Genomic DNA, 72,089 nt, shown 5'->3' on the forward strand with positions numbered 1-72,089 from the left:
GAATAAGGAGAAGAATAAGTTATTCAATGGGCAACTATTACCGAGTTAGACAATAATGAGATCATGATGTCTAGATTATTTTGATATCCTACATATGCTATTGTTTGTAAGGTTAATACTATACTATGTTACCGAGCAAAGAACCTAGTTGGTAAACCCTAAGGTTATTGCTATCGGTTAATGAAGGCAGAATGCCTACCAAGTAAATTTTAGTATTTACCGAGTTGCAACCGAGTAATAACAGAATGCATTAAAGCATTATTTAATGAAGGAAGCTGATGAGCTGGAGTTGATTAAATGATTGATAAGCTGTGCATGAAGTTTGTTAAAGAATCTATGGCAATGGAAGATCGACAGGAAGATCTACAGCTCAGATTGAACCGCAATACCTTAGCACAAGTTCCAAGAAATTTATGCAAGTTCCAAGGCGAGGTAAAAAAATTTCAGATCAAAGGATACATTGAACCTAGTCGAGTTTGAAGATCTGATGGCTATGATTGATCATGGGAAATGTGATCAAGGAGATTAAGCAGTTAGAAAATTGTTTATAAATAAAGAACTGTTGATAAACAATGTATGTGGGCAAATGTAAGCACATGAATGCTACATAGATATTACCGAGCATAGAAGATTGAAGATCTGTTTTGATAACAGAGTATAAAGCCCAATAGAGGGACAAGATAAGTCCTATGATTATTGAGCAAATAAGAATCTGCCTTAGCATTCGTAGATGTGAAGTTGTAGATATATTTTATTACTGTTATTTTGTGATTTGACAGAAAATCTCTTAACCGAGTGGACTTAACAGTCTTTTTTGTAAAACCCTCTAGCAAGGTGACATTCAAATTGAGTGTTTGAAATCCTTTAACAAGGTCACCTCTAACAAGGTGAAGATCCTAACAGATTTGAGGGAATTCCCTTAACCGGGTCACATCTAGCAATGTGTTTGTAATCTTTAACAGGATTTGCTTTTAACCGAGCATACTCTAGAAGAGTATATTTCTTAGTGGGTCCGAAATCCCACAGTGGTTTTTCTCTATTTGGGTTTCCATGTTAAATCTGGTGTTATATGTTGTGTGATCTTATCTGTTTATGAGTTTGCATGCTTTACTATTTTTCTGATAAGTTTACCGAGGTTGAATCTGTTGTTATTGTGGAAGATTAAGTTTGTATGATTCACCCCCCCTCTCATTTTGCTAGCTTGGCATCTGTACTAAACATATTAGTATCAGAACTATCAATTGGTATCAGAGCTTGGACTCTAGGAGAAAAAGTTTAAAGGTACTTGAGGTAAAGATCCAAAGCTATATAAGAGGGATGCATCGAAGCTGAACAAGTCTACTTTCTCTACATGGCAGAAAAGGATGAAGCCGCACTTATCAGAAGTTGGAGAATATGCTGTATATTATCTGGAGAATGACTACACCTCACTGAGCACCTATCCATTGACAATGGAAGAGATAAAAGCAAAACAATAACATATCCAAGCAATGATTGAAATAACATTTGCATTGACCGACTCAAAGTTTAATGACCTAGAAGGTTGTAATGATGCAAAGGCAATGTGGGATAAGCTCATATCTGTGTATTGTGGAGATGAACATGTTGAAAGAGCAAAAGTGGATAGTCTAAGAGGACAAATTGAATCTATGAGGATGAATGAAGGTGAGAACATAACCCAGTATAGTACAAGACTAAAGGAGATTGTCAGTCAAATCAAAGGAGCAGGTGGAACTATTGAAGAAAAGGATATAACAAGTAAGTTGTTAAGAACCCTTCTACCAGCTTATGTAATCAAAGTCTCTCCAATCAATGAATTGAGGTTTGTAACCAATATGCCAGTCTCTTTAGATGCTACTATTGGTAAGCTACATGCATTTGAGTTAAGTAACTTTCATAACAGTGGGTCATTTGTTAATAAAGTTGAGTTTGCATTTAGTTCTTTCCATCTTGATGAATCTGATAATTACAATGATAGAAAGTATATGTATCCTGAAGGGAATCACAGTGGAGCAAGTGAATGATTTCACAAAAACATGGAGGAGGTACACAAACTATATGAGGAAATCAGAAAGCAAGAAGAGTTTGAAGCACTATTAGCCAGAAGGTTACCGAGAGGAAAAGGTAAATACAAAGGAAAGCTACCCTTGAAATGTTTTAACTATGATAGAATTGGACATATGGCTTCTAATTGTCCTAACAAAGAATCTAGTGAAAAGAGAGATTACCAAGATGGCAGACAGAAAGATAATCATTACAGAGGACACCGAGACTTCAGGAGAAAAGATAAAAGGATATGTCTAATAGCTGATGAGGAATCTAATGATGATAAATCAGATGAAACTAATACAGAGGAAGTTGTTTATGTGGCTATCAAAGATGGATCAGATGAAGAAAGGTATGAAGAAAAAGCTCTAATATCTCATGTAAATACTAATGATTCTTGGATCATAGATAGTGGATGGTCACATCACATGACAGGTGATCAACACAAGTTTGTTATATTAGAAGATTATTATGGAGGCTATGTGAGATTTGGTAATGATGCACCATGTCCAGTAAGAGGTAAAGGATCCATAACACTTCTTGACAATGCTAAATGTAATGATGTTTTTTGGGTTGAAGGTTTGAAATACAATTTGTTGAGTGTAGCACAGCTAAACAACACTGATTACCAAATATAGTTTCAAAAAGGAATTGTCAAAGTTCATGACAAGCATGGAAAGTTAGCTGCTACTGGGACACAAACAAAAGGTAACACATTTCACCTTGACTCAACTCGGAATAAGTATCTATATGCAAAGATAGATGATACATGGTTGTGGCACAAAAGGTTTTGTCATGTAAATTTTGATAATCTGATCAAAATAAGTAAGAAGCACCAAGTAAGAGGGCTACCGAGTCTTGAAAAACCTGAGAATGCTATGTGCCAAGGATGCCAGATGGAAAAAATGACAAGATCAAGCTTTACAAGTAAGTCCTACACTTCTAAGGGAATTTTAGATCTTGTGCATACTGATCTTTGTGGTCCTATGAAAGTTCAGAGTTACTATGGTGATAAATATTTCATATTATTTGTGGATGATTACTGAAGGATGATGTCAGTAATGTTTTTAAAAGAAAAATCAGAAGCTTTTCAAATGTTTAAATGGTACAAGGCAAGAGTTTAAAATGAGACAGGAAGACAACTAAAATGTCTTAGATCAGACAGAGGAGGAGAGTTCACATCTGATGAGTTCAACTTGTTCTTTAGTGATCATGGTATTAAAAGGTAAGTCTCTCCATCGAGAACCCCACAACAAAATGGAATAGCTGACAGGAGAAACAGATCTATTGTGGATTGTATTAGAACCCTAATGATTGAAAAGAAAGTATCACAAACATTTTGGAGAGAAGCAATAAGCACAACAGTTTACACCGTGAATCGAGTACAACTGAAGAAAGGAACTTTGAAGACACCTTATGAAAGTTGGTATGACAAGAAACCCAATGTAAGTTATTTTAAAATCTTTGGAAGTAAATGCTATGTACACAAAGATGATAGAAATGGTAAGTTTGATCAGAAAAGTGAGGAAGGAATATTTCTAGGTTACTCTTCTAGAAGCAATGCATATAAAAGTCTGATCAAATCATCTAAAAAAATAGTAGAAAGTGCAAATGTGAGAATTGATGACTTTGCAGATAGGAATGATGAAGGAAATTCCAAAGAACCAGAGGATTATGAAGAATTTGTCTATGTTCACCCGAGAAGTCCTATCGAGAAGATTGCTAAAGGTAATGAAGAGAATATCCAGTTACCGAGTGATGAAGAAGAACATACAGAGTCTACTGAGCCTATATTAGCCAATTAGGTCAGAAGGAATCATGCATCAAGTCAGATTATAGGAGATAAGGATGATTCAGTGATGACAAGGAACAAACTAAAACAAAACACATGTCTGATATCTGAATTTGAACCGAGGATAGTGAAAGAGGCATTTAACAATGAAGATTGGATAAATGTTATGACAGAAGAGATTGATCAAATCAAGAAGAATGACACATGGACACTGATCCCAAGATCGAAGGACAAAAATGTAATCGGTACAAAGTGGATTTTCAAAAACAAGCTAAATGAAAAGGGAGAGGTCATTCAAAATAAAGCAAGACTAGTTTGCAAAGGTTATGCTCAAGAAGAAGGAATTGATTATGGTGAAAATTTTGCACCTGTGGCAAGACTTGAAGGAGTAAGAACATTGTTGGCATATGTTGCATTCAAAAATTTCAAGGTATATCAAATGGATGTCAAATCTGCATTTCTGAATGGTATATTAGAAGAAGAAGTTTTCATTGAACAACCTGAAGGATTTGTTGAAGATAAGAATAAAGATCAGGGATGTAAATTGAACAAAGCTTTATATGGTTTGAAACAAGCACCTAGACCATGGTATGAGAGATTGCATTCATATTTGATCCAAATTGGTTTTATAAGAACAAGTGAAAACAATATGTACATGAAGAATGATGAGTATGGAATACTGATCTCAGCCATATTTGTTGATGATATTATCTTTTGTGGAAATGACTCTCTATGCAAAAACTTTGGAAATGAAATGAGCAAAGAATTTGAGATGTCATTAATTGGTGAGATAAAGTATTTTATAGGTTTACAGGTACTACAAATGAAAGATGAGATTTTCATTACCCAGTCCAAGTACATAAAGGAAATCTTGAAAAAAATTGGAATGGAGGATTCAAAACCAGTAAGCACTCCTATGGCTACCAACTATAAATATTCAAAGAATGATGAATCTGCATCTGTTGATGAGACACTTTACCGATCCATGATTGGAAAGTTGCAATATGTTGTTCATAGCAGGCCAGATATAACACATGCAGTAGGTATAGTTGCAAGATTCTCTGCAGATCCCAAGGAAACACACATGATAGCAATCAAGAGAATTTTTTAGATACTTAAAAGGCACTGAGGATTATGGCTTGGTATATTAGAAAAGAAATGATTTTGATTTAAAAGTTTATATTGATGCAGATTGGGCATGCAAAATTGATGACAGGAAAAGCACAAGTGCAGGAGCTTTCTTTTTAGGAGAAAGACTAGTGAGTTGGCTTAGCAAGAAACAAGGATGTTTTTCATAGTCAACAGCAGAACCTGAATATGTTGCTGCAGCATTGAATTGTACTAATATAGCATGGATCAAACAACTGTTGGAAGACATAAATGAGCAAGTTACTGAGCCAGTAACCATATTCTATGATAATACTAGTGCCATAAACATTTCGAAGATTCCTGTAATGCACTCTAAGACAAAGCACATCTCTATCAAATATCATTATCTTAGAGAAGAAGTCCAAGAGAAGAAAGTGGTGTTGGAGTATGTTAGCCCAAAGGAGCAAATAGAAGATATCTTCACCAAGCCACTGCCAAGGGACACTTTTAAATATCTCAGAAGCAAGTTAGGGGTCCTACCCCTATCTTCCATTCACTGACCAAGTTCAGTGAAAGCATCAATTCAATGACTCTACAGAATATCTTTTGGAGTTGATGCTAATTAACACACTTTAGGAAGTTTTCTGAAGGTGTGCAGTAAACAATAACCGGGAATAGAAATTGAAGACAAAATGCTCTGACTGAGACTAAGTAAATACATGATAGCAAGGAATCTACTTCTCAGCGACAGAAATTATGTTTAGTTCTTTTCATTTTTGGCATTGTTGTCAAAGGGGGAAAAGACTACTGAATGGGGGAGAAGTTTGAAGGAGAAGACTACATTTCAGAACCAGGGAGAAGACTAATGACAAGGGGAGAGCATTTTAGTATTTCAAAATTTTACAGCAATCCAAATCATTTAAGTCAAATCAATTGGTTTTGCCATCAATGCCAAAGGGGGAGATTGTTGGCATTCCAATTACAATAGGAAATTGTTGGCATTTCGATAAGAATATTGAGAAGGTTGTTAATGACTATGGATATAACTGATTAAGCATGTTCACTGTCTTAACATTATTATTTTGTCATTGATGTCAAGAAATTGATTTTTTGATTCAGTATGATGTTGCCATATCTTAAGGAATATGATTTGATGAGTATAAAGATGTCGGTAAATGACACAGAAAGAATGTAATGAATAAGGAGAAGAATAAGTTATTCAATGGGCAACTATTACCGAGTTAGACAATGATGAGATCATGATGTCTAGATTATTTTGATATCCTACATATGCTATTGTTTTTAAGTTAAATACTATACTATGTTATTGAGCAAAGAACCTAGTTGGTAAACCCTAAGGAACCTAGTCGGTAAACCCTAAGGTTATCGCTATCTGTTAATGAAGGAAAAATGCCTACCGAGTAAAGTTTAGTATTTACCGAGTTGCAACCGAGTAATAACATAATGCATTGAATGCATTAAAGCATTATTTAATGAAGGAAGCTGATGAGTTGGAGTTGATTAAATGATTGATAAGCTGTGTATGAAGTTTGTTAAAGAATCTATGGAAATGGAAGATCAGCAAGAAGATCTACAACTCGGATTGAACCACAATACCTTAGCAGAAGTTCCAAGAAATTTATGCAAGTTCCAAGGCGAGGTAAAACATTTTCAGATCAAAGGATACATTGAACCTAGTCGAGTTTGAAGATCTAATGCCTGTGATTGATCATGGGAAATGTGATCAAGGAGATTAAGTGGTTGGCAAATTGTTTATAAATAAAGAACTGTTGATAAACAATGTATGTGGGTAAATGTAAGCACAGGAATGGTACATAGTGATTACCGAGCACAAAAGATTGAAGATTTATTTTAATAACAGAGTATAAAGCCCAGCAGAGCGACAAGATAAGTCCTATGATTATTGAGCAAATAAGAATCTGCTTTAGCATTTGTAGATATATTTTATTACTGTTATTTTGTGATCTGATAGAAAATCTCTTAACCGAGTGAACTTAACAGTCTTATTTGTAAAACCCTCTAGCAAGGTGACATTCAGATTGAGTGTTTGAAATCCTTTAACAAGGTCACCTCTAACAAGGTGAAGATCCTAATAGATTTGAGGGAATTCCCTTAACTGGGTCACATCTAGCAATGTGTTTGTAATCTTTAACAGGATTTGCTTTTAACCGAGCATACTCTAGAAGAGTATATTTCTTAGTGGATTCAAAATCCCATAGTAGTTTTTCCCTATTTGGGTTTCCACATTAAATCTGGTTTTATATGTTCTGTGATCTTATCTGTTTATGAGTTTGGATGCTTTACTATTTTTCTGATAAGTTTACCAAGGTTGAATCTATTGTTATTGTGGAAGATTAAGTTTGTATGATTCAACCCCCCCTCTCATTCTACTAGCTTGGCATCTGTACTAAACATATTAGTATCAGAACTATTAATTGGTATCAGAGCTTGGACTCCAGGAGAAAAAGTTTAAAGGTACTTGAGGTAAAGATCCAAAGATGTATAAGAGGGATGCACCGAAGCTTAGCAAGTCTTGTTTCTCTACATGGCAGAAAAGGATGAAGCTGCACCTATCAGGAGTTGGAGAATATGTTGTATATTATCTAGAGAATAACTACACCTCACCAAGCACCTATCCATTAACAATGGAAGAGATAAAGCCAAAGCAAGAACATATCCAAGCAATGATTGAAATAACATCTGCATTGACCGACTCAGAGTTTAATGACCTAGAAGGCTGCAATGATGCAAAGGCAATGTGGGATAAGCTCATATCTGTGTATTGTGGAGATGAACATGTTGAAAGAGCAAAAGTGGATAGTCTAAGAGGACAACTTGAATCTATGAGGATGAATGAAGGTGAGAACATAACACAATATAGTACAAGACTAAAGGAGATTGTCAATCAAATCAAAGGAGTAGGTGGAACTATTGAAGAAAAAGATATAACAAGTAAGTTGTTAAGAACCCTTCTACCAACTTATGCAATCCGAGTCTTTGCAATCAATGAATTGAGGTTTGTAACCAATATGTCAGTCTCTTTAGATGCTATTATTGGTAAGCTACATGCATTTGAGTTAAGTAACTTTGATAACAGTGGGTCATCTGTTAATAAAGTTGAGTTTGCATTTAGTTCTTTCCATCTTGATGAATCTGATAATTACAATGATAGAAAGTATATGTATTCTGAAGGGAATCATAGTGGAGCAAGTGAAAGATTTCACAAAAACATGGAGGAGGTACACAAACTGTATGAGGAAATCAGAAAGAAAATAGAGTTTGAAGCGCTATTAGCCAGAAGGTTACCGAGAGGAAAAGGTAAATACAAAGGAAAGATACCCTTGAAATGTTTTAACTATGATAGAATTGGACATATGGCTTCTAACTATCCTAACAAAGAATCTAGTGAAAAGAGAGATTACCGAGATGACAGACAGTAAGATAATCATTACAGAGGACACCGAGACTTCAGGAGAAGAGATAAAAGGAAATGTCTAATAGCTGATGAGGAATCTAATGATGATAAATCAGTTGAAACTGATACAGAGGAAGTTGTTTATGTGGCTATCAAAGATGGATCAAATGAAGAAAGGTATGAAGAAAAATCTCTAATATCTCATGTAAATACTAATGATTCTTGGATCATAGATAGTGGATGCTCACATCACATGACAGGTGATAAACACAAGTTTGTTATATTAGAAGATTATGATGGAGGCTATGTGAGATTTGGTAATGATGCACCATGTCCGGTAAGAGGTAAAGGATCCATAACACTTCTTGACAATACTAAATGTAATGACGTGTATTGAAATGAAGGTTTGAAATACAATTTTTTGAGTGTAGCACAACTAAATAACACGGGTTACCGAATAGAGGTTCAAAAAGGAATTATCAAAGTTCATGACAAGCATGGAAAGTTAGCTGCTACCGAGACACAAACAAAAGGTAACACATTTCACCTTGACTCAACTCGGAATAAATGTCTATATGCAAAGATAGATGATACATGGTTGTGGCACAAAAGGTTTTGTCATGTAAATTTTGATAATCTGATCAAAATAAGTAAGAAGCACCGAGTAAGAGGGCTACAGAGTCTTGAAAAACCTGAGAATGCTATGTGCCAAGGATGCCAGATGGAAAAAATGACAAGATCAAGCTTTACAAGTAAGTCCTACACTTCTAAGGGAATTTTAGATCTTGTGCATACTGATCTTTGTGGTCCTATGAAAGTTCAGAGTTACTATGGTGATAAACATTTCATATTATTTGTGGATGATTACTCAAGCATGATGTCAGTAATGTTTTTAAAAGAAAAATCAAAAGCTTTTCAAATGTTTAAATGGTACAAGGCAAGAGTTTAAAATGAGACAGGAAGACAACTGAAATGTCTTAGATCAGATAGAGGAGGAGAGTTCACATCTGATGAGTTCAACTTGTTCTGCAATGATCATGGTATTAAAAGGCAAGTCTCTGCATCGAGAACCCCACAACAAAATGGAATAGCTGAGAGAAGAAACAGATCTATTGTGGATTGTGCCAGAACCCTGATGATTGAAAAGAAAGTATCACAAACATTTTGGAGAGAAGCAATAAGCACAGTAGTTTACACCCTAAACCGAGTACAACTGAAGAAAGGAACTTTGAAGACACCTTATGAAATTTGGTATGACAAGAAACCCAATGTAAGTTATTTTAAAATCTTTGGAAGTAGATGCTATGTACACAAAGATGATAGAAATGGTAAGTTTGATCAGAAAAGTGAAGAAGGAACATTTCTAGGTTACTCTTCTAGAAGCAAAGCATATAAATGTCTGATCAAATCATCTAAAAAAATAGTAGAAAGAGAAAATGTGAAAATTGATGAATTTACAGACATAAATGATGAAGGAAATTCAAAAGAACCAGAGGATTATGAAGAATTTGTCTCTGTTCAACCGAGAAGTCCTACCGAGAAGACTGTTGAAGGCGATGAAGAGAATATCCAGTTACCGAGTGATGAAGAAGAACATACAGAGTCTACCGAGCCTGTATTAGCCAAGTATGTCAGAAGGAATCATGCATCAAGTCAGATTATAGGAGATAAGGATGATTCAGTGATGACAAGGAACAAACTAAAACAAAACACATGTCTGATATTTGAATTTGAACCGAGGATAGTGAAAGAGGCATTTAATAGTGAAGATTGGATAAATGCTATGAGAGAAGAGATTGATCAAATCAAGAAGAATGACACATGGACACTGGCCCCAAGATCGAAGGACAAAAATGTAATCGGTACAAAGTGGATTTTCAGAAACAAGCTAAATGAAAAGGGAGAGGTCATTCGAAATAAAGCAAGACTAGTTTGCAAAGGTTATGCTCAAGAAGAAGGAATTGATTATGGTGAAACTTTTGTACCTATGGCAAGACTTGAAGGAGTAAGAACATTGTTGGCATATGCTGCATTCAAAAATTTCAAGGTATATCAAATGGATGTCAAATCTGCATTTCTGAATGGTATATTAGAAGAAGAAGTTTTCATTGAACAACCTGAAGGATTTGTTGAAGATAAGAATAAAGATCAGGTATGTAAATTGAACAAAGCTTTATATGGTTTGAAACAAGCACCTAGAGCATGGTATGAGAGATTGCATTCATATTTGATCCAAATTGGTTTTATAAGAACAAGTGAAAACAATAATATGTACATGAAGAATGGTGAGTATGGAATACTGATCTCAGCCATATTTGTTGATGATATTATTTTTTGTGGAAATGACTCTCTATGCAAAAAATTTGGAAATGAAATGAACAAAGAATTTGAGATGTCATTAATTGGTGAGATAAAGTATTTTATAGGTTTACAGATACTACAAATGAAAGATGAGATTTTCATTACCCAGTCCAATTACATAAAGGAAATCTTGAAGAAATTTGGAATGGAGGATTCAAAACCAGTAAGCACTCCTATGGCTACCAACTGTAAACTGTCAAAGAATGATGAATCTGCATCTATTGATGAGACACTTTACCGATCCGTGATTGGAAAGTTGCAATATGTTGTTCACAGCAGGCCAGATATAGCACATGCAGTAGGTATAGTTGCAAGATTCTCTGCAGATCCCAAGGAAACACACATGACAACAATCAAGAGAATTTTCAGATACTTAAAAGGCACTGAGGATTATGGCTTGGTATATCAGAAAAGAAATGATTTTGATTTAAAAGTTTATACTGATGCTGATTGGGCAGGCAACATTGATGATAGGAAAAGCACAAGTGGAGGAGCTTTCTTTTTTGGAGAAAGACTAGTGAGTTGGCTTAGCAAGAAACAAGGATGTGTTTCACAGTCAACAGCAGAACCTGAATACGTTGCTGCAACATTGAATTGTACTAATATAGCATGGATCAAACAACTGTTGGAAGGCATAAATGAGCAAGTTACCGAGCCAGTAACCATATTCTATGATAATACTAGTGCCATAAACATTTCGAAGAATCCTGTAATGCACTCTAAGACAAAGCACATCTCTATCAAATATCATTATCTTAGAGAAGAAGTCCAAGAGAAGAAAGTGGTGTTGGAGTATGTTAGCACAAAGGAGCAAATAGAAGATATCTTCACCAAGCCACTGCCAAGGGACACTTTTAAATATCTCAGAAGCAAGTTAGGGGTCCTACCCCTATCTTCCATTCACTAGCCGAGTTCGGTGAAAGCATCAATTCGATGACTCTATAGAATATCTTTTGGAGTTGATGCTGATTAACACACTTTAGGAAGTTTTCTAAAGGTGTGCAGGAAACAATAACCAGGAACATAAATTGAAGACAAAATGCTCTGACTGAGACTAAGTAAATACATGACAACAAGGAATCTACTTCTCAGTGATAGAAATTATGTTTTAGTTCTTTTCATTTTTGGCATTGTTGTCAAAGGGGGAGAAGACTACTAAATGGGGGAGAGCATTTCAGCATTTCAGCATTTCAAAATTTTACAGCAATCAGAATCATTTAAGTCAAATCAATTGGTTTTGCCATCAATGCCAAAGGGGGAGATCGTTGGCATTCCAATTACAATAGGAAATTGTTGGCATTTCAATAAGGATATTGAGAAGGTTGTTAATGACTATGGATATAACTGATTAAGGATGTTCATTGTCTTAACATTATTATTTTGTCATTGATGTCAAGAAATTGATTTTCTGATTCAGTATGATGTTGCCATATCTTAAGGAATATGATTTGATGAGTATAAAGATGTCGGTAAATGACACAGAAAGAATGTAATGAATAAGGAGAAGAATAAGTTATTCAATGGGCAACTATTACCGAGTTAGACAATGATGAGATCATGATGTCTAGATTATTTTGATATCCTACATATGCTATTGTTTGTAAGGTTAATACTATACTATGTTACCGAGCAAAGAACCTAGTCGGTAAACCCTAAGGATCCTAGTCGGTAAACCCTAAGGTTATCACTATCGGTTAATGAAGGCAGAATGCCTATCGAGTAAAGTTTAGTATTTTCCGAGTTGCAACCGAGTAATAATAGAATGCATTGAATGCATTAAAGCATTATTTAATGAAGGAAGTTGATGAGCTGGAGTTGATTAAATGATTGATAAGCCGTGCATGAAGTTTGTTAAGGAATCTATGGCAATGGAAGATCGGCAGGAAGATCTACAACTCAGATTGAACCGCAATACCTTAGCACAAGTTCCAAGAAATTTATGCAAGTTCCAAGGCGAGGTAAAACGTTTTCAGATCAAAGGATACATTGAACCTAGTCAAGTTTGAAGATCTGATGGCTATGATTGATCATGGGAAATGTGATCAAGGAGATTAAGTGGTTGGCAAATTGTTTATAAATAAAGAACTGTTGATAAACAATGTATGTGGGCAAATGTAAGCACAAGACTGCTACATAGTGATTACCGAGCACAGAAGATTGAAGATCTATTTTGATAACAGAGTATAAAGCCCAGTAGAGGGACAAGATAAGTCCTATGATTATTGAGAAAATAAAAATCTTCTTTAGCATTTGTAGATGTGAAGTTGTAGATATATTTTATTACTGTTATTTTGTGATCTGACAGAAAATCTCTTAACTGAGTGGACTTAACAGTCTTATTTGTAAAACCCTCTAGCAAGGTGACATTTAGATTGAGTGTTTGAAATCCTTTAACAAGGTCAGCTCTAACAAGGTGAAGATCCTAACAGATCTGAGGGAAATCCCTTAACCGGGTCACATCTAGCAATGTGTTTGTAATCTTTAATAGGATTTGCTTTTAACTGAGCATAGTCTAGAAGAGTATATTTCTTAGTGGGTCCAAAATCCCATAGTGATTTTTCCCTATTTGGGTTTCCACATTAAATTTGGTGTTATATGTTGTGTGATCTTATCTGTTTATGATTTTGCATGCTTTATTATTTTTCTGATAAGTTTACCGAGGTTGAATCTGTTGTTATTATGGAGGATTAAGTTTGTATGATTCACCCCCCCCTCTCATTTTGCTAGCTAGGCATCTGTATTAAACATATTAGTATCAGAACTATCAATATGGTGTCCCATGAACCCTTATTACCTCTTAGGACACTATATGACCCTTAATGACACCATATTGGGTCGCTTTGGGTCATATTGTGTCCTAAGGGGTCATATTGTGTCCTAAGGGGTCCTATGGTGTCCCAAGACACCATATGACCCCTACGGACACCATATGACCCCTAACGACACCATAGGACCCCTTAAGACACCAAATCATGTCGTTAGGGGTCATATTGTGTCCTAAGGGGTCATAGGCCACAATATGACCCCTTAGGACACAATATGATCCAAAGCGACCCAATATGGTGTCATTAGGGGTCATATGGTGTCCTAAGAGGTCATAAGGGTTCACGGGACACCATATGACCCCTAACGACACCATAGGACCCCTTAAGACACCAAATTGTGTCGTTAGGGGTCATATGGTCTCTCTCTCTCCTCCTCTCTCTCTCTCCCTTTCTCTCTCTCACCCTCCCTCTCCTCCTCCTCCTCTCTCTCTCTCTCTTTGTCCCTCTCTCCCTCTCCTCTCTCTCTCTCTCTCTCTCTCTCTCTCTCCCTCTCATTCTCTCTCCCTCTCTCTAAAATATAACTAATAAAATCTGATATCTGGTTTAATCAGATATCAGATTGCTGCCATGTGGCAGTTTACTAGATAAATGGGGGCAACGGGAAATTCTTTGGGGACCACAAATTTTTGTAATAAAATCGAATATCAGATTTTATTGGATCTCCGATTTTTGTAGTCAAATTTTCAAATTTCAAATTTCGGCTCAGGAATGCTTTGGTATTTGGCTTGGAAGTGACAAACCTGGAAAGTCAATTGAAAAAACGTGTTTTTCAGTATTCCTTGATTTTCCAGACTTTACACTGGTGGCTGACAACTTTTTTTGTAGCCAAAATTGATAAAACGAAAAAGGGTTTTTTAAGGACGTTCCCATCTTTCCAACAATATAAGGCTTGTCTTATTTTGACTTTAATAATTAATTATTATTTATTTTCTAATTAAATTCTGACAATTGTCCTGATTGACATACTGATTGAAAAACACTCATAACTTTCAAACGGTATAACATTTTTTGAAACCGAAAAATGCGTCACATCCTATGCTTTGTCTACTATAGGGAAAAATTTAAAAAAATTAAATTTCATAAGGTTTTGACCAAGTTAAGGTGGTCAGACGTAGGAGTTTCTGAATTTCTGAAAAGCTGTAGTAAAAAATTCATAAATAATTATTTAATTTATAAAAAATTAAAAAAAAAATATGTGTCACATCCGGACATGAGTCTAATACTTATGTTATAAATATTATAAAAAAATATTAAGATTTGATTGTGATTAGGGTGGTCAGACATACGTCTACTTCTTATTTTTTTCCTGAAATTTTAGTACCACTGCATTGAAATTTGAAATTTTCATCAAATAGCATTTTTTTTTTCCAAAAAACAACTAGTAGCTTAGAAACTACATTCAATTTTCTATATATTCTCTTCTTACATATTTTAAAAAAAAAGTTCACAACTTATTTAAATTTTCATGTCAAGTTGCATAACTCTGATTTTTTGAAATTTCATTGCCACTTAAGGGCCTGTTTTGGCACACCATGCTCCTGCACATACCCTCTTCTTTAGATAAGATGCCCTCATATTCCAATAGGAGCATCTTTTCTTGTTGGAAGGATTCCAGGTCCATACCTTCTAGGATGATCTTATCATTTAGAGACGCCATTCTTCCTTCTATCAAACTTTTTGTTGAGAAGATATTTCTGAAGTGTTGGGAGTTCCATTGAAGCAGTTTGTGTTTGACAATTTTCAACTTAGTAGTAAAGCAGAAGAGTTTTGATCCTTCCACCGATGCTTCCTACCACCAGTTTTCTATCAAAGTGAGAAATTTTTGGTCCTTCATCCACTTGTTCTCAAACCTAAATGGGGCTTTGCAATTTATCTTGTTGCCAAGGATGGAGAGCAATATGGGATAATGATCTGATCCTGAATAGGGAATAGCCGAGCATGAAGGGGAGAATGGAAAGCACCTCAAATCTCCTTGCCAAAAGAATCTATCTATTTTTTTCACAATATTGCTAAATCCTTTCCTTCTATTTGTCCAAGTGAACAAATCACCTGAGTCTATTTCCATCAGGCCATTCCTATCAATCCAATCGTTGAAGTCCTACTGAGTTCCAACCTAAGCAGATTAGTCCTCCCCTTTTATCAGAAGCTCTTCTGATAGCATTGAAGTCACCTCCTATAAAGAGTTGTTTCTTAGTTAAAGAAGATAGGACTACGTCTAAGGAAGACCATAAAAGACATTTTTTGAGGGGGGAGACTGGGCCATAAGTATTTATAACAAAGAAAGATGAATTGGACTGGAGATGAGAAACTTTTGCCAAGATCCAATTTCTATTTGAAGCAATGCCATCAACTTTAACTTGGGAAGGCTTCCAGATTATCATTAGGCCTCCTGAAGCCCCATCTGAGTCCACTATCACTTGTGAGGAAGTTAGAAAATGGGGGCTAATTCCACTCCCAAATGCAACTGCTTGCATATTATCCAACTTTGTTTCTTGTAAAAAAATGATTTCTGCACTGACCAAAAGAATCCTCCTTTTGATCACCCTTTATTTGTTAGGGGCATTGAGGCCCCTAACATTCCATGATAAGATTTTCATTGCTGTTCAAGAAGGGGATTACTAAAATATTATAAGGTTTCATTCCTTTTCAACAATCTAACTTCCAATTTTTCATCAACTTCTAGCTAATCTCTCATTAGTTACAAAGTAGACATCTTAAAGATAATAATACTTAATCCTTGTGCTATTTAACCATAAATTAAAAGTAAGGGTTGTGTCTCATTCCCTAGGATTCTCAAAAATTTTATTTTCAAACTCAGAACATTATTATTTGTAGATAATAATTAGAAGGAAATATAAGAATTGTATTGTCATAATATGATCACTTAAAAAAATTAATAGAAGAAAAAAAATCATTTCAACTTAGTAAAAATGTGATCATCAAGAAATATATTAACAATATTTCTAGTGTAATTCTTGTATGATTGATAATTGGTTCATTGAGTGAAATAATATATATTTGTGCGTATATATGTGCCTCATAGAATATTTTCTTCAATTGATGATGATGTGTGGATGCTCCTTTGCTCAAAGTTACCTCTTTTGACAACATCCACTTAGTATAAAGGATAATGGATTAGAAATGGATGGGGATGCATGAACTTATAGATCTTTGGAAGGATAAATGGATTGTTAAGATCTAAAGATGAGATCAATGGTGGAGAATCATTGAGATAATTTCTATAGGATCAAGGAGGGAATGGAGGTAGTTAGAATGTGAATGACTAAGATTTTTAACTTACTAAATTTAGTAAGTTGATTTGACTGTGAGAGGAGTAAGGAACATGTGCATCTAGTGAGGCTAGATTATTAGGCTTGTTGGAGGGAATAGTGGAACCATAAGGACAAGTGTTCTTAGTTTCTCATTATTCTTTGATCGTATTGATAGGAATATAGGCCTAATTAAATAATTTAATACTATTTAATTATTTTACTCACATGTGAAGTAGATAATAGTTGGAATGTGATAATTATTTATTCAATTGATTTATTTTGAGGAGGTAGAAAATGTGTTTAATTAACTAATATGGATGATTAAGTTAAGTGTGGAATCTTAGATGAAGTAAAATTAGTTCAAGAAATGGAATGAACTAGGTGATGGTGATGGATTGGATTAGGCCTAGTGAAATATTTAGGTGTCTACAATAGCTATTTGAAAGATATAAAAAAATCTTTAAAAAATAAAATTGTATTCTCACCTTTTGTGCAAATTGAGGCTCTAATACCACTTGATAAGATCCAAACATATAATAATGGGAATAACAAGATCTAGAGGATAGATCTGTGTGAGATATTTGTGGATCAAGATGCCCTAATTTCCAATATATGAAAAATATAATAAAACCTTAAAGTAGGATAAAATTGCACAATACTCATTATGGAAGAAGTGAACCCATGCTATATCTAGACATGAGATTCCAAACATTATAGTTTAGTTAACATATATTCTTGAAATGATATTCACCTCCTATATACAACACCTTATAATAACATAATAGAAGGGTACATGAATCACAAATAAGGCATATTCATCACTTAATTGGTTGGTAGGTTTCGTAAGTGTACTTGGGAGTCCACAATCCATTGGAAAACCTATCTCATGCCCCTAAACCATTGTATACATGCTGCTAAACTATTTCCAGGCCACTGAAAGTTGCTAGCAACTTTCGCCTAGCAAATTTGTTTTTTCATGAGTGAGGTGAGGGCATGATTTCATGGTTGGTTTTTTAAGGTTGTCCTTATGAGATCCTTAGGAACATGTTGCTATTAACCATGTTTCAATAGTAGATTTTATATATGTTATGGCATATGCAAAATTGTGTCCATAATTTTATTAAAGAACATTGGTTGCCTTCATCTCCCTATCTCATTCCTTGAAACCTAGATTTCTCACTGGAGAATGAAAAATGACATTTGAAATATCTTTTTTAGTAGGACCCATAGATATGTTTGTCAAACCGATCCACATATATACTCATTCCATCTTTAGTCTATATTTTCATTTAAACTCTATTTGCATTTTAGAATCTTGTTTTGGATGAATGATGTTGCATTTAGTTTGTTATCAAAATTTTCATTTGAGTATCAAAGAATATATGAAGGAGACCACACATTTTATACTTTGAGGATTATAAAGGTGATACAGGAATTCGCTAAAATATAATAGGTGACTTACCTCAATATTCTGCAAAAAATTGTGTTATTCTATCAATGATGTCGATGAAAAAAATGTGTAGAGGAAAAATATTACAAAATCCTACCAAAGTAAAAAAAAATCAACAATGGGATGAACCACTTGACAAATCTCCTTATGCATGTTGCTTCAATCTATTCATAGAAGTAGATCTAAAAATATAAGGGTTTTAGGGCTACCAAATTCTTGAGCTTGAGGCAAGAATTTTGTACCCTTTAAACGAAAAAATATTGTTTGAGTGTTAAAAAAAAAAATTAGACATAAGGCGAGGAATATTTAAGTGACTAAAATCTTCTATTGAGTAGATAACAATATCAAGCACTTCTCCAAGGGCCCATCTAGTCTTTTTCCAACATGTGACAACAACTGTAATATAGATTTCAAACAACTCCAAGATACACAAGAAAATAAAACTTGCTTCCTAAAAGATACCATGTTTCATGGAACATACCTATGTTTCATAAAAAAAAAAATTCTCCCTATTTGAAAGACTAAGTAGATGAATATAAGATTTTGGCCAGAGATACTACAAGAACAAATGTTAAGAAATCCCAAAATAAAATAAAAAATAGATGACTTAAAACTTAAAAAGAGCAAGCCAAAACAATATTTATAATTGAAAAAAAACAAAGATTGAGGCTTGGAAACAAGGCAAAAAGGGAGCAATAAAAATTGATCAAACTCCTCCCCATTTTAGGATGAGTAGACTTTGGGCTTACACAAATTAATGTGTAGTAAAGAAGTTAAAAATGATCTTAGAATATCAATTCATGTGGGATAGTTATTCATGCCATTGTCTATGTAGCACCCAGACTTATCATTTGATTGTGTTTTTTAAATCACTTAAAAAAAAAAATAACAAATTTTTCTTTTTCAATTAATTATTAAATATAATTAATGATAAATTTTGGATGCTGGATAGACTTTGCCGTTATTTATCAGCATTTTTATGCTGAGCTTATGTTGTAGATTTGGGCCCAGTCTTGTCCTCAGAGTCTACTCTTGTTGCCAATGTCCTTTCCCATCATCAGAATTTGTTCCTATTCTCAACATCCACTCCATTCAAACGGTAGTCACTGTTAACTTCAAATTCAAAGTGTTCCCCAGTGGAAATCTGAGTAATGCATTTGGTTGCATAACACATAGTTGCTTCACATTTTGACTGGGCAATTGTTTTATGCAAATGGTTGCTCCAACGATGACAATGGGAGCTTGAAACAGGGTGTAAGCATCCATCAAAATATAATAGAAGGGGGATTAACGTCAGATATTACAGTTGGAAATGCCCGAGTAGACATTTATGCAAAATATGGAAGCCATAGATAGACAAGCACTTAAACTATTTGATTGGATGCCTCAAAGAACTGTGGTCTTAGGGAATTCTTTAATTACAAAATATGCATAAAATTTGTCTGGTAAAAAGGATTTTCAAACCATATGTAGATCTTTAGATCTTTTCCTTCATTGATGATACCTTTCTCTTGGCTTTGTCCAGTTGCTGTGGCAATCTCTCAAACATTTTATTGTAAAACTTTGTTCTAGAACTTTTTGCAACTCTTTTTTGTAAAACATAATTTATCTTGACCAATAACCTTTGTTATTCTTCTTAAACCTTGATATCCTACTTGATTGTTACTAACACGAGCATTTTTGATCATGCATGTAATTTTCTGCCAACTCAATCCATAGCTCCATCCACAATCCATTTTCATGTGTCTTATCATAGATTGACTCTTTTTGTCTTTATTCCAACATGGCTTTTCACAGTGATTCTTCAAACCACAAATATTGCAAGGATTGATATCCCAACATTTATCTTTTGCATGACCTTTTCTATTACAATGTTAACACTGCATAGTCCACATTCCTTGAACTAATTTGCTTGTACATGGAACACCCATATCATTATTTCCTCTACCAGTGATATATCTAATGCCTTCATACTTTGGCCTCATTGTTTGCTCAATTGACTTTCTTATTCATTGTTCACGTTTTCCTAATCCTTGACTTTTATAAACCATTCTTTTCATTATCACTTTTATCAAGATTTGTAGACTTATTGACATCTTCATCACAAACAACTTCAATAAAATTGCATTTACCAAATGACAAACACAAATCTTTTGTGTCACATGAAACATCAAATACTGATTGCTTTGTTTTCAAACATTCATTGCGTTTTACAAGTGATTCTTCTTTCAACTTTAGTATTTCCTTCTTTTGTAAATTATTTTCTTCTTCTAATCTTTTCAACTTTTCTTCTAAATCTCCATTCCTTTTCCTAACTTCATTAAACAATTTTACTCTTTCTTTTAGCTCTTCATATTCATCTTTAACTTTGTCCATTTCTTTCCAAAGATCAAAAAAAATTTCTCATTCACTTTGGTGGCGAATTATAGTACCTAGTCATCCTTGTGGAGATCAATAAACCTAGATTAAGAAAAGTTTTCTTTTTCCAAGGTGGTGATATTCTGGTTGTCATTTTCAAAGTTCTTGATATGGATCTCATCAAAGGATTTATTTGATAGAATATCAACATTGACATTTTCCATGTTTATGTGTAATATATTTACCCTCATTAGTGACAAGGAAGTTATGAGACCATGGGATAATATTGCCTTTAGAATAAGAGAACAGTAGGCATGGAAACAATTGCTAACAAAATTACTTTTGTATGTGTGAGTACTCTTCCTCTCAAAGGATTTGAATGCCATGGGTTTTCTTTAGTTATAATTCTTCATGGCATTAAGATTAGATTTGTGGTAAGGTTCTCAAAGGTTTGGTGAGTTTTTAGAATCAATCATTGGATGTTTTGACACTCCATGAATCTAATAAGAGACTCCCAATCTAAGAATTATTTGACTTAATAAAGATTGTGATTAGGACATTAATTTTAAGAAATGAAGGATAGTTGGGTGAAATGGGAGGATGAAACCCTTAGCTCTATGTTTATTAATCCAAAAAACATCTAATAAAATTTTATATATAGATAGTCCCCTATGGAATATATAAGATTTTTTTTGTATTTTTCTCAACCGCAATTTTACTATTTCTATTTTGTAATGATGCAAGTCTACTTGTGTGGATTCCTTTCTCAGTCATTTTATCTTTGTTTTATGTTTTTGTCTTGGGTTTCTCACTAGCTTTTTCTACATCCATTCGGGTTATAAAAATGCTTTAATGCCTCAATCATGCTTATAGTCAACACAAAATTTGTGTATTTAATTCTATCATACTAATAATCAAATGATAGAGGGACCTTATCTCTAACTTGAATTACCAAAAATATAAAGTATGAAAGATCCAAATCTCAACTAATATAATGTTGGATCATCAACCATTTAGATTGTTCTCATCTAAATGGTTTACAACCACTTTCAATATTGTAGATTTTATTATGATATAATTTGTCATTGAATTTTCTTAATGTATGTAGAATAGTATATAGACCTTTTGTACTATTGATATTTTACTTGTGGAGTAGTATCCACTTATTCTTTTTGAAAATTTTGATTTTTCTTTGGAACCCATGTGGACATAGTATCTTCAAATAAGGTGGTAGATTGTTCAAAGTTGCTTCCTTATTCTTCTTTGGAGCATAAGGATGAAATATTCCTTGTTTCTATAAATATGGAGAAATAAAATCATCTTTGTTTTTCTTTATTGGTAGAGAACAAGGGTTATAAGTTAGTTTATGTGCTTAGGAGCGCTAGGAGGCAATGCAGAGAGCTTCATCTACTCCTTATTTTGTCTTTTTATTAACTTGTTTATTTATTTATTTTGTCATTGATTCATTTCCTTTAATTAATAAATTCTACCTATATGGTCATAAGAAATAACTATTTAATTTTTCCTACACGTACAATTGTAATAGATGCCTTTGAGAGTGTTGAATATAATTTTCAAGTATGAAGTAACTTGACTATAAAATGTAATCATAATCATTTGAATCATGCAAAATATCTTAGAAATATTACAATAATCATGGACATGATCATGCTAGTATCATGCAAAAAGAAATACTAAATGTAATCATTATAATTGCAATCATATAGAAAAGTATTGAAACCTTTTTATCAATATAGTGGGGTAGTGTAAAATGCAAAATGATATACCTCCCAAGTGGGGTACACCATCAAAATATTGTAAAGTGTGTAGACATGTATGTAGAGTACAAAAGCTCCAAATTCCAACCAATAATCTTTTTTGTCTATCATATAATAGATTGTTCTCATCTTATTTATATGTGGTTTGCAACCACCTTTAATGTTTTAAATTTCAACATGATATGATGTCATTGATTGTGCTTGATATATGTAGAATAAGAGAAAGATCCTTTGTAATATTGTTTTGTACTTATGTAGTCAAATATTTCCTGTCGAGTCAACATCTATGTCGACTTTCAAATCAAAATTTCCACCATATGGTTACCATAACCCATAGTCAACAGTACCTTTCAAATATCTAAAAATTCTCTTAGTTGCCATCAGATGTGCTTCCTTTGGATTTTTCTGAAATCTAGCAACAATACCAACTGCATGGGCAATATCCGGTTGACTGTGAACAACATAGTGTAATTTTCCAATCATTGATCTGTATTCCTTTTCATCTACAGACTTAGATGCATCATCCTTGGACAATTTACAACCTATAACCATTGGGGTTCCAACTGGTTTACAGTCACTCATACCAAAAGTTTTCAAAACCTCTTTCACATATTTGGATTGAGTAATGAAAATACCATTCTTCATCTAATGTATCTGTAAGCCTATGAAATTTTTTATTTCCCCTACTAATAACATCTCAAATTCATTCTTCATTTCATTAGCAAAACAATTACTCATGTCATCATTACCCCCAAATATAATGTCATCAACAAATACTTTCACTAACTAATATATCATCTCCTTTAGACTTGAGATAAATGTTGTTGTCATCACTGGTTCTAGAAAAGCCTATCTTCATCAAATGAGTATGAAGCCGTTCATACCATGCTCTAGGTGCCTACTTCAATCCATACAAAGCTTTATGCAATTTACATTATCTGTAAGCCTATGAAATTTTTTATTTCCCCTACTAATGACATCTCAAATTCATTCTTCATTTCATTAGCAAAACAATTACTCATGTCATCATTACCTCCAAATATAATGTCATCAACAAATACTTTCACTAACCAGTATATCATCTCCTTTAGACTTGAGATAAATGTTGTTGTCATCACTGGTTCTAGCAAAGCCTATCTTCATCAGATGAGTATGAAGCCGTTCATACCATGCTCTGGGTGCCTACTTCAATCCATACAAAGCTTTATGGAATTTACATACTATATCTTCCTTATCTGTCAATGCATAACCATTAGGCTACTCTATATAAACTTCTTCTTCCAATATCCCATTCAAAAATGCAGACTTGACATCCATCTGGTATACCTTGAAGTTTTTATGTGCTGCAAATGCAAGTAATGTTCTGACACCTTCCAATCTTGTTACTGGTGCAAAAGTTTCTCCATAGTCTTCTCCTTCTTCTTGGGCATAACCTTTGCAGACTAATCTTGCCTTATTGTTAACTACAACACCATCTTCATTTAACTTGTTTCTAAATACCCATTTAGTACCTATAACATTCTTGTTTACCGGTCGGGGTACCAGGGTCCAAGTGTTGTTCTTCTCAATTTGATCCAACTCCTCCTCCATAGCTTTCACCCAATGATCATCACCAAATGCCTCTTTAGCACTTCTAGGTTAAAAAGTGGAGATCATACAAGGGTTCTCTCTTAATCTCCTTCTAGTTAGTACTCCAACATCCTTATCCCCAATTATCTGTTCAGAACTGTGATTCAGTCTCACATACCTAGGTATAACATGATCATTCTCTTCAGGTTCAACTTCTTCATTGTCATCTTCTTCTGAATTTATTTGTTCCGGTTGAACAAGTACATCAGGATTTGCTTTACCGGTTTCTGTCTTAACAGTTTCAGGTTCCAAAAGCAAAATGCAAGGATCTTCATCCTTTTTGTCTGAACTTGTTCCTTTAGCAACTTCAGGACATTCATCTACATGAACATCAACACTCTCAACAATTCTCTATGTCTAGTTGTTGAAGTATTTATAGGCCTTACTCTTGGTGGAATAGCCAAGAAATATGCCTTCATCACTCTTAGCTTCAAACTTTCTTATGTAATCACCTCTTTTAATAAAAAAATTGCCTCCAAATATTTTAAAATAGCTAACATCAGATGATCTCCCATACCAATATTCATAAGGGGTTTTGTGCTTACCTTTTTTCATTAGAACTCGGTTCATTGTGTAGACCGTTGTGCTTACAGCTTCTCTCCAAAATGTTTTTGCCACATCTCCTTGTATCAACATTGTCCTAGCCGCTTCAACTACTGTCTGGTTGTTTCTTTCTACTATACCGTTCTATTGTGGTGTCCAAGGTGCAGAAAGCTGCCGCTTGATACCATTATCATCACAATACTTAGTGAATTCCTCAGAAGAAAATTCACCACCTTGATCTATTCTTAGACATTTAATCTTCTTGCCACTCTCTTTCTCAGCTAAGGCTCTGAATGCCTTGAATTTACCAAAAGCTTCATTTTTATTCTTCAAGAATGTGACCCACATCATTCTTGAATAGTCATTAGTGAAGATCATGAAGTATCTATCACCTTGAATGCTTCTTGTTCTTATTGGTCCACATAGATCTGTATGAACCAAATCTAACAAGTGTTTCACAGAGAAGGACTTACTCTTGAAAGATGAGGAAGTTATCTTTCCTAATTGACATTCTTTACAAAGAGCATTAACTAGTTTGTCTAGCTGAGGCAGACCTCTTACTATCTTAGACTTGCTTACTTTAATAATATTGTCAAAATTTATATGAAAAAATCTCCTATGCCAAAGCCAATTGTCATCCATCTTTGCAATCAAACAATTTCTAACTTTAGGATTGAGATGAAATATATTACCTCTGGTCTGTTTACCGGTTGCAATCAATTCACCTTTGTTTTCAAAAATTTTGCACATACCATTTCTGAACTCCAGTGGGTATCCTTTGTCATTAAGTTGTGCCACACTCAGAAGATTGTGCTTTAGGCCTTCAACCCAATAGACACCGTCGACACTTCTTTTTCCATTAAGAGAAATAACTCCTTTGCCTTTAACCATACAGGGTGAGTCATTGCCAAATCTGACAACACCACCATCAAATTCTTTCAGGGAAAGAAATTTGCTCCGATCACCGGTCATGTGATGTGAACAACCACTATCAATGATCTAATCATCAAAGTTATCCATCCTGGATACAAGTGCCTTTTGATCTGATAATTCTTCCTTAATAGCTACAAACACAATATCTTCACTACCATCATCATCAGATTCTTCATCAATAATACCACTGTCAATAGCTACAAGACAATCTCTCTTGGCTTTACCCTTATACTTCTTAAATTTGTCTCTTTTGTACTTAGTTTCACCATTAGGGCAATTAGCTGCTATATGACCAATTTTGTTGCATACAAAACATTTTAAAGGTGGCTTACCTTTATATTTACCAGTGCCTCTAGGAAGTCATTTTGCCAACAATGCTTCAAGTTCCACTAAGCTGTCTTTATCATTAGCATCTCTGTTGGATCTGGATTCATAGCTATGGCTAGCATCTTTACTTCTTCTCACAGATGGGTTAGAAACAGAAGCTCTAAATGCAGATTCTTATCTCTGTACACTACCATCATAGCCATTTAGTTCAAAAGCAAGAAGTTTGCCAATAATAGAGTCAAGAGATACCTTAGATTTGTCAATGGACTTCAGCTCCTGAATAGCTGCAACTCGGATAGCATAGACTGGTAACAGGGTTCTCAGTACCTTATTGATCACTGTGGCATCTTCCAATTTCCCTCCTGCACTCTTAATCTCTCCTACTATCTCTTTTATCCTTTGACCATATTGCTGGATATTCTCAACTTCAGTCAATCTCATATCATCTAATTTTCCTCTTAGACTCTCTTCTTTAGCAATCTTGACATGCTCATCATGGCTATATATATCTTCTAGTTTCTTCCATGCTTCATATGCAATTTCAAGACCATGAACATCTACATAGTCAACATCAGATAGGGAACTGATAATAGCCTCTAATGCTTGATGATTTTCTTGTTGTGCTTTCTTCTGATCATTAGTTAGGATTCCAATAGGTGTGTTATACTTAGTTTCTACATGATCCCAATACTGACTACCAAGACTCTTGATGTAAATCTTCATTATGTCACTCCATTTTCTATAGTTATCTTTGTTGAACTTCGAACCTTCTTTCTTCATCATGATCTACAAGATCTTTTCCTCAAGCTGTAATGCTTTTAGATAAAAGAGGACCTGAGATGCTCTAATACCAATTAATGGTATGATGAAAGAATAAGTATTCGATATAATACTGAGAGGGGGGGTGAATCAGTATATTGAAAAAATGATACAAATTTCCCAAACTCAAATTCAATCTCACAAAGTAAACTTTTCTCAATCAAAATTAGTATTCATAAGAATACTTGACATTAACCAGTTTAACTGTTATGACAACTTAATAGTAAAACAACTTCAACTTTTATAAATATCAACAATTCTTAAACATGACTCAACATATTCATCCTTCAATGCTTCATTAGAAATTAATCTAATCAACATATAATATCATATCCACAAATGCATTCACCACTTGACACAAATGTTTATAAGTGGAAAACCCAAATAGGTAAAAACCATAGTGAGACGGGACTCACAAAGATAGCTATGTGAACTCTTCTTAAGTTCGCCTTGTTAGGAGCCAAAGCCTGTTAGAGCTTTACAATAAGTCATGTTAAGAACTAATTCCTGTTTAGGAATCACCCGGTTAAGGGATTTACAAATATGCCTTGATGAAAAGCACAATACCTTGTTAGGAGTAACCTCGCTGGAGGATTTAAGAATCCAAGCTAATGGACCACCTTGTTAGAGCTTACCCGGTTAGGGGATTTCACTTTTGTTTTACTTGTTAGAAAACAACAGGTTTTGTTGATCTGTCTGAATAGAACTACATTTGCTTGATCAGATCCTTCTTAAGCTTCAATATGTCTTTAGTCAAAGTACAAATCCATCCACCGGTTAGGCAACTGCACACTCAAAAGTTTATGCCAATCTTGTCAACTTTGCTAACACTTTTACAAACAACTTCATTGACCTTAAATACACAAACAATTAGGTCGGTAACACAACAAAAACCTAATTCTCATCATCAAGATTACAAACAAGTCAAAACAATCTTGACCATTAGAAATCATGACAATCTCTTCACATTATTCAAGAAAATTCCAACTGCTCCATGATCATCGCTTCATTGGAATTTGTAAGTCATCATGCGATGTGCATTAGATGCAATCCACTTTGCTCCTTTCCAAGAAATTAAACAAACTCTCCAAATAAATTTGAACTTATCCTCATACAATGATCACACATGTCTCCATCAATTCTGCTCAATAGGTAATAAACCAACAAACTTGATCGGTTAGGGTTTATCAACAGGTTGGTGTTTACCGGTTACATTACATAGATAGGTTTAACCCTTCATACCGGTTTACCAGTTTTACTCACGAATGCCGAATACCATTACCAGTTACAACATTTTCATAAATCTCTTCTTACTCTCTTCTTAACGGTTTACAAGACAAAAGCAATAACAACAATAACATCAGCAATATCATGAAATACCATTATACCGGTTCAATTGACATCAATGACAACATATCATTAATGCAATCTATATGCAAAATACCAACAAACTCAAAATGCCAACAATGTCCCTCCTCAGTTTATCTTTTGATCTATGTGTCAATAGACTTATTGAGACATATTGTTGATACCTTGATGATTGCTTACGACTCTATTCATATCGTAGATGTTATGTTTATGATATTAGATATTTTATATGGACATCTGTTATATGATGGCTCTTATGGATGACTGACATATCTTGGATTACTTTTGATTACTTGAAAAGAAGGTTTTGAAGGGGCCCCAGAACCCTTTAGAACAAGTTAGAAAATAGCTAAAACATGATAGGTCCAGCTAGATAGAACAAAATAACAAACTTAAACAGATGGCAGATACAAAAGCCAACAAGAGAACCAAAAGTAACATAGGGACAACACAACGAATCCTAAGGGACAACCAAGAGAATAGAACAATAGAACTAAGAAAAATTCTTGATAAGCTCCACTGATTCTTTCTCTAGTTGGACCATTGAGGAAGCAACACTCTTAAGATCATCCAGATCCTTGGCTTGTTGAGCCATCTTCCTCGTACTCGCATGGGTTCTTTTACCCAGTCCAGTAGCCACACCTTCAAGGGTCAAGTCCTTATCCTCATAAATATCTATTGTGTTCTTTTCTAGCTGGAACTATTCCAGTTTATTAATCATCACTCTAAAGTTATCAACTAAGGCTTTTAGATTTTTTTGGCTTTGTTCTCCAATTTTCTTTAGGGTATTCTCATGACTGTGAATCGTCTTTTCTAGCTCATTGAGCGTAGCCTCCACAACCTTAAATTGGTAACCATAAGCTTCAGTAATAGCCTTTGCATCGCTAATGACTTTTGTCAATTCCTTTAGATAATTAGGCAAAGAATTGAGGTTACCTGTCCCAACAACTTTTAGAATGTCCACTTTCTTAGAAGAATCCTCTTGTTTTGTCTTCAAACTTTCAATCTTCGAGTAGACCCATTCTATAATCTTATAAAACTCCATCATTCCATTCTTCGTAGTATGAAGCATGACAATAGGAGAATTGCTTCTATCTTTATTTAATTATGAAAAAACAACATTATTCTCTAGGGTCTCCACATCAACAACCGTGAATTTGTCTTTAGGAGGAAGAGTCACATCTTCCACCACATTCTTACCCTCTTTCTCAACACCACAAAACATATCTTCGATTATTATGATAATGACACTTCTTATTCTTGATAATGAGATATGATGGATATATGCTTGATGGATGCTATATGAATTTCTATGTTGTTGGATTATATTGATCATGGATTTGATGTCATTATGGATATACTAACCCTACTTCATGGTTACGTATGATGAGTTGACTATATGATGTGTTTGATTGTTGTATGACTGTCTTCACGTAGGGATGATGTCACATCACTCATTGCGAGTGGGATGTGTCATTGTGATTCTCTATCACTTGCTTGTCTATGAAATATGGTATATGTTATATCGTGGCTTTGTGGTTGTAGGATTGCAGGTACCAGACATCAACTCCACTTGGCTCCATAGGTCTGAGTGTGTCTTTAAATCCCAATGGCAAGTTGTCAAAGATGGTACGCATTCCCTCCACATACTCTAGGTCTAAGATGTCTACCTTGAGTTGTCAGCATCTTGGAGTAATTCACCATGTTAGTCAGTGAGTTGTGGTTTTGTGTTTATGAGATGGTCTTGTGAGTATGCAAGTGTTTATGGATTTATTTAATTAATTGATGTGAGGTTATATTGTTTTTAATGTTTAATTTAATTTTTGGTTTAATATAGCTTTATTTGAGTATTTAATTATTTGGTATTTAATGCTCATTTATTCATTATTGACTTATTGGTGTTTCGATTATTCGGGATTTAATATTCAATTATTTATTTATTTATTGTTTAAGTATTTATTTATTGTTGGTTAATGATTTATTTAGTATTTATTGTTATTTATTTATTTATTGTTTATTAATGTCTTTGGGCTTTAGTGTTGAATAATATTTATTTGAGGTTATTTAAGCCCTCTGGTTATCTATTTAATTACCCATTTGATTTATTTATTTAATCTTAGCTTATAGTTATTTGTATGGTTTAATTATTAATTATTTGGGGATAGGAAAGTATCTTATACTATATCTTTATACATCCCACCTATAATTATAAATATGTTTTTATATTTACCTCACCTACCGTTTATTCTCATTGGATGAATTTGAAATGAGAAATAAAAATATAACCTAATGGGGTAGGTAAGATATATTGCCTTTTGGAATATTTTTATTGGTTGATTTTGAGGCTAGGGTTTTGGTTTGGACGCTAGGGTTTTGGTTTGGTATTCTTTTTATTCGGCAACTTGAGCTTGTTGTCGAGTTACTGTTTTGAATCTATTCTGCAAATTTTATTTTTGAGCTTGAATTTGGCTTTTGGGAGTTTGGTGGATTTTGTTGGGGGCTTCTACAAATTTCTTCCATCACTTCTGGTTGCAGGTTGGTGGTGCCCTTCTCTTTATTTGTGGTTTTCATCTTCCTGTATTCACCGTGTCTTCAGTTTGTATGTGGGAGATGGGTTGAAATAAGTCTTATCCTAAAGTTTTATATGGTTTTATAATTTAATATTTCCTAGGGTAAATTATGTTATATAGTTTTACTTTAACCTTTGGGGAAAATTTATTATTTTTGGCTTTGAGTTTTGGTTTTGCCGTACCCACGGTTCTGCACACATTTCCTTGTGTGAATCTTCCCTATGTGGGTGCTTTGTTTGGTTTGAGAGTGTATTGTGAGTTCTCTTTGCGCTGTGATTGTTTTGTGAATATTATTTTGGTTTATTAGGCTCTCTGTAAGTTTTCCAAAGCATATTTTGAGTCTTTGGCTTTGAGAAGGTGTTTCGATATATCTTTCCATATAGTGCATGATTTCTTATTATGTCCATTTCATTCATTTTATATTTCTTGGGCATTTCTTTTAAGTCCTTATTTGTAAGTTTTCGTGATGCCTTTGATTTTATATTCTCGTTGAAAATTTAATCTTTACGTGTCTAAGTCTAAAGTAAATGCGCTATAACAACATATTTGATGTTTCTATTTGCAAGTGCGATTTTACTTTTCGTTTATGCATTGCATTGTGTCTCGTTTACACTGTCCCATTTGGTATATGCATCATTTCTGAGTATATGCATTGTAACTTAATGTATATGCATTGTGATGTGTTTTATATGCACTATATAGGTTTGTAAATGCATTGTTTTGTAGCAAATGCGTTGTTTTCGTCAGTGGACACGCTTCAAAAACTATCAAATGCGTTGTTATGTCTAGTATAAGCACTGCAAGCTTTAGCATATGTGTTGTACTACGTGTTATATGCGCCAAACTTCCCATGTTAGGTATGTTGGTCAGTTTTTCCAACTTGTCTTGAATTTCTGGATTTTATATTATACCAAAGGCATTCATGGTGGTCTGTTGATGTTTTCTAGTGTTGCATTTTACCAGATTTGATGGTCTTTTGTGGTTTTTGCTTCTATTTGTTGTTATGCTTTCTTGTTGAGGTATTGTACTCTCTTAATGAGTCATGATTGTGAGTGTTGTTCTATTGTTATTGAATCAACAAGTTGATGTGCCTTGCTGCTAGTGTTTATTTCATGATTGGACATATTTGATGGCCTTTATATGGCTTTGATGCATTATTGTGCTATGAGGCTCTTTGTTGCTTTATTTGATATTGTGGTCATTGGAAGTATATGTATGTGTATGGATGCAAGATGATGCTCATGGTTTTTGGTTTTACATGTTGAATTAGAGCCTCCTTGTTATTATTGTTGTTTTGGAACATGTTAGGGGGAGTGGGCTTCCATGTGATGACCAGGGTCAGGAGAGATAGGTGGTGAGTTGATAAGCCTCTCGTCTAGATCGCTAGGGCACATTGGAAGTTTTCCTTATTTTGGTGTATTTTGTATGACTGACAAATTATATGGTTGTCATTGTTGGCAACATCATCTTCCAAGTCTTCACAATCTATCAACAATGAGTAGACCGGTATACAGAGGATAACCGGCTAAGCAATGTGTAGACAGGGCAAGCAACAGTAAGGAGATTGACACAACAGGACAATCAGTGAGTAGACCGACACACAGGAGGCCAACCGACAAGTAGTAGGTAGACCGACACAGAAGAGGTAAACCGGATAAGCAACAAACACAAAGATATAATCGGCTAAGTAGTTATTAAACCAGTATATAGGATGTAACTGACTAATTTGATTTTGATCAATATACTGGTAGAGTTTGTAACCGATAGACTTGGTAACATTCAGTTAACATCTAGTTAAATCGATTGTCTTCTCTAGTCAACTGGCAAACTTATCGACATGAACGACTATTTTGACAGAGTTTTCTGCAATGGTTTCTGGAGAGTGATTTATGGTGTGGTAACAGAATTTTGAATGTGAAGTTTTGGAGGGAAAGTTGGCGATAGATCTAATATAATAAATTCACATCTTATTTTTTAAAAAGTTGTTGTCGCTGTGAAAAGAGACCTGTGAAAGTGTGAACACAAGGGGAGCAAAGCAGAGTGCAGAGACGAGGATCAAAAAACTGGCAGAGTGCAGAGCTGAGGGTTAGAGAACCAACAGAGTGCAGAGCTGAAGGTATAAGCAGAAAACCGGTGTTGTGCAAAGAAGATACAACTGGTGCAGATAGAGTTTGATTTTCAAGTGTGATCTGATCAAGCTATTAGTAGCTACTCCAGCAGATCATCTTTATGTTGCTTTCTAACCATTGCAACTAAATCCCTTATTAGGGTGGACTTTAACAGGTCCCATTGTAAAAATCCCTTAACAGGGTGTCATCTTAATTGATGATCCTAAGACCTTTAACAAGGCTACCTTTAACAGGGTAAAGAAACTGAGAGGCCTTAAACAAAATCCCTTAACTAGGTGGCACCTAATAGTGTCTTTGTAATCTCCTAACAGGGATGGCTTGTTGATATGTGGCGACTAATCAACAAAGTACTATACACTTAGCACGTATCCTCGTCGAGGTCCTAAGCGAGGAAATGCGAAGGAAAATAACAGGTGAGACTCCAACATCATTGGGTAGTGTTTTGAATGTGGAGAACAGAGGAAGATCAAAGGAAAGAGGAAAAGGCCCCGGGAATGAGAAGTCATGAGGGAAGTCAAAGAAAGGATGCTCTCAATCTAGAGGAAAGAAAGATTGTTGGTACTGCGGAAAGCCTGGTCATCTAAAGAAATATAGTTGGTCTTGGAAAAACAAAAAAGGAGACAAAAATGAAAATGACAGTAAGGAAGCTAATATTGCAAGTAATACTTTACAAGATGCTTTAATCTTATGTTTGGATAATGTTAATGATTCCTGGGTAATAGATTCTAGGGCTTCATTTCATGCTACACCCCATAGAAAATATTTTCTAGATTATGTTCAAGGTGATTTTGGACAGGTATATTTGGGTGATGATGAGCCCTATCAAATTGTTGGAAAAGGAAAGATAAAGATCAAGTTGCAGAATGGAAATGACTGATTTCTGCAAGAGGTAAGACATGTTCCTAATTTAAGAAGAAATTTAATTTCTGCAAGGCAACTAGGTAGTGAAGATTGCATAGTTACCTTCTCAGACAGTATGTGGAAGGTCACTTAAGGATCATTAGTAGTAGCTAAAGGTGCGAAGGTAGGCACATTATATTTGTGTACTAGTAACACTTACTCTACCCTAGCTGCTACAGATAAAGTTACTGCAGGGACAACAACAATAGATGTTGCAAGAACAGATTCGATAATGTGGCACCATGGGCTTGGGCACATGAGTGAGAAAGGGATGAAAACCTTTCACTCCAAAAATCTATTTCCAGGACTAAAGAAGATTGATTTAGAGTTCTGTGAAAACTATGTTTATGGTAAACAGAAAAGAGTCAAATTTCTCAAGGTTGGGAAAGATAAGAAGAGTGAGAAGTTAGAGCTTGTACATTCAGATGTATGGGGACTGGCTTAGGTATCATCTCTTGGTGGCTCTTGTTATTATGTTATTTTTATTGATGACTCAACCAGAAAAACATGGGTATATTTCCTAAAACAAAAATCAGATTATTTTTGAAACTTTTAAGAAATGGAAAGCTTTGGTTGGGAATGAGACAGGAAAAAAGTTGAAGTGTCTGAGATCGGATAATGGAGGTGAGTATTGCAGCAAAGCATTTGAATATTACTGCTCCTTAAATGGGATTCGAAAGCAGAAGACAGTTCCAGGAACTCCACAGGAAAATGGTGTGTCAGAGACAATGAATAGGACTATCATGGAATGCGCGAGGAGCATGAGATTGCATGTTGGATTGCCCTTACATTTTTGGGTAGATGTTGTACATACTGTTGTCTATTTGATAAATAGAGGACCTTCAACCCCTTTGGATGGTGGTATTCCAGAGGAGGCATGGGCTAGTAAAAAGGTAAATTATTCTTTTCTGAAAACTTTTGGTTGTGAAGCTTTTGTCCATGTTGATAAAGAAAACAGAACCAAGCTTGATGCTAAATCTCATAAATGTACCTTCATTGGATATGGGATAGATGAATATGGCTACCAGTTATGGGATTTTGAAAATAAGAAAATAATTAGAAGTAGAGATGTTATATTCAATGAGAAGGTTATGTATAAAGAACAGATGCAAGAAAACAAGCATGAACAAGACAAACAAGAATATGTGGTGTTGGATGAGATTCCTGAAAATGAAATGCCATAGGTACCTGATGCTCAGCAACAAAAAATTGTCCCACAAACTCCTGCAAGTGTTAGACGTTCTACGAGGTCAAGTAGACCCCCTGAAAGATTTTCTCCTTCTTTGTATTCTATATTATTAACTGATTTTGGTGAACTAGAAGAATATGAAGAAGCAATGCAAGTGGATGCTAAACAACAGTGGGAGCTAGGCATGAAAGAGGAGATGGACTCCTTGATGAAAAATAAGACTTGGGACTTAGTCCCTTTACCTGCAGAAAAAAGAGCCTTGCCTAACAAATGGGTTTATCGACTAAAGGAGGAGGAAGGAGGTCAGAAAAGATATAAGGCCAGACTTGTGGTAAAAGGTTTTGGACAGAAAAAGGAATAGATTATGATGAAATATTTTCTCTAGTTGTAAAAATGACTTCAATTAGAACCGTACTTAGTCTTGTGGCTACAGATGATTTACATTTTGAACAATTAGATGTCAAAATAGCTTTTCTCCATGGAGATTTGGAGGAGGAAATTTACATGTTGCAACCATAGGGATATGAGGTCAAAGGTAAGGAGAACTTGGTGTGCAGGTTGAAGAAAAGTTTGTATGGCCTAAAGCAAGCACCCCGACAATGGTATTTAAAATTTGACAGTTTCATGGCTGAACACGGTTATCATAGATGTCATTCTGATCATTGTGTATATTTTAAGAGATTGGATAATGGCAGTTATATTATCCTGTTGCTTTATGTTGATGACATGCTTGTTGCTGGGTCTAACATGCAACACATAAATGATCTTAAACAAAAATTAGCCAGGTGATTTGCTATGAAGGATTTGGGTGTAGCTAAGCAAATTCTCGGTATGAGGATTACACAGGACGAGAAAAATAGAACCTTGAATTTGTTCCAAAGTGAGTACATAAAGAAGGTGTTGAAAAGATTTAACATGCAGGATGCAAAAGCAGTTAGTACACCTTTGGCTAGTCATTTCAAATTGACTAAGGAGATGTGCCCAAAGGCACAGGAAGAGGTAAACAAAATGTCTAATATCCCGTATTCATCAGCTGTTGGTAGTTTGATGTATGCAATGGTATGCACAAGGCCAGATATTGCACATGCAGTGGGAGTTGTGAGTAGGTTTATGAGTAATCCAGGTATGGATTCTTTGGTATTTGAAAGGAACTACTATGAAGGCATTATGTTTCAAAGGATCTAATGCTGCTCTGAGTGGATTTGTTGACTCTGATCTGGCAGGTGATATTGATTCACGGAGGAGTACTACAAGGTATGTTTTTACTATAGGGGGAACTGCAATCAGTTGGATTTCTAGGCTGCAAAAGGTTGTTGCACTTTCAACCACTAAAGTTGAGTATGTTGCTGCTACAGAAGCCAATAAGGAGATGATTTGGTTACAATGTTTTCTGGAGGAATTGGGTCAGACACAGGAGGATCAGCCATTGTATATCGATAGCCAGAGTGCCATTCATCTTGTGAAAAACTCTGCTTTTCATTCAAGGACAAAGCACATTCATCTCAGGTACCACTTCATCCAAACTGTTTTGGAGGAGGGTCAGTTATGGCTTGAGAAGATTCACACAAGTGAGAATCCTACCGATATGTTCATGAAGGCAGTTCCACATGAGAAGTTGATTTCTTCATCAATTTCTATTGGTCTTCTTGATTGATAATTGTGGAATTTATAGTAGTCGAGTCCCAGTGTTTTATCCAGTGGATGCTGCAAGTACAGTGGTGTCGTCTAGTATCAGTCTCCAAGTGGGAGATTGTTTGGTGTGGAGCCTGATCAGTCTCTAAGTGGGAGATTGTTGATATGTGGTGACTGATCAGCAAAGTACTGTACACTTAGCATGTATCCTCACTGGGGTCCAGGCCCCGGGAAAGTGGGCGAAGCCCACTGTAGGGGGTTTTTGAGACATTTTTGTTGATGAAAACCGATATTGTAATAAAACCCTAAAAAGGCCGACTTTGTTTGTTGCCCTAAAAATGCATGTTATAAGTGGCTGAGATGCTTAAGGCATTGTAAGGTTGATGTACTATTTTTGCTGGATAATAAGAAAGATTGGACAGTTGTGTATGGTGGACGTAACCCATTCTGGGTGAACCACATTAAATCTCTGTGTTATCTATGTCTTGTTTTATTTCTTTATCTTTTGTATTTAAATCTGCATATAATTGTTAGTTCATATTTGCCTCGGATTTGCTTGAAACCCTAACATGGCTCTTTACAGGGCGTACTCCAGAAGAGTACAAATTTTGTGAGTTCCTACTCACACCATGGTTTTCTCCCATTTGGGTTTCCACGAGATAAATCTTGGTGTCACTGTGTATCTTTTCATGCATGCATATTCTTCCACAATAATTACTTATATTGTTGAATGTTAAGTTAGTACAAACTTGAGTTAAAAAGTTTTAATTGGACAAAACCGGTCAAGTGCTGATTCACCCCTCCCCTCTCAGCACCGGTTGGGACTAAGAGGACTCGCCTAATCAAGATAATTAAAATAGGTGAGCCCCAAGTCTAGATCCTAGGGAGGATGTTTTAGGTTAAGATTGAGTAGGCCACTGTGGTGGTAAGTCAATCTCCCTTCATTCTCTCATAAGTTGAGATGGCTCCACAAGTCTATCGGGGTTAAGACTTGAAGAGTTGTGTGTCTATTTTGGGGAGGATAGCATGTGATGACACTCCACTCCTATATGTGTCCTTGTTTGTTATTCTAGTGTCTTGTCTATTGTTACGCCTTTGGGAGTTTCTATGTGTGGTTGCAATGTGATTGGTTATTGTGTTGTGTGGTTGTGATACTTGAGTTGTGAGTCTCCTTGGTAGTCTGGTGTCATCTTAGGTCTAGAGTGTGTGTAGAGACTTTGTGTTATCTCCTAGCACAGGGGGTGGTTCCTTTGGTTCCACATGGTCGGATGGTTGGTGCCTTTCTACCATCAAGATGTTATCATTGGATTGTTATGCGTGGATGTGGATTCTTCTTCATTGTAGCTTATGGATGTTTATTGTAGCAAATGAATGTAATGAAATTCATGGTTCATGTAATATAATTACCTGTAGTAGTTGTAGATGAAATCATATATTGAAAGAGCTACGCTTGTGATGTGATATACATGTAATTGTAATTGTATTGTAGATGTTGCCTTAGGTCTTGACACATAATTTGTATGATCGATATTGAGATGTAATTATTCTTGAAATGGAGTGTAATTCATGTTAATGGATATGTTGTAGGTTATCTTGTAATAGTTTGTAAAAGGGATTCATGAGTTTGATATCAAGATCATGTAATAGGAATTTATGTTCTGGTTAAAGATAGAAAATGATAGGAAATAAGATATGGTAATTAAGATGATATGGTAAATGTAGCTATGTAGCTTGCATTTAGTAGATATAAGTATTAGGGCTCTTAGTAAGATGAAATATTTATACCTTATAATGGATTGTAATAGTTATGTTGTAATAGGATGATCTTTGAGTATGGATGTAATTGCAAATATTGAATGAATGATCTTGTTTAAAGGTTGATGTTCTTGATACATAGATATTTATAGATTGTAAGAATGAATGGGTAGATGGTAAGATGAATAGCTAACCTTAAGGAAATGATTTAGAGTGTTTAGTTAATGTAGAATGAGGTTACGACTCTAGTAGTAGAATAAGATATGAGTGCATCTCAAAGTATCTGAATAATGCTTGGTTATTGGAAACAATGTAATTGAATTTGTTGTTATGCGTTTATCATTCCACGTATGTTATGATTGATAGATGAGATTGTATATTAAAAGTGGAAAAGAACTTACATAAGTAGGATTGTTGTAGTGTAGGAATTGCAATTGATAAATGATATTGTGTAGGCGATAATGGCATTTATATTTATGGTTATGTTAGAAAGAAACAAGGTACCATGTATAGCATTTAAGAAGTCAAATGAAGGATATTAGGGTTATTGTAATATGCATTTAGGAATCATGTTTAGGGAATGTGATCTCGTGAGTAATATGGATTCATGTGTAGAAAAGGGAATATTAGTTAAGAAAGGAAATTATGTTTTTGCATAATGTAATGGATAATCATGGTAGATGTATGATGATCATGCTAGTAGAAGGAAGTTAAGGGTTTAGGCACATTTGTATTTGAAGCATAAAATCAACATAAGGAAAAGGGATTGGCCTTGCACTGAAAAGAGTAGCTTATCATATTAGTTTTATGAATAAGTGGATTGCATATCATGAAGGATAGGAACTAAGTGTATTGCATATGTGTGTAATTAATGATTAAGGATGTTAAGTGTCGTAATAGATATGGTTAGATTGTTATTGTTTATGATGATAGTAAGTAGTGACGTTGAGATACCCTAGGGAGATGGTTTAATTCCTCTTGTGTAATTGGTTTATGAGTGTATGCGACATGTATCATGTTAATAAGATTATGTGTAAGGGATGATTAATCTATATTGCATAGGTGTTGATATGTGTTGCATTGGATGTTACAATCTATTTTTTTTTCCTCCATTAGTATGTTAGTTTGCTTTATTTTCTCCAGGGTATTTTGGTGGGCATTACATAACCTTGATGAGGAATTTTCTTGATTAGATCCATACTCTTTATGATGATAAAAATTAGCAAATATAACATGCTTAACAACACCATCTTACATGAACTTGAAATAACAATGAAAAAAAAGATAACATCACCATAAGATAGTAGCAAAATGACATAAATCAGAAACATAAAAGCATCACACGACACATTATTTATGTGGAGAAACCATTACGGGAAAAAATTTCACCAAGAAGAGATGTCAAGAATGCATTATCTTTAATTTTTCACACACTTTCATTCTCCTCTTTCCCTCCAATATGGAAAAAATTGTGTACCTATGAACAACCTCTCTATGCTCCAAATCATTCCTTATTTGGTTCTTGTAACTATAGCATAACTGTACATTCTACTATTCCACACTTTCTTCACATCTAAGGAGCTACATATATAGAGTTTTAAAAAGGCCCTTTACACAAAACTTGGTGCCCAAAGATGAATCTTCATTCTAAATTTCTAATCCTTTGATTTCCCTCCTAGAATATGTAAGGACATAGTTTTTGGATCCAAAACATTTCCCTCTAACTTAGGCACCCAAACCTAGAAATGAAACATAACATGAAAAGTCACAAATGAAGGTATATCAAGAGGCACCTATTGCCTCTTTCCAAAAGACCACTTGGAGAAGCCCAAAAATCACCTATTTGTCCTCTTCACTTGTCTTTTATCATCCTATTCTAGGAATCCATGTATGGGGGTAAATTAATCAAATATTTATGTTGATAAGTCACCTTTACCACTGCTAGTGGAGCCCTTCATCCCTTATAAATATTATAAATTATTTTCCCAATACACCCTAATGTCTAGGGACACTTTCCAATGATGTTGAAACCATACAATATGACATAGGATTTACACAGTATATACCACCTTAATTCTAATAGGTGGTACCAAAATGTTGCTATAGTGAACATAATTATAGTGTTATTATTGTTGTTCATGTGATTTTATTCCACTCACATATACTTAAGTTTACTTAAGTGGTTGACTTAGTATTTAATATTTTGCATAGTACATTTAATTTTTGTAGTAGGTAGTTAGTTGGCTAGTAGCTCATACCTCATCACACCTTTGTTATCTATACAATGTGTTTGTACATTGTAAATCATCTCAATTTGTTATTCACATTTGGTGTAATAGCATCATTGTGGTTGCTTCTCTTTGTATTGTGAAGTGTTTTTTTTGGCCTACATGTTTTCTTGGGGGCTCCAATAATTGCATATATAATCTATTGTTGAATATTAATAGTTCTTGGGCCTTTCATTTATGGTGGACTTTTTTCCCAAAATGGTTTCTCTACATAAGTACAATGTTATATGTTTCCTTATTATGGTTTGTTAATTTGAGTTGTTGGTTTAGGCTTCCATATTCAATCTTTAATAGGTAATCCACTATTAAGACATTAATTCAGATTTTTATACACTTTGTAAAAATAATATTTCAATATTTCTTCACCTTCTTTATCAATGTACAAGTGGTGAACACTAATTCTATAACTTTTTTCACTACATATATCTACCCTCTCCTTATATTTAACAATGAACCATTGGTTTATGACCTCAAAGGCATCCTTATTGCTAATTTAGGTAAGAAAAAATCCTTGGGGTTTGTCTATACACCTTTCATCGAGCTTGAATTCCTATGTAATTTTGCAAATTATTCTCTCGTTTATCAAGAAAGGTGTTGTTAGGAGACCCAAAGTCATGAAAATGAGAAAATAAGTAAATTTTCCCTTAATTAACTTTGCTTACAACATTATAGGTTCAAATCTCCAAGGAATATAGTTCAAATGGTCCTCGTCAATTCATTTTCAAATTAGCCCTTCGTAAATTGTTTTCTAACAAGACAACTTCTCATTGACACCCATTCTTAAAAGATTTCTTTATATTTCAACTTTAAACAATAATTAATCTTTTCTCCACCATTTACATTTCTTTAATAATACTAATCATGAGCAGTTCATATGTCTCTATGTTTGATAATTTGTTACCTATATAAACCATGCATTCAAACATAATATAAGAATAAGAAAATCATGAAATCATGTAATTAAAGTACAACTCATTATAATTGAAACTCATAATTTTGTTATCCAGACTAAATTACATATTGCTTCATTATGTCATGGAATATGTCACATAATCTAGAAACCTGGAAACTTCAAAGCTTAGATAAAGAAATGAGTATAGTTGACAGGCTTGGGGACCATCACCACCGAATATAGGAAAACATCAATTTATACCCACAATCCATAGTCAAAGGTTCTTCAGTAGATCAACTGTTTGAATCAAAGACCAGATCCAAGGGTTCACATAGATCAATAGCAATAAAAGGCCCGGATGTTAAGTAGCCTTGGATGGAACTTTCAACTTAATGACTGTGCAATGTTAGACTTCAAATTCACAGTGTCCGAAACCAACTCAATTGGAATTCACATGGCATCTGTAATGATGCTACGTACAATTTACTTTATAGACTTATGAGTTAGCTTTAATGGTGACATTATATATATACGACCACACGACTCTGAGTGGATTCGCACTAACCAAGCAATTGGAATCCAATGCCTTGATCTCGTTTGACCATTCCACACATTAACTCTAAACTAAACTTTGGCAAAATCTCAAGCCTAGAAATTTTGGACTCATTCAGGTCTAAACCTGAGTAAACCAGTTGGAAGTTGTTGACTGATCATTTGGGTTATGGAACTTTCTTGTGGACTTCAGGATAGATGTTTCCATTGGATTTATAATGCTTAGTCAGCCCAAGTGAATAAGGTCTCTTACGTCCAAGGATGGATTATGTGGGGAATCTCAAATGTGAGAGCAGGAGAGAATTAGAGTCTAAGTGGGTCCTTTGGAATCTATGAAAATGTGCACGTTTCTTGACCATACTCTTGGAGCTTTGAATCAAATGGTTTAGAGAAGAGCACCAACATCTAATCTAATGGATTGATAGATATTTCACAAAGAAATGTGCTCAAGGTTTGAATGGCTCAATTTGTTATACATATTAGAAATTATAGATTCCATAGCTTTCAATTATGCTGGTGGCTATTCAGTCAATTAAAACGCAATATTTATAACGAGAGTTTAGAAGAAATAAAATAAAGTGTCCTCTTGGTAAATATTGCATTTTTGTTAGTTGTATAGACTGTAGACATCTAAAACTAATTTAATTAATATTTAATTAATTTAAGCCTCTCCACATAATTAATTAATTTAATTCTGTTGGTCATTTTCTTCTTAAAATTGATTAAATCGAGTTTAATTAATTTTATCACTATAGTCCTATAATTAATTACTCCCCATTCTTCTAAAGTCTTTTCAATCATTAATTCTTCTAGATTCTTCTTAGTTAATCAATTCTAATTAATTAACTTAAGTCATGTGATTCCTACAAATCACTTCTTCTAATACTCACTTAGTCTAACTAATTCTTCTAGAAGCGTGATTATCATTATTCCTCAATTTTATATTCCTCCACTCATTATCTCTCCTCATGTCACATCCTACTAACTTTCCCACTTGCTCTCTAATCACTCATTAAGCCACATAATTAATCTCCTTAATCATTTGCACATCCCTAATCACCTTGATGATTTCAAAGAAATTCAAATTCTTTGAATCTCCCCATGCATCCTCTTCCTAATGAATTTTTAATTTCTTTATCCATTTAGTCTTCCCACACATCTCTTATTTGGAATTTTTAATTCCTCTCCCCTTTCTCCAAGGAATTTTTAATTCTTTTTTCTCTTCCAAATGTACTTGGGAGCTCTTCCCCATGAACCTTAAGAGGTGTGGAGACAAGAAATGCCTTTATGGCAAATCTCTTGGTCTCCACACCTTGTCCTCTCAATCCATGTGCTCCCTTTCAAATCAATCTCAACCCTTCATTCCAAAATCAATCTTGACCCTCCATTTTGGCCTCCTCCAATCTATAAATTGGAGTCTCCTCTCCTCACAAATCATCCACTTTTCATCCAATCTTATGTTGTCCATTTGGGAATCAGAAGCATCCATCATGCTATCATAATGCCCAAATCATCCCACACTTATTTATTATCATCTAATTCATCCCTCTATCAAGCATTATCCAATCTTGTTGTGTAGTGAAGAGAAATCCACATCCTATCTTGGAGCCAATCCAATCAAGTGAAACATTTGGGCACATTCCATTTCATCAATGGCTCAATCGGAGGACAAGACAACTTCACATGAAGGTATAATGGTTTCTATTGCATTTGATTATGTTTTATGTTTATTTTGATTGAATGTAGCCATTAACCTCTCTTGTGGATTTTCCCTTGTTTCATTCTAGCACGTTCGGTGGGACCCACATCCCAGAAATCTAACATTTTTTTTGCAAGTTTTTCATGATTTTTAGTTGTCGGTTCCAGATCAGCGCGAGCATCTACAAATCAACACGTGTATCGTAGCTTTAGCACGTGTGCTTCTAGTTCAACATGTGCACCAACGCTTTAGTGCGGGTGTTTTAGATTTAAATTTTTACTAACCCGCCACTTTCTGTAGACTGTCACTCAATGCGTCCAACGCGGGTTCAACGCGTTCGCTCTGTTTGAAAGTTTTCTGTTTTGTTAGATTATAAATTCTTTCTGTTTTAATCATTTAAACTCAAAAAGAATAATAATAATAATAATAAAATTAAAATTCGTTAAAAATAAAAAAAAAATCTTTCTTTTTGTAAATCTGTCTTGTTTGTAATTCTGTGCAATCAGCGTAGACACATGCATTTTGGTTTAGCGTGTCTGCCTAACCGTGTTTCCCTCTCTCTGTTAAATTTCAAAATTTAAATTTTTGAAAGTTTTTGTTTCCCACTAACCCTTTTTCCAGTGCGTACGTGGACGATTTAGCGCGAACATCTCTGAATCAACACGACTATTTCCGGTATAACTTCTGTATAATACTATCAAGAATTTTAAATTCTATTTTTTAGGAGCAAACTTTGTTTCAACACGTACGTAAGTGTTTCGATGCCTACGAAGGTGCTTTAGCGCATCTGCCTGGATATCAGTGCTTCCGCTGTGTCCATAGGGTTTTTGTTTTCTTGATCAAATTTTGAGTTTTGCAAGTCTGTATGGTCAGTCCAAGGCTAGAAAATAGAAACTACTAACTGTTTGTTTTGCAGAGCGTTGGGAGAAGATTTGTTTTTTCCACTAGTCTAGTTATCTTTTCATGCATTTCTAGATTAACACACATTTCCTTTTGGGCCATTAAAATTTACAAGTATCTTCTTTAGATTAGCAACACATTTTATTTCTTAAGGGACAATGAACAACATGTTTTCCATGTCTTGTTTCATTTTGATTGCATGTTTTTACCTTTAGAGGACCTGCCTTCTCGATTTGCTTGGCACTCTACACAGGCATTGGTAAGAAGGGAATGAACCAAGTGGTAACGGGCTAAAGCCAAACTCTTCTGGACCACTATAATAAATGTGTTTGTGATGAAAGTTGCAAGCAACGTGTGCTGATTAGTTCATACCGACACTATGTCTCCCCATAAACCCTATAGAGCGCAACCTCTATAGGTTGGGAGCCTTCCATAACTATGGAGTGTAAAGTGCCGAATTTATGGTCACATGAATGGATTTCCTAACTAAGAACTCGTGTTTAGAAGCCAAAAATCCTCTAGTCATTGGCGTAGGAGGTCAGACCTTTGAAGGTGCTCACATTTTTATGGCTCTTAGTAGAGATACAAAGTTCGTCACAGGGATTTTTCATGGGTACTGATGCTTGGCTGCCCTGGAGAAGTGAGTGTCGAGGGTGGAGCTAGTGGAGTCAAGCATCTAAGTATCTGCTTTGAGTAAGCATAGTTGGGAAATCAAGTGATATCCATGACTATTGTCCTTGCCAACCTTAGGAAATGTCATCAAAGTGAATAATTATCTTTGATTCATACTTGGCCAATGTGTTTTCTATGTTTTATTTCTCTTGCAAAGAGTAGATAACATCCAAAACATTCCCAAATTTGACCAAACATTCAACCAGACCCTTCAATCTTCACTTTGCCATTATCAAACCTCTATTTTGCCGCCTCCATTTGAGTCAAACCTCCAATCATTTTTCATCTATCCAAAGATCATCAGTCCCCAACCAATATTTGTATCCAATCATCAATCCAGTCTTAGGTAACCTTCCCCTTCTACCTAACATCAATCCATTCTTCCACAATCATTTTCATTCCATCCTCAAGGACTTAGCACATTAACCTAATCAAATCTCCAAAATCCCAATCGATCCTAATCAACCCAATCAATCAACCTCATCCTAAGGTCGACACTTTGTGAAAGTTTAATTTAGACCTTTATCTTTAATCAATCAATCAATTATCTTTTGTTCTTGGGAAAGAATCTCCCCCAAGTACTACCTTTTCTTAATCATTTTGGGTTTATCAAAACCCTAGTCCTTTTACCCTCTTTTGCTTAGGAATGTAAGGCTACCCTTAGTAGAAGAAGGTTTGATCAATTGCAAAGGTCTAAATTTTACCTAGCTTAGCTGTCACCTTGCTTGTAGTCCACATCATCAATTCTCATCTGAGTCCTAATCTAGGGGCTAAATTGTCATCCTAATCCAAATCAATCTTGACCTAATCCAAGGACCAATCCAATCCAATCAAATCAAATCCAATCAAATAAAAAGACAATCCAATCCAATCAAAAGCCAATTCAATCCAATCAAATCCAATCCAATCCAATCCAATCAAGTCCAATCCAATCCATGAAAATCAAATCGAATCCAATTAATCCTCAATCCAATCTGAATTTACTAAGTCCTAATCATCATCTTCATCTAGCATCATCTCATCATTTTGAAGTTACCCTTGCATGGTCTACACACGCTCACAAAAGAAAAGTTGGCTACCCAAAATCCACATTCAAGCATCATGGCTTGGTATGAGAAAATGGTTATGAAAGTTCAAGGATCACCCTATCAACCATGCCCATCCAACTCATGCATGCCTGAATACTATCTGATGCCCTCCTAAATGGCACAAGGTTAGTCTAAGATCAAACAACACAAAACACACAAGATGTTAGAGTTAATCAATCAAAAACTAAAACATGAAGGCATTCCAAGAGAGACACTAAAAACATGCTAATGAATCTAACTAAAGAAGTAAAGACAATGAGACATCTCCAACTATCTCTTAGCATGAGATTAGCTCCTTCTCCCTTGTTCCTCTCCTCTCCAAGTTCCAAAATAGTGTAGCTCTCAGCAGCTTTTTGCACTATGGATGCTTATGGAGGATTGAGATTGTAATATAGCTCTAAATGTGAAATAAAAAGCTAATGCTAATGCTAAAATGATATATTTTAACCAAAAGACAAAAGATTAGATTGTTTATGCTAAAATGCTCTCTAAAATGTCTATAGCTTAGATGCACACAAGTTTCAGGATCTGGATTATGAAGGAATGAGCTCTATTTATAGGAAAAATGGAGCAATGGATGGCCAGGATTGAAAGGTTTAATCAAGGGTCAAGCTTGAAAGTTGGGGATCCATGTGCACAATTTGCACCAATAAAATAGTGACAAGTGTCAACACAAGATTGGGTTGAAAGAAAGGGGTTGGAGGCATTAAATGCCTGAGGAGACCTCATGGTTATCTAGAAGGTAAGGGTCAAGCCTAAATTAGGATTACCCACTGGATTAGGAGTTAATGCAAGGATAAACCTTTGTGCAAATGATTAAGAGATAATCATGGTCAAAGCATTAAAGGCTTGATGAGACCCTTGGGTTGGGTAGAGGTTGAGTCAAAACAAATGTTTTAACCATGTGGGAGGGTTTGAGGTAACCATTAATGGTTATTGGAGACTTTGGGGATTAAGTGGTTGAAAGTTGAAAGCCTTCAATGGTTATCAAAGACTTTGAGCCATTTAGTGGTTGAAGGTTGAAAGCTTTCAAAGGTTATCCAAGACTTTGAGGATTTTGAGAAGTGACTTCCCTTTGCTTAAGAATGTGACAATATTTAGGGGATGGATTAGGCTAATTAGGAAGGGGTTAGAAGAATCTAGAAGGGGATTAGATTTTTGCAAGTGGATTTGGTGGGTGAGGGAAAATAGGATTTTATTTGAAATAAAAATTCATTTATTTCAAAATGTGTGCAAGTTGCATTTGTAGGAAAATGGAAGTGGGGTGGGGATAATGATTTAAATAAATATTTTATTTAATTTATTTAAAAGAGGAAAAGGGGGATTTAATTAAATAAATTGATTTTATTTATTTAATTGATTGTGAATTTGATTTAATGAATTAATTAAAATAAATTGAATAATTTATTTAATTAATAGAAGAATGTTTGGGGATGAATTAATTAAATATTAATTTAATTAACTGATGGCTAGTGGATTTTTAATCAAATAAATATGAAATATTCATTTAATTAAAATGGACAGATTTGTGTGACTACATTTGCCCCTCTTTGAGACGGTGTAGTTTATCGCATCATTTCAAAGAAAGAAAAAATAGGTGTGAAGAAATGCCCCATAAAATATAAATTTAATGGGTGGTATGCCCCCTCGAGAGATGGGCCGAAAAATTTTGAAAAACCGGGCGATCTCTCGAAAAAGAATGAAAATTGGCGAGGTGATAAAAAAGAAGAAGTTAGGTATATTGGGGAAAAATAGAAGAAAATGGGAGAAACATGGAGAAATGGGGGGCTCGGGAAGTTCACGGGGACCACGGCGATGAGCGGGGCGAAGTTACGGTGACGGCGGGGGGTATAAATGGGGTGAAAGGGGTGAAAACAGGATCATTTGTGACCGCGACCAGTTGAAAACTTGAGCTCTAACAGTGACATTTGGAGGAGCAAGGAGGAGCAACGATGCCGTTTCCAATCACCGAGCACCGATTTGAGCAAGTGTGACGATTCTAGCGCCCAGCCGACTATGGACCAGCGGTACGCAAATTTGAAAACTGTCGTTTCATGCAGTTTTAATATGTTTTTAGCTGAGTCCAAGTCAAGTCGGAGCAAGAGCGCTGGAACTAGGTTTTTAGCGCTTTTGCTCCATGAATTAGCGCTATTGTGCCGCAATAGCGCTTTTGTAGGCTAGTTTGAGCGCTTTTGCTATTAGTTAGCGCTTTTGTAGGCAAGTTTTAGCGCTTTTGACAAATTAGCGCTATCGTAGGGTTAATTGAGCGCTATTGGCTTGGAATAACGCTATTGTATAGCGTTTTTAGCGCTTTTGGTTTTTTAGCGCTATTGTATGGCAGTTTTAGCGCTTTTGGTTTTGTTTGTAGCGCTATTGTGTAGAACTAGCGCTATTGTAGATAAAATAGCGCTTTTGACTTAGGATAACGAGATGCCCCAGTTTCGGACAAAATAAATCTCCTGATGCCTAACGATTGATGGATGGGGAGGTGAAGTGGGAGTTGTTTTGAACCATAGCAGCCCGATGAGACTTAGGTCATTTGTTAGGATAAATGTCTGTTGAAGTCTAGGCGGCCATGATTGCTTACCTGTTGAGACCCGAAGATACTTGATCAAAGTATCTGATGATAGTCTAGGTTTAAACTTAAGAAAGTTTGATAACAAAACAACTGATGGTGGTTGGATGAATGTCTATGTGCAGGAGGATCTGCGCATGTTGCAGTTACGTGAACGCCACCCCGTGACACAGGGATTGCGGGATCGATTGACGCAGATAGAGATTGATTGTATTGCGGCTACTGGCCTCTACGAGGTGATGCATATGCCCATGATTCGGATGAATCACGGCCTGATCACAGCATTGGCAGAGCGATGGCACAATGAGACGTGCACATTCCATCTGGCCCAGGGCGAGATGACGGTGACTTTAGAGGAAGTGTGGCGTATCCTTCGGATTTCGATTCGGGGGTAGCTGGTGACATATGATCGATCTTGGGGGATGGTGTCTTGCCAGAGGATTTTTGATGAGGATGTATACATCGATGATGGCTCGATCGCATGGGAGGATATAGCGGCACTATATGAGCCCCTTCCAGTAGTATTGTCAGGGATCGTCGGAGGACTTCTGTGTCCCGACAGGTAGTCACATGGATTGGCAGTGGGATGGGGACAGGTTATAGAGATGATGGTGACTGAGGGGACCCGATATGCCTGGGGGTCGTGCGTGTTAGCGCACATGTATCAGGAGTTACACGAGGTAGTGTACAGAGGATGGGGGTCTCTAGCAGTTGGCATGACGCTGCTGCATGTGTGGGCATGGGAGCACTTACCAGTTACTCGACCAGTGAGTCTGAGATTCCGAGCCATGGACCAGCCCTATATGTTTATGTATAGTGGTATGATGAGCCAGCCCCACTTGGGGAAGCTAGAGTGGTGGCAGCGGGCATTGGATGACCTAGATGTAGTGATCTGGTGGCCATACTTAGAGTGTGAGCCATGGGAGGATGATGCAGAGGCACTACCGTATTGCTTCATGACCCGATTCCTCATTGGGAGGACCTCGTATCATGTAGAGAGACAGGTGTCGGGACGGGTGATGAGGCAGTTTGGACGGCAGTAGGGACTGCCTACCGGATCAGGGGAGTATGCACGAGTGATCCGAGAGCGGTATGCATGGGGTCCAGTGCTACCGTATGATCAGGCACTGCCAGAGTTTTGGACACTGCAGGCGAGGCCATGGGACTTACGATCGAGGGTCGTGGATGCAGGGGTTACAGCAGAGTATACACAGTATCGGGCGGCACACCCGATCCTGCGGATATCAGACTCAGCTGAGTCGATCCCAGCATTTGAGGATGAGAGAGGACGAGGACGAGGACGGAGAGCAGGAGGTCGAGGAGGAGGAGGTGGAGATGGAGGTGGCGGAGGAGATGGAGGTGGGGATGGAGGTGGGGGAGGAGGAGGAGGAGGAGGTGGAGGAGGTTTGGGGATGCCGAGGCAGCGGAGAGGGAGAGGTGGACTACCTCTTCAGATATCACAGGGACCTTTGATGCAGGGAGGAGTGCAGCTGAGTGGGAGGGGGATGGAGAGAGAGATCCCGATGGCTACAGGTGTAGGGGAGGGTGGTGCAGGGGATGATACAGGTGCGGCAGCCATGGACATGGGGGAGGGAGCTACTGGGGATCTGCGGGAGCACATGATAGGTTATTTGCAGACTCGGGTAGAGAGATTAGAGGCAGAGGTAGCAGCTAAAGATGTGCAGCTATTTGCACGTGAGTTAGAGCTGACAGTGGTGCTGCGGGAGAGAGATACTGCGGTGGAGAGATTGGCGGAGCTGCAGGAGAGAGTGCGGACTGGTGCACAGGGGCCTTCAGGAGAGGTTATGAGGGAGATACGGCGAGCACAGGCGGAGATAGAGTACTGGCGAGGGTTATATGAGCAGGTGGTACCGATTAGCCAGCGAGCTCTCAGCTATTCACAGATGCGGCAGGCCAGATCCGAGCGATCACAGAGGATGCAGAGCAGTGGGGGTGTGATGGGTCCTCTACGATAGGAGAGATCAGGGGATGCAGGAGGGAGTGGGGGTTCGATGAGGCCTCCACGGAGAGATGGATTAGGTGGTGCAGGTACCAGTGGTGGAGTAGGTAGGGGTGGTGGTGGTACAGCATCTGGCCAGAGTGGCATTTGAGAGAGCATTTTTGCATACATGTATTGTATCATTGTCTATTTTTGGACTGTATCTTGGATGGCTCTTTGGTAGCCGATTTTGTAGATTTCATTGTATTCTGATATATGAGATGATATATGTGAGGAGATCCCATATTTGTGATGATTATGCATGTGATTATGGATGGATGTTTATGCATGATGATGATTTATTGCTTAGATGTATATGTGTACATGTATGTATTTGATGAGATGTTTCTTTTTATGCATGTTTTTATGATGATTTAGGATGTTGTATACTGACATATTAATGCAGGTTTATATATATATGATGTATTTGATTTGTGATGTAATGCTTTATGTATGGAATGCCATGATGAGGATATATGCTTATGCTAGATTTTATGAACAGGATTTTGATGGTGTTTCCTATTGCAATGTAATGATGAGATGATTTATGTGACGATGTTTGAATGAATGATGTTATGTATTAATATGCATCTAGATGTGTTTAGATGAATGTAATCATGGATAAACAAAATGTAAAGTACAAGTGTTTATATGATACTGTGGTAAATGAATGTAAATGGATAAACAAATGTAAAGTACAAGTGTTTATATGATGATGCCTAAATGAATGCAGATGAATAAACAAATGTAAAGTACAAGTGTTTATATGATGATATTAAAATGAATGCAGATGGATAAACAAATGTAAAGTACAAGTGTTTATATGATGATGCCTAAATGAATGCATACGTAAAATGGATATATGAAATAGTATGAACCAATGTTTTGTAAACAAATGGTCTTATGAATCTAAAATGCGTTTAAAATATGTTTGTAAGTACAAATGATAACGGGATGATACTATAACTAATGAGTATAATAACTGCACCTTAATGTAATGATAATGAATGCAATGTGAATGAATCTTACAATGAGCATAAGAAGATACTTAGTAATGAATGAATGCATCTTTTAACTATAAAGAAGTGTATGCAAAATGATAAATGGTGAAAAGATTAATAACATGATAATGGATAATTTACACTGGATGAAATGCTTAGTAAATGATTTAAAACAAACAAAGACAATTTGATCTCATGAATGAATCTAATTATTTATGATTGATGCAATGATGAAAATGATTTTGTTAAATGAAAACTAATGTCAATAATGAACTATATGCAATGTTTAAGTTTAAACATGACATGAATGGTCGCAATGCAAGATGCACCTAAATGCAAGGATGATATGATCATGAGGAATGCAAGGTTTTTAAGACTTTGCATGATGCATTGATGATGTATCAGAGTACTCGGTCGTGATTGTATCCAAGACCAGCTTTTAGTTATTTTTGCATGTAAATGCTACATATGAATGAATGGATGGGTGATATGCAACGGAATGCAAATGTATAAATAGATGAGGTGAAATGACGATCCATAGTGCTCTATTTTCATCATTGAGCTTTAAAATGTTGGAAGAGAATACAAGCATCTTGACACAATGATTCAAGATGACCTGAGTATTTCTTTCATGGATTTTAATATAGCAAGTTAATACAAACGACTTGATATAAGGGTCAAGTCGACCAGAGTATTGCTTGCGGAACAGACAAGGATTATCTCCTTTCATGCATGACTTGGATCGTCCTCCTTGATCTTAGGCTGATCAGATCCTGAGACAAGCTCATACCGTACTAAGGAAATAAAACCTTTATCCAATTTGGAGGAAGAGGAGCCAAAGAATGAGCATTGTACCTGCAACCAAACAGTATATACATAAAGAATAAAGAATATGGATCCTTGGTAATGGTTCATGCTCATATGGTCGAGATATACGTTGTAGTCAGCAAGTCGTAGTGATCTATGATTGCATTTGGCATAAGATCACGTAGCTTAGTGAACTTCCCACGTAGACACCATTAGTGCATGCCCCAGAACTTCATCGGAAATAATGCGCAAACGATACAAAATAATGCTGAAAGATCCCGATACAGATAAACAAAGGATTGTACTCACAAATCAACCAAGTATTTGATAGCTTAACAGAATTTTCTTGTCAAAGAAAATGTCACTTTTGTCTTTGTTTTGGTAAGGAAGGATGCATCCTTGTTTAAAGACAGGTTTGGATTTGTTGATGTGGATTGTGTGGTCGATTGATAAATGGTCATTGTGTGAGTAGTTTGTTAATGTTGGTTTTGTATCTGATCAGATAAATATGTACAAGGTGTTGCCATGTTTTTGTGTGATTTTTGATGGGTTTTTCGATGTTTTTTGGATTTTGTGAAACAATTTTGAATGTTTTTGTATTTTGAGAGTCATTTTTGAATGTTTTTGATATTTGCTGATGATTGCCTGAATGAAGAGCGTAATGATATATAAGACAATGTAGAATCCACTTCCATCACTAGGGTAAGGGTATTGCCCCCAGTTTGTAGACCTGACTATGAAAAGGTGGGATGCCAGACGCATGGAGTACTTTCTTAATTGTAGATCAAATAACAAGCCATGGTTGGGATGGATGGACGTATGTGTGCATGAATGTGATCGCAACGAGCCTGAAAGATATTGGAGCCATTGCCTTTACGAGTGGCGCCTGTTTGCCAGGTTTTCACCATCGTACTTACCCAAGGTGCCACCGGAGTGGTTGTTCACCGTTTGGATGCATGATTTTTCTTTACTTTTTTGAATGTTTTTGTATTTTCTTCAGGACATTTTCTGAATGTTTTTGGTATTTTCTGATATGCAGGGGAGCCTGATGCTCTGTATACCTTAGGTATAAAACCGTTTGAGGTGCATGCTATTAATTGGATCTGCGAGTGGTTCTCCATCTGATGTGGCCAACTGATATGCCCCGGACCCGAATACAGCAGTGACAACATATGGGCCGAGCCAATTTGATTCAAACTTGCCTTGATGTTCTCTATTTGGTTGGTTGCGAGGATTTTCTCGAAGAACAAGATCACCTACCTCAAATGTACGAGATCTAACTCGGTGATTGTAGCTTCTGCTCATGCACTGCTGATAGGCTTTGAGGTGATTGTATGCAGCTTGTCGCTTCTCATCTAGTAACTCCAAGTCCTAAAGACGGGATACTCTATATGCTTCATCGTCGATGAGATTATGCAAGGAAACCCGTAAGGATGGTATCTCGACCTCAATAGGCAAGATAGCTTCTGCACCATAGACCAATGAATAAGGAGTTGCACCTGTAGGGGTTCGAATGCTAGTTCGATATGCCCATAGCGCTGGATTCAATTGAACATGCCAATCACGACCGGCGTCATTGACTGTCTTCTTTAGGATTCTTAATATGTTTTTATTGGATGCTTCGGCCTGACCATTGCTTTGTGGGTAATAGGGAGTGGAAAAGCGATGTTGGATATGAAATTTCTCACAAAGTTCACGGACATCCTGATTTTTGAAAGGAAGACCGTTATCTGTGACAATGGACATGGGTACACCATACCGACAGATGATGTAATTGAGGATGAATGAGGCGATTTGCTTGTCGGTGACTTGGGTAAGTGGAACAGCTTCGATCCACTTTGTGAAATATTCGGTAGTGGTAATAATGAATTTATGGCCATTGGATGAAGATGGATGAATCTTACCCACAAGGTCAAGGCCCCATTGACAGAAAGGCCATGGTGTCGTGATTGGTTGCAGTTCCTGGGCTGGTGCATGTATCAGGTCACCGTGAACTTGACATTTCTTGCATTTCCTGACAAAGTAGTAGGAATCCTTTTCCATAGATGGCCAATAGTATCCAGCTCGCATGATCTTCTTGGCTAGTGATGGACCACTTGAGTGAGTCCCGCAAATTCCTTCATGTACCTCTTCCAAAACCTTTGTTATCTCACCTTGTTCCAAACATCGAAGGAGAGTACCATCAAGACCGCGTCGATATAGGGTTTCGGCAATAATGGTATATCGAGCAGTTTGGTGAATGAAGGTTTTTCGTTGGTTATTTGATTGGTTGGGAGGAAGGGTATGATCGCAGAGATAGGTGTAGAACTCACCATACCATGGGGATTCAGAACCAACAAGGCAACATATCATTTCAGATTCGGGGATATCATAAGCGGGGATCCAAAGCTGTTCTACCAAGAACTCGTAGCGTGTTGAATTCTGTGGAAGATCTAGTAGAGATGCGATGGTAGCCATGGCGTCAGCAGCTCGATTCTGATCTCTTGGTATCTGCTCAAAAGTGATAGTAGTAAATGATGTCTTTAGAGTGTCTACCATTTGCTTATATGGCATGAGTTTATCATCTTTGGTCTGATATTCATCTGTTGCTTGTCGAATGACTAGTTGGGAATCGCCATATACTTGTAGTTCTTGTAATTTCCATTGTACGGCTAACCTGAGTCCTATGATCAAGGCCTCATACTCTGCTATGTTGTTTGTGCATGGAAATGTGAGCCTGTAAGACTTTGGGATGCTGTCACCTTGAGGTGTGATAAACAGAATGCCTGCCCCCGAGCCGTGCCTAGTGTATGACCCATCAAAATATAGTTTCCATGGTTGTGCTGCTGTGATCATGAATATCTCTTCATCTGGAAAATTGGAAATGAGAGGATGATCGCCTGTGAGTGGCGCATCGGCCAACTGATCTGCAATAACTTGACCTTTGATAGCTTTACGGTCCACATACTCGATGTCAAATTCACTTAAAATCATCACCCATTTGGCCAAGCGACCTGTCAATGCTGCTTTGCTGAGTAAATACTTGAGTGGATCAATCTTTGCAATGAGTTGTACCTTGTGTGTTAACAGATAGTGTCTCAATTTTGTGGCTGCTAAGATTACTGCTAGGCAAGCTCGCTCAATAGGGGTGTAATTGAGTTCATAGACAACCAGTGTGCGAGAGATGTAGTAAACAGCACACTCTTTGCCTTCTGCATTATGTTGTGCCAATAATACACCTAATGCTGTACTTGTCGCTGAGATATAAAGTAACAACGGTCTACTTGGATCTGGTGGCATCAACAATGGTGGATTCATGAGATAGTCTTTAAGCGTCTGAAATGCTTGTTGGCATCTGGCATCCCACTAAAAGCGTATGTTTTTGTGTAGCAGGTGTGTGAATGGGTGACACTTATCAGCCAATTGTGCAATGAATCTTTGGATGGATTGAAGTCGCCCTTGTAATGTCCTTAGCTGACGGATATTCTTTGGAGGTGGCATGTCCATGATTGCCTTAACCTTTGCTGGATCGACCTCAATGCCTTTGCTTGAGACAATGTATCCTAGAAGCTTCCCGGAGGTCACTCCAAAGACACATTTCTTTGGGTTGAGTCGAACATGGTATTGTTCCAGTCTATCAAAGATTTGATCTAAGATGTGGAGATGTCCTTCTCTAGTAAGTGATTTTGCTAGTAAGTCATCCACATAATCTTCCATCATAGTATGCATCATGTCATGGAAGATGGTGGTCATTGCTCTTTGATAGGTCGCTCCTGCATTCTTTAGACCGAAAGGCATTACATTCCAGCAATATGTGCCCCATGGACATGTGAAGGCTGTTTTATGTTGGTCCTCTAGTGCGATCTTTATTTGATTGTATCCTGAAAAGCCATCCATGAGTGAAAGCATGGCATGTCCTGCTGTCAAATCCACTATGATGTCGATATTTGGTAGGGGGAAGTCATCCTTAGGACAAGCCTTATTCAGATCTCTGAAGTCAGTACAAATGTGGATGCCCCCTTTTGGTTTGCCGACAGGCACAATATTGGAGATCCATTCTGCATAATCAATTGGTCTAATGAAACCAACATCCAGGAGTTTCTTGAGTTCTGTTTTGACTAGCACTGCAATCTGAGGATGCATCTTACGAAGCTTCTGCTTGACAGGTTTGGCTCCTTCTGCTACAGTGAGGTGATGCATGACTAAATCAGGATCAAGCCCAGGCATGTCTGCATATGACCATGCGAAGTTAATCTGACGCTTTTGGAAGAACTCTATGAATTGAGGTTGTTCCTCTAGAGTGAGAAGAGATGCCAGATGTATGATATGAGGGTTTTCAGGAGTCCCCACATTATATTCTTTGGTTTCCTCAATAAGAATCGTTGATCGTTCCTGTTGTGTACTAGCAGGGAGGATGTCAAACCCTTCATCCTCAGGCGCCTCAGAGAGGTTTTCACCATTGGATACGCTCTTTCTTTTTACTTTTGTCGGATCAAACAGCGCCACAGTGTGGTTTTCACTGGAAGATCCATGTTTTATTGTTATGTTTTTGCAGCTGAAAGGTTTGGCATCCGCCCCAAAGTATGCTGCGCTATTAAGTTCAATGGCGAATCCAGCTTTGTGATCCCCGCTTGGTAGATTATCCCTTAATTCCAAAAAGTCAATGATAGCCTCATCGTTTTGGAAGAGGTCAAGACATGGAGGATTTGATTGGTTCCATTCGATGAGTTCAGGGTGGATAATGGGCATTACTTCATCGATTAGATTAAGTGCGGGAGATGTATCAGTGAGGGTTAAGACAGTGTGGTGAAGGTCGTTGATGGTACTCTCCCTATCAGAATCAGGCGTAGGATGAGACATAGGGTCGGTGGAAGATGTTTCCAGCTCAGGTACCCAAGTGGTCTTTATCTGTGCTTCTCCGTAAACAGGGATGTCTTTGCGGGGTGGAGGTGGTGATGTGTCTTCCTCATCTGAAGTGTTAAGTTGCACTGAATCGAATTCCCACTCATGTGAGTCGGTCTCTGAATCACTCTCCAGCATCCGATTGCTATACCATACTGGGACGTCTTTGGAGTTAAATACGGCAGGTGTGATTGGTTTATGTATCTTTGTAGTGATCGGTGCTGCAGGAATCGTGATGGGGTTTAAAAGATCTGGTACAGGAAGTATCGGTAGTGTTGCCTCAGTGGTTTCTGTTGGAAAGGCTGGTGCCACAGATGCTGCTGCGGGTTCCAATATAGTTGCTGCTATGAATGGTGTTGCTGATGGGATTACTGGTTCGTTTGGTGGGATGATTGGTATTGTAGATGGTTGTGGTGGGGTTGTGAGCCTCGATGGGGCAGTGGGGATAGTGCTTGATGGTGCTTTGATTATGAAAGGTGTCCTCTTTGTAGTAGGCGGGCAAAATGGTTTGCTAGGTTTTCCTTTGAATCTGAGTTTAGGAAGGATCTCTTTTTCAAAACCTAGGCCTGTATTACCTTTGGGCTTAAATTCTGGCAACAGAGGTTCATGTCGTCCTTGTTTGCAGTATCCCAAAGCACTCTGACCATCATATCCCATTCTTTGCATAATGAGGAGGCCTTTACCATACTGTTCCGTAGGAAGTGTAACTTGCGGTTTGTCAGTGGTGATGGGATCTTTATAGATCCATTCCGCTAGGTCCTCATCTTGTGTCTCTTCCTCTTGACTCTTTCCAAGGATGAAAGGCGTTAAGGCACATGCAGGCGTGTTTAGTGGTTGCTGGAGTAACTGCTGTGGTTTACCATGTGTTCTAGGAGAAGTGGGCATTTGTCCCACACAAAAGAGCTGACTCAAGTTGTATTCTCCAAGACCTTCCTCTGTGACTTTCATCTTAAGCTTTTCTTGCTTGGGTATAGGGGTGTTTGAACTGGCAAGAGAGGCGGGATTTACATATGATGTGGAGGAAATGGCTTCCCTATTATTAGGAACAGTAATCTCTGGTTGATGGCTGATATTATGGCAAAATGCAAAGGGATTTGCATCGCCCAAGATTGTGATCTTTGTACCATTATGTGGGAACTTGATACATTGATGGTAGGTAGATGGAATAGCTTGCATGGCATGTATCCAAGGTCTCCCTAATAATAGATTATATGGCAGAGGAAGGTCCAGAACTTGACAAATGATATGCTTTACCACAGGGCCTACTCGGATTGGTAGTACCACAGCTCCTTTGGATGAACGCTCTGCATCATCATAGGCCTTGATGGTGATCTTCTTGCGAGGATCCACTGATTCTATTGCATATCCCAATGCTGTGACCAACTGTAGTGTGCAAATGTTTAGGCCTGCTCCATTATCAATCAAGACTCGCTTGATCCTGTGTTGGTTGACAAAGCCTTCAATGTGGAGTGAGGCGTTATGAGGTTGTTGGAATGAAGAGTTGTCACTTTCAGAAAAAGTGAGACAAGGTGATGACTTTAGATTTCCAACCATGGCTTGAAATTGGTCCGTGTTCAGGTTTGCAAGGACTGACGCCTCTTGGAGTGCTTGATCCAAGATTGTTTTATGAGATGGTGACAGGCGCAATAGCTCTAAAATGGATATAAGCGCAGGGGTTTTGTCTAATTGTTCCACAAGATTATACTGCTTTGGGACGGAGGTGGTGCCTTGTGGAGCTGCCTTTATGGTGACCTTGCCACGACGTGTAACAACATTGCAATTTGGGGTGGGATTTTTGAAAGTGATAGTTGCAATTTGTTCACTGGCATCATACAGGTGATTGACAGTGTAATTATACGCAGCTTGCGTATAATCAGTGGTATCAGGACCTCGTCTGGAAGTGGAAGGACCCCTTTGATCTTGTGATGGAAGTGGATTTTTGAACATCTCATGATCATTATTGGTTGTTTTTGGGTCATGCCCTTCAATTTCAATTTCTCCTCGATCAATAAGATCCTGAATGAGATCTTTCAATTGGTGACAATTACTTGTCTTGTGTCCTCTTCCTTGATGGAACTCACAGTGTTCAGTATCTCTCCACCATGCTGGTTTGACTTGAGGCTCATAATTTGATAACTTAGGCAAAGTGATCAAATTCTGAGAAATGAGTTGTCGCATCACTGTTTCAATGGGTTCCCCTAAGGGAGTGTATGTGCGTTTTTGTTTTTGTGGACGAGGTCTTGGTTCATCATGAGATGTGATGCGACCTTGATTAAGAGGAACATTTGTGTTATTTTGAGGTGGAGGATTTTGTCCTGCAAATCGAACCACAGGTTGTACATTTTGGACAGTCCGAGCATCCACAACTCCATCGTTGACGATATTCTTAATCTTGTTCCAGAAGTTCGGTTTATCGCTATTGAAGCACGGGCGAGGACCATCTTTTGGTTCATTAAAGATTTTGATGAGTCCCTTTTTGATGAGTGCCCTTTCACATTTTATACCTTTGGTGATCATATCGTTAAAAGAATCTGTATCTTTGACATCCAGGTGAAATTCCATTTCTTCGTTTAAGTTGGAAATGAAAATTTCCACTAGTTCTCGTTCAGGGAACTGAAGAGAACGTTTGCTAGACATTTGGCGCCATCGTTGCAGGAATACTGAGAACAGTTCACCTGGTTTTTGTTTGGTGTTGCATAGATCAGCCATGGTGATGTCGCGTTCAATATTATAAGAGTAATGAGATAGGAACTTCTGGATGAGTTCCTCAAATGTTCTAATGCCACCCGGTAGTCGGGAAAACCATGATGTGGTTGTTCCTCCCAAGCTTTGGGGAAAAAGGCGCATTAAGTATGTGTCTTCATATGCGACCTCGAGACAAGCGGAATGAAATTCTCGGACATGATCGCGGGGATCTCCCTTTCCTCTATATTTTTCGAATTTTGGTGTTTCGAACCCGCGTGGAAAGGGTGGCATATAAAGATTCCTATCAAAAGGATAGGGACAGATGTCATTAAGTGAGAATTGGTTAATCTTGACACCACTATGAAGTTGTTGGGCGAGATTCTCGACTTGTTGCCGCAACATCTCCATTTCATTAGGAGGAGGAGGTGGTGGGTTACCTCGAGGGATGTTATATCTGATGGGATCTCTATGCCTTTCCTCCTCATGGCGACTTTGTCTTTCTGATGCTTGTCTTAATTGGGCAAGATCAAAGTCAGAGGGGAGTTTGGCTCCTTCTTGAGCGAGTCTTAAAAAGTGAGCATCCGCATTGCTCCTTAATATTTCATCAAATAATCTGTTAAAATGAGGGTTATGCTGAACCCTTTCGATTGTTGAAGGAGTGGGAGTACTTGGGTTTTCATCATTCACATTTCCTCCAAGTGCTTCTTGAAATTCATTGAGGTTGTCCTCTTCTTCCTCAATTTCTATTTCTCGCTGCCTTGATCGTGATCGGGTTTGAGCCATTTTGTTTGCAAGTTTGTTTTTGAAGTTGATTGAAGATGATGATGAGTTGGTGATGAAATGAAAGATTGATTCGTTGGTGATTTGTGTTGTATGGGGATCTCTAGCACTTTAAGGTAGATGTAACCGAAATTCTTTCTTTGAATTGCTTGTTTGTTTTGATAAGATTTGATGTGATAAGGTGTAGAGAAATCTGAGATGTGTTACAGATTGGACTACCTAGCAATGAGAGGATTCACTCATGAACTAGTTTTAACCTGCGTAGATGTGTCTCTTAGGATGAGCTTATCCTTGATGTAGAAACAATCTAAAAAGTGATGTGATGTGTTTGATTTCAAGCAATATTTAAAAGAGAACTTGGGACAAGAACCTCTTAATGTTTTGAGAGTTGGGACGGATTGATGATGAAGTGATGATGTATGAGTGAGATGATGGATGAAAATGTTTTCAACTTCAATAAAAACTCTGTGTCACAAATGGGACAAACTCTACCTCTTCCCTTTCAGGCGTTGGTGGCACTTCTCGAGCTGTGTTGTAGGTGATACAGATGTTTGGGAAGAAGTTGGGATTAATCTTTCCTCCTTGATTTTTGTGATAACTCAGAGCTCTATATTGCATAAAAGCTCTATGATTCAATGATTCTGAATCAAACTTGTTTGTTTTACCTTGAAGGTATAGACGCATGCGATGTAGAAAGACTCTATGGGAGACAAAGATTTGTCGATTGATATAGAAGAATTTCCTTCTTTTGATCAAAGCCTTTGAGCTTAATGGTCTTCTTTTCAAGGTAATATTCTGATGACACTTCTTCTTTCGCAAGATGTGAAGAATGGTCATAAAAGTTGTGACTCTGTGTTGTTTGCACTTTGTTTTTGATGTTTTTGGTTGTGTTGACAGATGTTGGATGAATACTTTGTTTTTGGGATTGATTTTCTGATTTTTCTTTGACAAGAAAACAAAGCAAGCACACAAACACAAGAATGTTGCCTCAAAAGGCACAAATGAGTATGGGTCTAGATCAACCCAATCCTTGGACTTGTTTTTGACCCTTCCTTTAGATTTATTTTAAGGTGTATTTCCAAAGCCTGAAGTCGGCTCAATTTGCACTAGGTCTGTAAAACGAACACACTTCAAACACTCTTTATCCCTAAGGTCAAATGGCCAGTTGTGATAAATTTAGCCCACATCTTGATATTTCTTCGACTTTGGTACTACATACCTTATGAATCCTGCCGTGGCAGGTAAGGATGTGATATACTAAGTCTTGCACGAGCATAACAAATAGATGATCCCTATGATGGGGGAGTCACCACTTTTATCAAGCCACAAGTGACCTTTCAAAAAGCTATGTTTCTACTCAAGGAAATATGTATGGTGAGTATCTTGGGAGCAAAACCATCTATGCTCTTGCACTAAATTATACCTCAAATATCCTCAATCAATAGAACGGGTGGGCTACTACTTAAAGGTGTTTAGTCATGTTCGATGTTTTTGGACATAAGTTCATTCTGCAGTGACTCACTTAAGAGCCTTGTAACTGGTGGTGGGGCCCATTTGTCCTTTCGGCCAGTTACACTGTAGGAACAGCTATACCCAAGGCTACAGCTTTCGCTCTCACCTAATTTCTATAGCGGCTCGAAGGATTTACCGCTCAAGGTCGTTCCCAAGAGTATCGATCCCTTGGCAGGCCTCTCTTAAAAAGATAAAATTTGAGTGTTACTAACACTTTTCTCTTGCACCTAGGACCACGAGAGCCAAGGGAGAGGATAGTGTGTGTTAGAAGTAGGTCCACTCGACTGACTTTTGTGCACAAGCGTGCCAAACACGAAATTCACTTGTTCTTTTTTTTAATCCATTATGGCAATATGATCTAACTATTTGGAGATGTTGCTCCAACAGTCATGGTGTTCTTTTTAACTTCAAAGCAATATGTTTTGTAATCTAGAAGTTGAAAGTCCTGGTCAACTTAATGAAAAACACGTTTGCATGAAGGAAAATTTGTTTGCAAAAAAATCAAAAACAAGTGAATTGTTCTTTTTACTTGCCCGAAATTTGAAGTCTGGATTGTAAATTCTTTAGTTTGATGCAAGAAAATGGAATTCTTGATTTTAAGCACCAAATAAAATGAGGCCTAACTAGAAAACAATGAAAAACTCTTTTTTGTGTTTTTAAGTTCTTTTTAAGCACTAAATGAAAATTTTTGTGATTTTTGTTGTGTTGTTTAACCTGCACAAAGAAAAGAAACAAGTTAATAAAATCAATGCTCAAAGAGGGGGGCTTCCACAAGCCTAAATTCTGATTTTTGGGTTACAAGTCCATTTGGGCGACACTCTGTCGCAACAGCGCTATTCTGTGTTTTTGCAGAAGCGCTGATTCATACAATAGCGCTAGTCTGCGTGAGCAGAAGCGCTAATTTAAACAGTAGCGCTGAAAGAAAAGAAAATCTCGAGAAGACAAAAGCGCTGGAAGTGTGTCAATAGCGCTGAAACTGTGACAATAGCGCTGAAATGTTGTCAATAGCGCTGAAACATTTTCAATAGCGCTATTTTAGGGTCAATAGCGCTAAAAGAAATTTTGCAATAGCGCTAAAACGCGTTCAATAGCGCCGAAGCGCGACCTGTGTGGCAATTTCAACAAGCAAAATGTTAATTTCAAAAAAAAAATGATCAAAAGGTTGCGTGTTCGATTCACGTCAGGTTCACCAAATGATGCCCTCCTAAATGGCACAAAGTTAGTCTAAGATCAAACAACACAAAACACACAAGATGTTAGAGTTAATCAATCAAAAACTAAAACATGAAGGCATTCCAAGAGAGACACTAAAAACATGCTAATGAATCTAACTAAAGAAGTAAAGACAATGAGACATCTCCAATATCTCTTAGCATGAGATTAGCTCCTTCTCCCTTGTTCCTCTCCTCTCCAAGTTCCAAAATAGTGTAGCTCTCAGCAGCTTTTTGCACTATGGATGCTTATGGAGGATTGAGATTGTAATATAGCTCTAAATGTGAAATAAAAAGCTAATGCTAATGCTAAAATGATATATTTTAACCAAAAGACAAAAGATTAGATTGTTTATGCTAAAATGCTCTCTAAAATGTCTATAGCTTAGATGCACACAAGTTTCAGGATCTGGATTATGAAGGAATGGGCTCTATTTATAGGAAAAATGGAGCAATGGATGGCCAAGATTGAAAGGTTTAATCAAGGGTCAAGCTTGAAAGTTGGGGATCCATGTGCACAATTTGCACCAATAAAATAGTGACAAGTGTCAACACAAGATTGGGTTGAAAGAAAGGGGTTGGAGGCATTAAATCCCTGAGGAGACCTCATGGTTATCTAGAAGGTAAGGGTCAAGCCTAAATTAGGATTACCCACTGGATTAGGAGTTAATGCAAGGATAAACCTTTGTGCAAATGATTAAGAGATAATCATGGTCAAAGCATTAAAGGCTTGATGAGACCCTTGGGTTGGGTAGAGGTTGAGTCAAAACAAATGTTTTAACCATGTGGGAGGGTTTGAGGTAACCATTAATGGTTATTGGAGACTTTGGGGATTAAGTGGTTGAAGGTTGAAAGCCTTTAATGGTTATCAAAGACTTTGAGCCATTTAGTGGTTGAAGGTTGAAAGCTTTCAAAGGTTATCCAAGACTTTGAGGATTTTGAGAAGTGACTTCCCTTTGCTTAAGAATGTGACAATATTTAGGGAATGGATTAGGCTAATTAGGAAGGGGTTAGAAGAATCTAGAAGGGGATTAGATTTTTGCAAGTGGATTTGGTGGGTGAGGGAAAATAGGATTTTATTTGAAATAAAAATTCATTTATTTCAAAATGTGTGCAAGTTGCATTTGTAGGAAAATGCAAGTGGGGTGGGGATAATGATTTAAATAAATGTTTTATTTAATTTATTTAAAAGAGGAAAAGGGGGATTTAATTAAATAAATTGATTTTATTTATTTAATTGATTGTGAATTTGATTTAATGAATTAATTAAAATAAATTGAATAATTTATTTAATTAATAGAAGAATGTTTGGGGATGAATTAATTAAATATTAATTTAATTAACTGATGGCTAGTGGATTTTTAATCAAATAAATATGAAATATTCATTTAATTAAAATGGACAGATTTGTGTGACTACACTATCCAACTTCCACCTACTCATTTCTCCCAGCCCAACCCACTTACCAAGTCAATCCCATAACCCCCAATCCATCTACCATATCTTCATCCATCCCATCTCACCAAATTATATTCAATCCCAATAATCCATCTTATATTCCTTATCCTTCCTCTACCTTTGACAAAGGAAAACCATCTTATTCCCCATCCATGTCTTCATATTATCCCTTGTCCACATACCCCTTCGATCCAACATCTATACCTCCATCTTCTCCCCCAATCCATAATCCTAATCCTTCATCTAATACCAAACCTCCACATAATCCTTATCCTCCAAAATCCACATCATCCCCATCCTCTAAGTCATTTCTTTATAATTTTATCCAATAGATACTAGCAAAGGAGACAAAGTCCCTACCTCAAAACAAAGTTTCCCAATCCCCCCAAGTCCTCCATCCACCTCTATCCTCTCTAAATCAAGATAATCCCATTCCCCATTTATCCAAGTCAAATAATCCACCTTCTCCTCCATCACAACATCCCCCCAACTCCCAACATGTCACAAGATTTTCTTAGAGCATGCAAGCATAGATTCCACTCCACATCAAGATCAAATCATCCCTCCATCTCATGATACCCCTGCATATCAAACTCCATGTATCCCCTCCACCCCATCACACAATCTCCTCCCATCTCAATGTCCAATAATTTCTTCTACTCCACCACATGATCCCATCCCAAGTCAAGATCAAAGTATTCCTTCCTCTCCATCTCATGATACCAATCCATCTCACGATCCTAATATCCATCCTAATCCCACACATGATCATAATACTCCATACAATCCTAGTCCTCCACAAGGTCCCAACACCCCTATCCAAGTTATCCATGAATCCTATACCTATCAACTTGGCCCTCCCACCTTCATCCACTCTGGTTTTCTCTAAGAGCTTACAATCCCTTCCAAATCCCATCCTACTCAAAATGGACTCACATCTTGTTCCCAAAATAATAAGTATCCTATTGGAAAAATAAATTGTGAAAAAATGAATTATCAAGGCAAAGGGTTAGGCCTTCATTAACAAGGCATATTGGAACCCCTTCAAGTCAAAGAAAATGAAAGTTCATATGGCCTTGGCTACAAAGCTCATGCTCAAGATGTTGGTATATCTTCCATACCTCCTAAATCCACATCAAAATCACACCATCCCTCATCTTCCACATCCATTTTTGGTCCTAATGTTCCAAAGATAAACCCTTCATCCCTTCCATCCATCTTGGGTCCTTACATCTCTCCATCCACCACCCCATCACCTCAAATGATCCCCAAGAAAGATCAACACGGACACACATCCTTGAATTCATTTCAACATTCTCCCTCCTTCATCCAATACATACAATCTTCAAGTCATCCACCCTCATACACTCGCACCATTTCTATTGGAAGCAATTTGGATGCCAAATCTAAAATGCATAAAGTCAAGAATCCACAAAAATCAAAGGATCAACATGTCCCCTCAAAAAGACATGCTCAAGAAAGGAAAAATATGATCCAAAAGAAAGAAAAATCCAAAAGGCCACAAAGGCCCCAAAAGAAAAAATCAAAAAACTACGTGGATTCTCAAACTAATCATAGAAGAAATGCATCTCAAAGTAAAATCCAAGTTGGCATGCAAACTTGTTAATCCAAAATCTCCCTCCACTCATAAGTCCTCCAATTCCTCATTTTCAAAATCCATTTTGGGTCCTTACGTCTCAAAATCCACTCTCTTAAGTGCATCACCCCCTTCATCTATTTTGGGTCCACATTTCCCAAAATCCACATTTTATCCTCCATATAATTCAAAACCCCCTCCTCCACCACTCCACCACCCTTCGAGGTGTGTGCCAATGTTGATCTTCCCAACATCCCCATCCATTTATCCACAAGTTTTTCATAACCCCATCCATTATCAACATCCATTTTTCATAATTTTGTCCCTTTAATTCAAAATTTTGCATAGATCCTCATCCCCATCCATATTACATCCATTCCATCTTCCCATCACTTTCTACCAACATCTATGGGCGTACCTCCACGTATTTTCATTCAATGAAGCACAGCATTGAGGGATACTATCCATGGAACTAGATGCTTGAGTCCTTCCTCTATCCTATCACACATCCACTATCTTCCAAATGCACTTATCTACATCCACTTATCCTCATCCCTATCCATCCAGAATATCCCCCCCCCCCCCCAAAAAAAAAAAAAAAAGAAGGTAAAGAGAAAAAATTCATCCAATGGTGAAAACCACTTCTTGTTGCACCTTGGGTAAGTACCATGATGAAAACTTGGTAAACAAGCATCATGTGTAATCCCCTCATCCTCTTGCACTCTACACTTGGGAGAAAGCTTCATCCAGGTTATCCTACCATCCACATCTACCATATTCCTCCATCCTCCTTATCCCCTATCCACATCCTATTTAAGTCCATCCTCTTTTCTTATCTATGATCTTGACTATTCTATCCATATCCTCCATCGCATATCCCTCATCCTATCCAAATCCATTCTCCATTCATAACCTTGATCTTGATCAAGATAGAGGCAAAATAATGTTGATGCATTCTTAGGAACACACAAGCCTTAATTACTCTACCATCCATATCCATTACACATTATCCTTCCATGTCATACATCTTTATCCACCATCCTTCCATCCTTAATTCTACTACCTCTAGTGTGGGGCATTGGACTCATTTGCAACATAGTCCTTGGGTCTCCATCATCCTACCCTCCATCATTTATTCCTCCATATCCTATCGATATCCATCCACTCAATCCATATGTCTCATATCCAAATAATATGTCCCTCCATTCATCCACCCTTTTACCAAACCTTGGTTCTCCGTTGTCATTGGTTCCAATCCATTTATCCTATATCCACAATCAAATCCTATCATATTCAATCGTATTCCCCATCTCATCCAATCCAATCCAATCCAATCATACTCCCCATCCCATCCAATCCTATTCAATCATTAATCTCCCTCCCATATTATCCAATCCATTTATAATCCCCAACACACTGAGATTTTCCCAATCAAAATTGAGCTTTTCCCATCTATCTGAGCTTATATTGACTTGCACATAATCCAAACACCCATCCATACTATGCTAATCAAATTCAAGTGGCAATCCTCCCATCTTCAAACCTTGCACAACCAACTTATATGTTGCCTCCCATCAATCTATCTACACCCTTCCCATCAGGATGCATCCTTCCCATGTCTAGCAGTTTATCCAAATCCATCACCTACCTATCGGGATGTATCCTTCCCATGTCTGGCAAACTATCCAAATCCATTTCCTACCCTTGGCAAGAGATATTAGTTTTCCATGTGCATGTTGTTTGCATGATTGATATTTTCTGTTCGATTTTTACCTCATGTCCTAAGACTATACTTGTTCAGGGCTACCTTGATCATCCTATATCTTGGTATGTCTTGGTTGGTGTATAATGGGGCATACTTTTTATGGTATGGTGTATTTGATGATTTATCTTGTACGATCCTACAGTCTCACATTTACATCATCATCAGTGTTTGTGAGCATGTGTGCATTGAGATGCCTATTGTCTGAGAGTCTAGTCCACGCCTCCGATTTTCATTAACATCCTGATTCTTATAATCACTAGTGTAGATCATCCCTGGCAATATCAAAACTAGGTTTTCTCTCCACATCTACACAACAAGAAATCGCATCCACTTACTTCATTTCGTTCATTCATCTCATTTCATCCATTTATCTTGGAGACTCCAATTCATTCATTTCCTCTTTGAATCATCCTTATTCTTTTTATATCCATTCATCCTCAATCCTCTACTTCTCTAAACCATTTTGAGAGAAAACTCGTGTTCTTTGAACCCGCATGTCCTCTCGAGGTCTCGAGGGGGCATACCACTACCTTCCCATCATCCTTCTTCATCTCATTTATGACTGGGGCATCATGCTCCTAGTCTTTATCCTTTCCATCCACTATGTTATATTCTTCTTTGATATAACATCACTTCATGATGCTATATCAAAGAGGGGCAAAATCTAGACACCTACCTAAAATTAATTAAATTAATATTTAATTAATTTAAGTCTCTCCACATAATTAATTAATTTAATTGTGTTGGTCTTTTTCTTCCTAAAATTGATTAAATCAAATTTAATTAATTTTATCACTATAGTCCTATAATTAATTTATCAAAATTATTCCTCATTATTCTAAAGTCTTCTCAATCATTAATTCTTCTAAATTCCTCTTAGTTAATCAATTCTAATTAATTAACTTAAGTCATGTGATTCCTACAAATCACTTCTTCTAATCCTCACTTAGTCTAACTAATTATTCTAGAAGCGTGATTATCATTATTCCTCAATATTATATTCCTCCACTCATTATCTCTCCTCATGTCACATCCTCCTAACTTTTGCACTTGCTCTCTAATCACTCATTAAGCCACATAATCAATCCTCTTAATCATTTGCACATCCCTAATCACCTTGACAATTTCAAAGAAATTCAAATTCTTTGAATCTCCCCATGCATCCTCTTCCAAAGGAAATTTTAATTCCTTTATCCATTTAGTCTTCCCACACATCTCTTATTTGGAATTTTTAATTCCTCTCCCCTTTCTCCAAGGAATTTTTAATTCTTTCTCTCTTCCCAATGTACTTGGGAGCTCTTCCATGTGAACCTTGAGAGGTGTGGAGACAAGAAATGCCTTTATGGCAAATCTCTTGGTCTCCACACCTTGTCCTCTCAATCCATGTGCTCCCTTTCAAATCAATCTCAACCCTTCATTCTAAAATCAATCTTGGCCCTCCATTTTGGCCTCCTCCAATCTATAAATTGGAGTCTCCTCTCCTCACAAATCATCCATTTTTTATCCAATCTTATGTTGTCCATTTGAGAATCAAAAGCATCCATCATGCCACACTTAGCCATTATCATCCAATCTTGTTGTGTAGTGGAGAGCAATCCACATCCCATCTTGGAGCCAATCCAATCAAGTGGAGCATGTGGGCGCATTCCACTTTATCAAAGGCTCAATAGAAGGACAAGAGAGCTTCACATGAAGGCATAATGGTTTCTATTGCATTTGATTATATGTTTTATGTTTATTTTGATTAAATGTAACCATTAACCTCTCTTGTGGATTGTCCCTTGCTTCATAGACGTTGCATCCAACTACATCTTATTTTACTTAGTAAAACTATTCAAGTTAAATTAGATTAGACATCTTAAATTGAGTAAGTAATGAAAGTTCGAGTATCAAGCTACATATAGCTTTTGTGTTTTTTAGGGATCTAATTGCATATTTCAACCATATGGGATCTTAGAGTGTGAAAATATTGTATAATTTTGGGTTTCAAGGTATAAGGTTTTGAGAGAAGTGTGCAAGGAATGGAAATATGCTATAAGTATTTCTTTTTGTTAATGAAGTAAGATTTTAGAGAATGCTAACATTTTTTACATTTGCAAAAATGCAAGGAAAATGTAGAAATGTAAAAATAATGCAAGCCTAATGGTTTTAGGTATCAATTGTGGACTTACAAAAATGTGCAATGGTACATGAAAAGACTAAAACTTTATAAAGGGCATTTTATGTCTCTACCTTCAAATTTTCAACTTTTTCAACACTTAGCCTTCTTCAAAACCTCTTCAAAACCTTGATGTAAATTATAACCCTTCAATAGGTCTCACTAAAAGAATAAAAAGATTGGTTATCAAACACATGCTAAATGAGAAACTAGAGTATTGGAAACAAGAAAGTGTGACCATAGGCATAACCAATTGAACCCACCAATAAAATAAAAAAATATTTTAGAGGAAAAAGAATGAATGCTATGCTAAGAAAAATAATTTGTGAAACTATTAGTAAATGCTCTCAAATAATCCAAAATAATGACAATATTCATAGACCTAGAATCCTCATTAAAATGATATACATGCTTGAATGTATCCATGATAGTACCAAAAAGATTCACAATGAAAAATTTGACATTTTACTTAATATAACATGTGTGAATGTGAATTCATTCCATTTTAAGAATTTACAAAGATAAATTTGGATAACTTGGATAACAAGCTTTTATTTAACTTTACTTTTAGGTGAATAACAACCTATTAGAATACTAAAATTTTAGGTAGACATGACAAAAAATTACCTCAACATTGCTCTTTTGCAACTCGAGTGCTTATAGCCCTATTAAAGATATTGCTAGACTTAGTCTAGGCATAACTCTACTACTATTTGGGCAATTATAGTGTTGGTAGATATACCTAAATCACTTATATATTAATTTTTTTGTCTTTGTCTGTTTTTTCTTCTAAATTTTCTTTTTGTTTTTAATTCTTTTTTTATTCAGCATCAAGGAATGAATGTCAATCCAAGATATCACATAAATCACTAATATATTTTTATGTCATTTTATAGAAAAAAATATCTTTAGATGTTAAGATAATTCACCAAAACTTATCAAATCATGAATGGAATCATAATGTATTATTATTAGATATAAAGTATTCTAAACTAAAACTATGGTATTACCAAGAAAATTGGAAATACTTATTAGAAAATCAACACTAATATGATAAGAAAATAACTTATTCCATTTTAGATTAGATAGACAATTCTAGACAACAAAAAAATAGACCTAAACACGCATTTCAAAACAATAGATTTTATTTAAAAACTAATATAAATGAATGCAAATAACACCTAAACAACAAACTAACAATAAAGTTAAAATAATTTAAATGCACAAAAAAAGAAAAGAAAGAATAAATAGATTATACACTAGCTATACATATGGATAAATAGATTATACACTAGCTATACATATGGAAGATCTCATGAAAACTCAAGCATGAAAATAATAGTTTAAAAAATGAAATAGCTTCTAAAA

Source organism: Cryptomeria japonica, chromosome 6 (assembly GCF_030272615.1).
Source record: "Cryptomeria japonica chromosome 6, Sugi_1.0, whole genome shotgun sequence".
NCBI lineage: Eukaryota > Viridiplantae > Streptophyta > Pinopsida > Cupressales > Cupressaceae > Cryptomeria > Cryptomeria japonica.